This window comes from Siphateles boraxobius, unplaced genomic scaffold, assembly GCF_051911475.1.
Source record: "Siphateles boraxobius isolate OS27281-9 unplaced genomic scaffold, OSU_SipBor_1 8, whole genome shotgun sequence".
NCBI classification, from domain to species: Eukaryota; Metazoa; Chordata; class Actinopteri; order Cypriniformes; family Leuciscidae; genus Siphateles; species Siphateles boraxobius.
This window is the reverse complement of record NW_027509208.1, coordinates 7092431-7153378: the sequence shown is the minus strand read 5'-3', so window position 1 is coordinate 7153378 and position 60948 is coordinate 7092431. Positions and strand designations below refer to the sequence as shown.

The window sequence follows — 60948 nt, the reverse complement described above, 5'->3', positions numbered from 1 at the left end:
GCATAACGTTATTCATTTTTCAAAATTTGAAGAGTTCAAAAGGTACTTAAAAAATGGAATTTAAAACTTGCACCCATTGCCGTATCGGATGTGTTGATATGTAAAAGTAAAACAGTACAAAGTAGTAGGCGATAGTTTTTCAGATACTAACCACCAGCCACAGAAGTGAGTCAGAGGACCTAAAAATGACATAAAACAGGTACCTAGAAAGCCATCAATATGCACAGAACAACGCCCAACTGTCATCTCTTTTTTCTTTCACCATACACACAAGGACCTCAAACATGTACAAGTCTGGGTAAGCATTTATCATCATTATCTCCTCTATTTGTGTGTAATTTCTATTGCTGCTAGTAAAAGGCAAAATAATTTTCTTGTAGAGCCATAAAGGACACATTTTCGGTGAGCTGTTCTTACCGAGAGTGATTTTTTAACCCTTTTACCTGTAGTGATGAGTGAATAGAGTGATGATCAGCTTATTTGGTAAAACCAAAATATTGTTTCAAAATAAGGGGCCAGAAATCCACTCACAATTATGATCCAAAGGTGAAGGGGTTCCATCTGTGCTGTCAAGGTCAAGCTTCTCAGACTCCACAAAACAGAGGTATCAGGTATGTTGTTGGGTTCACACTGCTCAGATTTTGCATATTAGTTTTAATATGACTAGACTCCAGCCTTTTTTTCCTTAAATTATTAACTCACTATTTCCAGTGGTTCCTGGAAGATTGATTGCGACAGGGTTTTTAGACTAATGCACGTGCTACCATAACCTCAGTATTAAAAGTGAAGAGGAAAAAGTTGTTTTCAGCTAAAGTAATGCCACATTCCGACCTGCTCTTAACAGCAGGAAGAGTACTTTGACCAAGGCTATTTTTTTCTTTTCTTGTTGAAATGGACAAGATGTACCAATGAAAGAACCTGGTTTTCTTCATGCTTTCCCTGAACTGATATATAGGGAATAGGCTATATCTGTTCACATGCAATGGAGAATGCAAAGTAATTATATCCAAAAAGTATGTCACATTACCACTGCTGTTTTTTCTTTGTCACAGTGACAGAAGGCAGTGGGAAAAAAAGATAAAGAGAACGCAAAATGGATCAGGGCCTAAGTGCAGATTTCACAGACAGACCAGCAGGCAGTTTGTTTAAATATTTTTTTTGGCAGAGTTCCAGATAAAAAAGCCATTGACTCCTAAAATAAAATATTTAGTATCCACATGACTTGATAAAGAGGGTTGTAGAGAAGTTCTTCAGTTCATTGTATAGTAGCTTCTTACTTTAGGGGCTGTTTACACAACAGTATTTTCAACTAAATATGGAAAACTAAAATACAAACTTTTGAAAACGGGTTTCGAAGTGCACGAATTTGAAAACGATACCGTTATTATCTCCATGTAAACTACAAAAATGTGAATTTGTGAAAACGGTGAAGTCATACGCATGCGTATATTATGTTCAGTCTGTAGGCACTTTACAATGTGACATCGCCAACTACTGGCCTGGCAGTATAATACAGCGTTTTCAATCGTTTTTGCAGATCCGTGTGAACGGGGATAATTTTGACAATGTTGTTGTCTGTACACAAGAAAAGTGTCAGAGGAAAAACGTTTACATTTTTAGTACATCGTTGTTGTGTAAAGGTACCCTTAAGGGCTGTTTACACAACACCGTTTTCAACTAAAAACGTAAAACTTTTTATGCGTTTTGGCCGTTCGTTAACACGATAACAGCGTTTTGGGTGCCTGAAAACCCACAAATTTTTGAAAACGGGTTTCAAAGCGCAAGTTTTTGCAAACGGTCTCTGTGTAAAAAACAAAAACGGGAATCTCTGAAGACGATGAGGTCATGCATATGCGTATTACGTGTTAAGTCTATAATGTTTGATCGGCATTCTAATGGCCTGGCAGCAGGGCAGCCAGGAATACAGGGTTTTAGTCGTTTTCGCGGATCCGTGTGAATGGGGTTTGTTTTGACAATGGTGTAGTCTGTACCAGTGTAAATGTACCCTTAGTTTATATACATTCACTGAAACACTAAGGACTAAATAAGATAATTAACTAGACACAGATGTAACACATGAGGGCAAATCAAAAACCATGGCAACAGATTAACTGGAACAAAGGAAACATATACTAACACAAGAAAATGAACTGGGAACAGTGCAAATCAAGCAAAACTCAAACCCAGAACAGACATGACAATGTATGAATATTTCTGCCTCTTTTGGGGGTTTCAGGGCTCGCAAAATTAAAAAATCGCTGGTAGACCTTTGGGCAGGCACTCTTCAGATTTTGGTAACCCGAAATAAATGAAACTAGCCCAAATAAAAAGACAATTTTCTATGTAGAAAAGAGTCAAAACATCAATCAAAAACTTTTTCAAAACACATATAAGTGCGCAGCTCCGTTGTTTTAAAGTCTGACAACGCTAAAAGGGTTAATATTCTGATGGAATAATTCACATATTGAAGTGTAGCAATAAATAATAATAATAATAATACCAGACTTTTTTGAGGCAAGTAAATGGTCAAGTCACCTTTATTTATGTAGCAATGTTTACCGTACAGATTTTTTTTATTCAAAGCAGCTTTTCAGTGATAGTGTGTTAGCACATGGATTCAAACATTCTGAAACGTAAAGTAAAGCATTTATGTGAAAGTGGAGCTTTAATTTTTATTGTGCATAGGCGTAATTTATGGGTGGGACATGTCCCCACCACTTTTTCTCAGGGTTGATATTGTCCCCCACCACTCTGTGAAACATTTCGAGGCACGGATGTACCTAATACAAATAAATAAAACATCTCCAGTTAACTAGAAGAGCATTCATTTAGTTATTAAATAAGAGACAGACAATCTAGCGCTAAAATGTATTGTTTTTTAAAATCAAGCTGAGCTCTCGTTGCCGCGGCGATCAGTTGTATGGATACAGTGTTCTCTTGTGGCTCCCTCAGTCTTCACTCGCGCGCTTCAATCTATCGTCTTTGCGGAGACTCTATTTGTTCCGGTGAAATCACAAAACAAAATGCACACAAACGTGTCCCTGCTTGATATAAACTGTAATCACTGATTAACATATTCAGATTTGATGAGAAAAAAGAAAATCTATACATGTGCAGATTAGAACCCAGAACCTCTGACACACTTGACAAAAGTTTTAACCACAAGACCATAAAGGTAAAGAAGCAATATTGCTGATCTATGCATTTATTTACGTGAAAATTCTTGGCACTAACAATATTAGTAGATCTCATTAAAAGACTAATTAAACCCAATGTACCGTTACTATTGAAATTGTACAATTGTACATGTATCTGATTTTGCATTGTATTAGCAACAATGTGTTTCTCGTAGTAACCATTTGCACCAATGGTCTACAATCTACTTGGGCTTACAAAGTTTTTGAGAAAAACAGCCCAGAGCTGCTACTGAGTTCACAGTTGACTTCCTCACTGGACTGCGAGTGATGAATGAATCGGTGACAGATTGAGTTTGTTTGATTCAAAAGTCCAACTCACGAGGGGGTTTGGGGCTGATTTGTGAATCTTTTTGGCTGACTCAATGAAAAGAATCAGTTCATAAGAGTTCTTTCTTATAAGATGAAACCTCGGACAAAACCTCATGTGGATGCGCAAAAAGTTTTCCCGACTGTTATCAATAAAAATTAAACTTTTAAGTTATTGTTGCACATTTTCATTTTCTAGTCATTTTTTTTGTCACAGTCTGGAGCTCTGTTTGAGGTAGAAAAGACGCAGGATTTTTGTGTTTTGGTGTTGATGAGAGAATATCATCATTTCAGATTTGGGACTAAGTAAAACATGGCTATTTACAAAAATACAACTGCAAATTTACTGTTATGCACCTGTTGAGAGTAATTTTTATTCTGACTTGAGCCTATCGGGGTGTCTAACTCTTCAAAAACAGCTTAACCTGTTAGAAGACATTTTGTGGTTTTGATTTAAACTAGAGATGCCCTTGCTCTTAGCCCATGCATTCCAGCACCACAAGTAGTTCATAAAGTAATACTTCTCCTCTTTGAAGTGCCCCCCAAGATCAAGTCTTTGACATCCCTAACTCATTTCATGTCTAAGCAAATAACCCTCACCTTCTTCAAGTTCCAGGCTATGATCATGTTGAAATAAAGTGGATTCATGGTCCTCTGGACTTCTGGCTGGCTCGCTGTGTCGACCCTAGTTTTTTGTCACTCAATTGAAAGAACATCTGCTGCTTTTATGAAAACCCTATTGGCTCAGGACCACATTGTCACTGACGATTGACGAATCAGTTAAAACCTCCTGTATTTGAATTGTTACTGTGGTTTTGAGAGAAAATGTTTAAAGAGATATTTTAGAGACTTGAGATATGGGGCAAACTGAGCTTAAAGTTGTCTTAATTGAAAGCATCAAAGAGTAACGAAACACCAAAGAAATCGCTTAAATCTTGAATTATCCATCACATTTCTTTTGTAAACAGGCAGAGGCCCTACTGGGCTGGGTAACCACACACACTGAACTAGGAACAGGCCTTTAGAAGCTGCGTTGAGAAACATCTGTCAGTGCGGTGCAGCTCTCTCTCACTCAGTATTTGTGGGTGGTTTGTTATGCTATTTTGGATTGGGTGCTGCTGCTAAGGGCCAGTCTGGCAGAGAGGAGTGTGGGGGAAAGCCACAGTGGCGTCTGTCTCCTGGGGCCCTCAGCCGAAGCACCCAACCATTACTTTCTGATGACTGTGATGCTCTAAAAATGACTTAGGGGTCACATCCGGACAGATTTTATGAACTTGTAACAGTATAGATGTGATTATTTGTGACAATATGTCATCTTGCACACAAAGTAGACTATTTATTCACCCTGTCTTTTCATTTTTTTAAATTATATTAATTTGGTTAAAGTGCCCCTCCCATTTTTCAGTGACCTTGGTTCCGGAAATATTTTTCCCTTTGTTAAAGATTTCAGATTTAAAAGACAAACCAAACCAATCAGCTACAAAGTGAATCAAAAGCATTTAAAATTGGACCAAAATACAAAAGTACAAGACTGTGTAGAAGAACAATCCCAATGCAGCATTGTGAATGACATATTAAATAAACAATATTGTAGCAAAGTTAGATGTTATGGGAAGAAGGACGCGGGAATCGGCGAACATTCAGCAACTTTAATAAATAAATAAATAAACAAACAAATGCAAAACAAACACTGCTGCCACATATAGTAAAACAAAACATTAAATAAAATAGTCCAGGCCTGGTCCTCTCTCGTCCTTCACGGTCGTCGCTCCTCCTTTTATGCTTCTACTCTGTTAGAGATACGAGACCGGTGCGTCGCACAGGTGTCGCTCATTATCAATCACGCCACCGGCGCCGTTCTGTCACGGCCCCCGGCCTCGTCCTGCTCGCCACAAATATATTAGTATATATACAGTATTTTAGTATATAAACATATACATTTTAGTATATCTTCTCAAGGGACAATACTATAGAAATTAAACTTGGATATATTTTAGAGTTGTCAATGCGGTTCTTGTATAACAGTATATATTTACTGTCCTCTGAAAATGACTCAACATACAGGCAGCCATTATTGTCAAAATAGCTGGCAACAAAAGTGAGTACACGTCACAGTCAAAACTGTGTCCAATGTGTCAATATTTTGTGTGAGCACCATTGTTATCTGGCACTGCCTTAATCCTCCTGCGCATGGAATTCATCCGCGCTGCACAGGTTGTTGCTGGGACCCTCTTCTATTCCTCCATAATGACATTACCGAGCTGCTGGCTGTTAGACACATGGCGTCTCTAGTGCTCAATAGTGTTCAGATCTGGAGACATACTTGGCCACTCCATCATCTTCACCTTCAGCTTCCTCAGCAAGGCAGTTGTCATCTTGGCGGTGTGTTTGGGGTCGTTATCATGCCGTATGCCCAGTTTCTGAAGGGAAGGCATCGTGTTCTGCTTCAGAATGTCGCAGTACATGTTGGAATCCATGTTTCCCTCAATGAAGCGCAACTCCCCAGTACCAGCAGCACTCATGCAGCCCCACACTATGAAGCTGCCAACGCCATGCTCGACTCTAGGCAAGACAGAATTTGCTTGGTACTCCTTACCAGTGTGTTGCCACACATGCTGGACACCATCTGAGCCAAACAAGTTTATCTTAGTCTCATCAGACCATAGGACATAGTTCCAGTAATTCATGGTTTTGGAGAGGTTGCTTTCAGCAAACTGTTTGCGGGCTTTCTTGTGAGCCAGCTTCAGAAGAGGCTTCATTCTGGGACGACAGTCATGCAAACCGACTTGTTGCAGTGTGTGACGTATGGTCTGAGCACTGACAAGCTGACCTTCTGCAACCTCTAAAGCAATGCTGGCAGCATTCATGCATCTGTTTTTTGAAGCCAGCTTCTGCACCTGACGCACAGCACGAGGACACAACTTCTTTGATTGACCCTTGCAAGGCCTGTTAAGAGTGCAACCCGTCTTGGAAAACCTCTGTATGACCCTGGCAACTGTACTGTAACTCAGTTTCAGGATGTTACCAATCTTCTTATAGCCTAGGTCAACTTTGCGGAGAACAACAATTCTAATTCTCAAGTCCTTAGATAGTTCCCTGCCATGAGGTGCCATGTTGAACATCCAGTGGTCATTATACACAAATTTGTATGGTCCTGTCAAGCAGACAAAAACATGAAAATGATGAATAGCACATGTGGCTTTGCATGGTTTAACAACGTACAGCTATTATCACTTAGGGTGTACTCACTTTTGTTGCTAGCTATTTTGACAATGATGGCTGTATGTTGAGTTATTTTCAGAGGACATTAAATATATACTGTTATACAAGCAGTACATTGACTACTCTTAAATATATCAAAGTTTCATTTCTATAGTATTGTCCCTTGAGAAGATATACTAAAATGTTTGCTGATACTGTATATGTATGTATGTGTGTATATGTGTGTGTATATATATATATATATATATATATATATATATATATATGTATATATATGTATATATATATATATATATATATATATATATATATATATATATATATATTGCAAAAAATATATACACACAAAAATATGTTAGTAGTTAGAGAGTATAGGGGAAACTACACCATTTGCAGTGATTCATGGGAGTGGGTGAGCACTAAACAATTCTTCTGGCAGACTTTGCTTGTTTTGATTCTCTGATTAGTGGAGATTTCTTTGCAAAATCATGGGTAATGTAGTTTTTCAGCAAGAATTCCATTTTTAAGCACAATTATTTTAAAATGATACCTTCAACAAAAGCATACGTTGAAATACCATTTCAAAAGGTTGTATACCATTGATTAACAACCTCGTAGCTCACAGTATGTCTGTCTTTAAAGGTTTATTTTATTATTAAAAATCATTTCACTTATGAGATTTTTTTACTTCTGGAACATGACTGTTGCACTCATTGTAACTGTTTGATATTCATAACAGATTTGGTTAAATACTGTTTTGTGGTTAAAAAATAATCCATCCACCAATGTGGAAAGCCCTAGTGTGTACCCAGTTGAACCATTTTTTGCCACAGCTGGCAAGCTTGCTAAAGCAAAACACAGAGACAGGCCAAGAAACATGGGATTGAATTTCATTGGTATAATGTAAATGCACAAATACTGTTTGTTAAAATCCCAATATAGGAGAAGTGGTTCACCAGTCAAGAGTCAAGTATTGATGGTTTTTGTAATGTCTTACATTAATAAGGATTAGCTCTCTGTGGTTTTGATAAGTTATCTATAGTGTGCTCTGATGACTACCATTAGCATTTGTTAGGGGGTTCTGAGATAAAATTATGGTCATCATTTGCTAATTTACTAGTTGCATGTGAAACTCTGGTTTCAACTGGTTTAATGTCACACAGGGGCCGTCACAAAGTTTAGAAACAATATAAAGAATAACATTTGGAGTGGAATTTGTGTTTTGTATCTTTGCAGACCTTTTTCATGTTCAAACAGCAACATTACACACTAAAGAAAGTTGAAAATGTAAAAAAGCATGATAGGTCCTTTTTAACTAAAAACAAACAAACCACAATTTCAGTTGCATATCAACATTTCAATCAATTGATAGATCTGATAATGTTACACATTTTTGTCTGTCTGTCTTCACAAATGGGTACTGGTTTAAACTCTCACATTAAGTTCTATGACATTTCAAATGATTCCAGTAAAGTCATTTTAAATTCTAACCAGCTCTTGCTTCCTGCTCAAGTCCTCACTGGCATGTCAACAGTGTTCTTTCTCTTTATTTGTAGCCCAGTCTATGACAAATTTGAGTCAGTAATCTGTCTGAAACCCTTAATTTCCACCTTGACATTAGAAAGCCCCAATAATATTCATTCACTTGATCCAAAGGCTTCAGTCACAGCCAGGTTAGTGCTTGTTTCTCCAAGTTTCTCCAAGAGTCCACGTGAGCTGTTTTGCTTGTATTAGTAAGCGCAGTCTCTCTCACAGTTCTTGGAGCATTGTGTTACATCGGGACACTCGCCCTCGCTCATAAAAGCATGCTGTCATTTAGTGTAAAGCATTCTACAGATCACTTACAAAAGGTTTAAATATCATTATGAGGCAGACCTGGCTCTGCAACTACCGTATCTTTATTACCATTGCTTTAATGGCTTCTGTGGGAGTGAAGTCATCTACTTACATCCACCTCTGTACCATGAATGGTCTGATGTGTGGCCAGAGGGTATGTTCTGCAAAGGTCCTCAAATGTCCTCTGATCTAATTTCCTCTGTTAAAGGCAATGGCTAATCAATGAGATGCAGTAAACCTGCAAAAATGTGTGTGCAAAAATAATCAAGAATGGCAAGTTATGCAGATTTGAGTCTGACCCAAATGTTGACAAGCATAAGTGCACAAACACAACACATTTTTCTGAACTGAATTAGACTAGTCAGTTATCAACTTTCTAAGATGACATAAAGGTTGGTAAAATCACATTTCGTTGAATGGCTTGTTTTTGTCTGCTAACTGATTTAATTTTTATGTTAATTCTGGATGTGACATTCCTGTTTCTGATGACACTAAATCAGTTTTAGGTTATACCAAAAATCTTTTAGGTAAATCATTGTTGTCTCATTAATGTCTTTTTGAATCATCATGATATTTTATCTGTTGTCAGGGATTACTTTGGGTGGATTTCTGGAGGGAAGAAATTATGAATCTGTGAGTGTGTCATTAAAACAACAACGTTTCTGATAAAATGCTAGTTTGTGTGGTTAAAAAAAAAAAGACAGGCCTGCCACGAACATGGTGCCATATTATTAATTATATTATTATTGGCTTTATTCAAACTGCTCCTGAAAAAAAATCCATATCCATCAAGTTAATCAGTAGTGCCTGCACTATAATTTTACTTTGTGTTATTTGGACAATCGTAAGCAGTGTTTGTTCCCAGTTCTTAGGCTCGTCAGTTCTGAACTGAGGCAGAGGAGCACAAACCACAGGATTGGCTGAACACTTGTCAAGCTGTCAGGCATGGGCAGTGCAGTCTGGCTTACTCTGAGTTCCTGCATTCTTAAACTTGCTAGGTTCTTAATACATGGCAGCCGCTCTTCTGCCACGTGGCAAGCGGCATAAAGAGCAGCTTTCTTGTACTTTGAGGTGTACAGTGTTGAGATTCAGCTCATGCTGAATCTATTTCTCCTCTGCCAACTCAAGCCTGAGGTGAACCTCAGTGCACAAGTTCTCAATGCTGCAAACCAGGTTAGACCACCCTTGAGAATTACACTGGGCCAAATCACTTTTTTTCAGCTTATGCAGCATTTAGAACTATAGTTTGAATGAAATTGAGGGTTAAAAGGATAGTTCACCCAAAAAATGAAAATGTCGTCATTATTTACTCATCCTGATGTTTTAAACCTGAATTTATTTCCTCTGTGGGACACAGTGATTCATTTTTGAATAATATTCTGGCTAATCCTTAACATACAATGAACAACTTTGTCAACCACACAAACAGGAATTGCACAGAAAAGTGGTACAAATGATTCCGAACACCTTCTGAAGACATACAATCAAAATTTTGTTTGTAAGGAACTGATTAAAATTGAAATCATTGTCCCCTTAAAGCTTAAGGTGTGTGTGTGTGTGTGTGTGTGTGTGTGTGTGTGGATTTACTCACCTGTTGAAGTCACCATCTCTATCTTCACTTGCAAAACCTAAGAACTACTATTTACACATACAGGTTCATAATTAATGTTAATAATGTATAATTAATTCTAAAGTGAAGATCATGGTAACCCACTAGTGATGACTCCAGTATTACCAAATCCTCCAGAAGGAATTGCTAATTATTTGGAACAGTATTCTAATGTGAAGATAATGGTAACCCACTAGTAATGACTGAAGTATTAAGACATCCTTCTAAAGGAATTACTGTCGTGTTTCAAATAGGGGAGGACACAATTGCAAGTAAAATCCTTTTAATGAGTGTAAATAAAGAACAGGTAGAAAGTCAAAAATGCAGCAGAAGTTTACGCAGGGACTTCGATGGAGAACCCCGGTGATCGTGGTAAGTTCAGGTGAAGGGTCAGTAGAATCCAGAGCAGGAACAGTATCTCCAAACAAGAGAACTCACTGAGACAGGAGACAGAGACTGGTAAGTGATCCACGAAACAGAATCTCAGCACACACTGGAGGCAGACAGGTCACGTGAACTCACAACACAACAACGATATGAAACAAGACAAAAGACAAGGGCAATAAATAGGAAGGCTTGATCAGTATCAGCTGGCGCTGATGATCGAATCAGAGGTGATCAGAGGCCACGCCCACTGCACAGAACACAGACACACAAACACTCATAAAAGAGACAGTGAATTCATGAACCGTGACAATTACTAATTACTCCCTAGTAATAACTAAAATTATTGTAAGCTTTTATGTTTTTTTTAAGGTTTTGGGTAGTAATAAAACAAGTATTACTACATGCTTCTAAAGGAATTACTAATTATTTGGATCAGTATTTTAAAGTGAAGATCATGGTAAACCACTAGTAATGGTTCAAGTGATACCAAATCTGCCAGAAGGAATTATTTATTCCAAATCCTTACAAACACCTCAAAAGCTATGATTACCAAACTAGTTATCATACTTTACACGTTAGAATACTGTTCTAAATAATTAGTAATACCTTCTGAAGGATTTGGTAATGCTTGAGTCATTACAAAGTAGGATACCATGATCTTAACTTTAGAATTAATTATAAATTATGCATTATTCACATTAATTATGAACCTCTATATATCTCTTAGTAGTTTTCTGGAAGGTATGAACAAAAATAGTAGTTTTTGATTAGGTAATAGTGAACTACCTCATTTAACTGAGTGCTATTACTTACTAATTCTTAAATCAGAGTTTCTTGTTAGTTAATAGTAGTTCCCAGAATGTTTATATTGCATTACTCATTTGTTCCTGTGCAGTTATCCATTAATGACGGAAGAGTATTCTAAAGTGTTTCCAAATCTTCATATCCGTCCTAGTTCTCCTAGCTGCTGATTAGAGAAGTGTTGGAGAGCAAACTTTTCAGTAAATAATGGCTTAAATCTTCGTCTGTTCCAATCGTGTTTCTTCGGAAGACTTGTATGAATTACTTTTATGATACTTTTGTTTTGCTTTTTGTCATTTTGCATGACAGCCCAGTCCTCGTTCTCATTGATGGAAAAGTGTTCAAAAGTCATACAGGTTTGAAATTATGTAAATGATGAGAAAATTTAATTTTTGAGTGTACTATTTCTTTCTGGTGTCTGTTTTTATGGAAACGAACCCTCAGCCGCCCATGGACACAGATGACAAATTATATGCCTACTCGTTAGAACTTTAAATATCAAATGCTTCGAGACATCATTGGTAATGTGATGCCTATAATTTAAAGACATGGTTAAGCCATGTTCAGTTTTATAGTAACCTACGTTAAGTGGCTTGTGGTCTTGATTCAGATTAAACATATCTGAACGTTGTCTTGGGGGAGGTCAAGGCAGTAAGAGGTGCAGCTAGCTGTCTGAAAATGAAACTGAAATCTGTGGAAGAGCGTTGGGAAAGAACTCCACCTACTCCCACCTGTTACACGTTGACCTCCACCACAAACCGTCATGATGGATCAGGGGCTATCAGGATGGGAGCCGAAACAAACCGGCTTTTCAGTTTGGCAAATACAGCTTCAGCTGTATCGGACCACCTGAACATCGTCTTGGGGGAGGTCAAGGCAGTCAGAGGTGCGGCTAGCTGGCTGAAATGGCTAATTAAACGCCGATAGAAATTGTCGAACCGCAGAAACCTTTGTAGGGCCTTACGGGAATCTGGACTTGGCCAATCTACCACAGCTTTAACCTTCTCAGGATCCATACACACTCCCCCAGACGAGATGATGTACCCTAAGAAAGGAACAGACTGTGCATGAAACTCGCATTCCTCCGCCTTGACAAAAAGCCCATTCTCTAGCAGCCTCTGAAGCACTCTTCTGACATGCTGAACATGCCCGTGGACACAGATGACAAATTATATGCCTACTCGGTAGAATTTTAAATATCAAATGCTTCGAGACATCCTGTCACAGTGTTGGGTTTGTGTTTGTCTGTCCTTGTGAACCATTTCTGTTCTAGTGACTGTTCCTGAGCCGGTGTTTGCAGTTCCTGAGCCGGTGGCTGCTGCTCCAGACGCAGAGCCAGTGCCTCTTCCAGAGCCGGAGGCAGAGCCAGTGCCTGTTCCAGAGCCGGAGGCAGAGCCATTGCCTGTTCCAGAGCCGGAGACAGAGCCAGTGCCTGTTCCAGAGCCAGTGTCTGTTCCAGAGCCGGAGGCAGAGCCAGTGTCTGTTCCAGAGCCGGAGGCAGAGCCAGTGTCTGTTCCAGAGCCGGAGGCAGAGCCAATGCCTGTTCCTGAGCCAGAGGCAGAGCCAATGCCTGTTCCAGAGCCGGAGGCAGAGCCAGTGCCTGTTCCAGAGCTGGAGCCAATGTCTGTTACAAAGCCAGTGCCTGTTCCAGTCCATGAGCCGGTGTCTGTTCATGAGCCAGTGTCTGTTGCTGTTCCTGTGCCATGGTCGCCCTCGCCCTGGTCTTCACCGGCCTGGCCGCCCGAGGGGTCTTCACCGCCCTGGCCGCCCGAGGGGTCTTCACCGCCCTGGCCGCCCGAAGGGTCGTCTGCTTTGCCCTGGCCGCCCGATGGGTCGTCTGCTTCGCCCTGGCCGCCTGATGGGTCGTCTGCTTCGCCCTGGCCGCCCGATGGGTCGTCTACTTCGCCCTGGCCGCCCGATGGGTCGTCTGCTTCGCCCTGGCCGCCCGATGGACTGTCTGCTTCGCCCTGGCCGCCCGATGGACTTTCTGCTTCGCCCTGGCCGCCCGATGGACTGTCTGCTTCGCCCTGGCCCCCGGCTAAACCATCACCCCCTGTTTCTGTTCCCTTTCATGGACCTGGCCCCCCATCCCTCCCCCTGATCCTCCACCATTCCACCTCCCTCCTGAACTCTTGTGTTGTGTGTTTTGTCTTGGAGCATCTGGTAGCTGCTCCGTAGAGGGGGGTTTATGTCACAGTGTTGGGTTTGTGTTCCCCAGGTGTCCACTAGAGGTCCTCGTTATCACGGTGTCCTTCACTATTGACTTCATTTCCCAGCATTCTGTCTCTCACTGTCACTCATCAGTTCATTGCACTCAGCTGTTCCCCATCATCATTGTTCCCAGCTGTTCATTGTTAGTCTTGTTAGATCTGTGTATATATTCCCTGTCTGTGTTAGTATTTGTACGGATTCGTTGTTTAATGTCCCCAAACTTCCGTTCCTTTTGTTGCTTCTTTCTCGTGTTTTGTCGTTTATTCTTGGACTGTCTTTATTGGAATTTGACCCTTGCCTGGACTGGATGTGAGTACGGATTACCCCTTTTAATAAATACCTGCCATTGGATCTACGCTGTCTCTGTGTGTGTTCGTGACACATCATTGGTAATGTGATGCCTATAATTTACAGATATGGTTAAGCCATGTTCAGTTTTATTGTAACCTACGTTAAGTGGCTTTTGGTCTTAATTCAGATTGAACATATCTATTTGCCTGTAAGAGATGGATTCTCATTTCTTTTTTTTGTAAAGACTATTAAACATGTTAGGGTCTTAGACAAGGCACATGATGAGCCTTTTGGTATAGAAACATAACTGTTTATGCATTCATGCCATTGTCTGCCAGCGAGGGTTCACACACCCTTCCACAGTCCCTCCTGACCAGACCCAGGCATCATATTGTAAGAAGAGAGTACAGACCAGGTGCAAACAAAATGTGAAATACTTTCAAGGGGTGTAACTGCAGGTCATGGAGGAGAAGGTTTACCATGCTTCTTTACATTTTTATAGCCCCTGAGATTTACTGTTTCCCTCTAAGGGACTGAGATTTTCCCCCCACAGCATGAGATTCCTCTCTGAAAGATTGAGCTGACACATAAACAGACAGCTAAAGATGATCTGGGTAGTTTATAACAGTCACAATTTATGTATTTAATCCTTCACTTGCTGCTGCTTTGCATTGATATCTAATGACCTTGATGCTTATCTGAGCTTATCTTATCTCAAGAAAGTTCAAACCACATTCATTTAATTATTTAATGTGAACACCTTTGGATACACACAGTTTTTTAAGCAGTCTCCCTGACCAGAAGTCAGTACTTGTTGTTCCTTACGTTCTTATTAGGAAAATTGCACACAGCTTTCTCACTCTTTTTTACATCTGCCAGTGCAAAGTCATCCTGTAGAAACGTTCCTGATGGAGCCCAGACCAGAGGAAATGCCAGGCGTTCCCAGATAAGCTAGCTTTCCTCCATTCTGGAATAAAGCACATCGCAGATCTGCCACATTCTCCCAGGGATCAAATGAAACCCACCCAGGGAAACCTACAGTGTCCTCTCTGCCACCATTCAGAAATATTTAATCTCAAATAATAATATTTGAGCCACTTTCTGTCAAAATCCTCACAACGTGCCTTCTGAATTACTGTAAGAAGCCTTTTTGACACTTTTGATAGTATACTTGGCATTTGAGGATTGTAATAAATGTGCACACAGAAAAAGTTACTGTTGAATCAACTTGCAACAAATTAGCTTTTCAAAGTTCTCATTTTGATTACATTTTTAGAGATATTTACACTTATTTAAAAGTTAGGACAGGAAACTTGTAAAAGTCTGGGCCATGGGTCTAATGGTCCCTTAATTATATTACTGTGTTGGTTGATGTACTGCAGTATGTTCTATTCTCAAACATTGAGCCTCATTTTATAATGAAATGTCAGACTGGCATGAGCCTGTAATATGGATGCAGATTATTTATTTGCATGATTTAAACCTTTCCCTACTAGTTTCTACAGTCTGTCTATATAAATACCATCTAACTTCCTCCATTATTCTGTTTTTGCCTTGATAGACAATCATCAGGAGCCTGAAACAATTAGCTGGTTGGCAGAGTGAGAAACCTGGATGGTATAAATCAGCAGGGAGGCAACAGGCTCCAGGAAGGTGAAACCAAAGAAACCACATCAAAAATGTCTGCTGTGCCACCTAGATTTGCACGGTATGCTATCAAAATCTCATATTTTTAAGTACACCAAGTACAAGAAAATGTACACAATAGAGTTGGTTTAGTGCGACTGCACAAGAAGTAATTTGTCATAATTCTATTTTCTGGTGTTAGAGAGAAATGTTTTTGGTTTTTGCAGGAGTTCACTGAGCATTTACAGTCTTGTGTGTTAAAAATAGCTTATGCCAAACTACACACCCTCTTATAGTGTGGTTACTACCAGAGAGCACAACTGAATCTGTCCATTCAGCAAGGTTGTGCGGCGGGTCAGCTAGAAGCATGACGGAAGCTTCACTAAATAAAGAGGAAATTTGTGGCCAATGTGAGACCCTCTCGCAAATCAGCTATTTATATGGAATCGTAAGGGCTATAATCGTGGTCACCTAAATATGACCCTCAGATTAAGGAATGGAGCGGTTTAGCCTTGCTTCATGGCAAAGAGAAAAAAAATAGCATGCTGAAGAACAAGATGAAATAATGTTTGGCTGTAATCAACCTGTGTTTGACTTAAATATTTTGCTCCAAACATTTCTTTTCTATAGTTACAACCGTGGTGCTAATCACTGGTTGAGAAACCCAACCATTTGAATTTAGAATATGCTATTATTTCCGAAAAAACAAAACAGTGAAAAACTGTAATGCCTCAAACATATGGGATGTTTTGGATGAACATGCATTTTTGAAACTTGCACTGCAACCAGATATACAGTAAATAAGCATATTGTGTTTCTTTAGATTATAAATAAAACATATTTGAAAAGACAAACTAAATAGATTTTTATCCATTGTAAATACATTTATATATTTTTTTTAATAAAATGTGAATATAAAATGTTTATGCCAAAATAATAAAAGCAAAAAAGGTAAAAAGCTTTCCATTTTGATGTTCTATATGTTTATAAATTTTAAATGTATTCATTTAAAAGATCTATAGAAAATATTGTTTATTTTTTTATATTTCTTTCAATTGAATTCTCGAATAGCACCCGAATTTTTCTACATTTCCTCATGGTAGCATTTCATGGCCTTTGTGGCCTAAAAAGCCCATAATTGGATGATCCACAGGTTCATTAGTCTCATTCATCAGCCGTCAAATCAGTTATTTTTGTATTCACCCAATATTCGGCTGACTGGGGTCCCCTGGGAAGAGCTGAGCCCCGCCTCCCTCCAGGCTACTCTCTATGACATTGAGTTTGGGCACAATTGATGTGGCTCCCAAAAGCCTTGGTTGCCAAGATTCAAAATGAGGAATGTTTTTGGAAGAATGGACATATAGAGGCTGATTTTCAATTGTGATTTTCCATTGCATGCCATGGTGGATGGTATAGAAAGCTTAAGTGTTTTTGTAGGCCTTTTAAGAGCAAAACAAAGAAGCATCTCTTCTAGTCATGTAATGCATTGGCTATTTCTTGAAATGTCTATCTAGTTCATTGGCTTTGCATAGTCTTCATGCAACAAAGGTTTGCGTATGCTAGCGCTCATAATTTTATATTGCTTTTTTGTGTTATTTATTGTGGAAGTCTTATAGAACATTCTCTTTATTTCCAGTAGATCAGGTTTATGTAATTGCTAAAATGTAAGTTGACCAGTCTGTGCATTATTAACAATCAGATTTTACTGTTGCCAGTTTGACTTGAACTTTGCAATAATCCCCAAGTTCCAACAGGAAGTGTATCTAAATCTGAATAAGGAAATATGAGTAGAAGCACCCCCGATCATCTCAACATTATACCCCGTGAAGCAGTTTATTAGCCACTTTGTCAGGCCCACAGTGTGATGTGAGTCTGTGGCCTGGGTTTAATATTTTGTTATAAATTATTGCAATAATTATCTTTTCATTTATTTAAATTCTTAAATCTTAGATGCATTTATTATATTATTTATTGTGTTTTGAAACATTTTACTGGCTTTATTGTTGAAGTGGTTTGGTGGTGGAATGGTCTCTAACCACACTGTCATTACACCAGTTGTCCAGGGTATTGAGGGCTTCCCTCGAAAGGCTTGCACATGCATTTGAGTATAAATAAGTGCGAAAGCCAGAGGAAAAAATACACTGACAGAGTCTGTGTTTAGCTGAACCGGATCTTTCCAGCATTTCGCCTGCTTTTGTCGTTTCCTTTCCCCTTTAATTGGGAACCTCATTGATGTTTTGCTGCTAATTTCATCTGCTGCTGTTGGGAAATAATAATAATAATTCCATTCAAAATGAGTTCTCAGACTGTGCATTAGTTGCAAGTTGTCTTTTAGTGAACACGTCTTATATGTCAGTGCTGGACTTGTGTGCTATCTATTGTTGCTGTCACAGGCTGCTTTGTTGCTAAGAGCGCAAGTGTATCATAAGCATACTTGGACAAAACATATTTAACTCTTTCAGGGTGTTGAAGGAAAATACTTTCAAATCAATGCTGATATGAATAGACAGTAATGTACAATGTCTTTATTAAAAGTTTATTTCTTCTGACATACAGTTGTAGCTTTATATATATTTTTAAATAAACTAGAATAATTTATTGACGTTTTTGTGAAACTGGTATAAAATGCTAATTATAAAAGTGACTAGATTCACAAATATACTTGGATTTATTGGAATATTAGTACCAAAGGGATTTTTAGTTACGAGTGTGCTGTTTTCTACCTTGATGATAAGTTTTACTCCCATTGTGACAAATTATTCAACTGTCCAATTTCTGTTTTCTTCCAGCAGATCATTTTTCCTAAGCCTAACCACACTCTAAACCTAACCATGATTTAATTTGGGATCTGTGAAGAACCAAAATTCAACCTCAGAAGAGGCCGCAGGAGTTTCTGATGACTGTAATCTGAATAAACGTATGTTTTGAACATGCTTCGCGTGTAAACAGCAACATGAAGAAAAGAGGTCTAGAATGAAATAGATCTATTGGGATATAGTACATTCAAAATGAAAATTGTTATCTTCTGCTCACCCGCAAGGTGGTCTTTCCAATGAAACTGAACAGGAAACGGGGGGAGGGGTTGGGGTGGATCATATGGTTACACGTGGTTTGGCACACAGGGATGATCAGCTGTCCTTCCTGGACACACAGGTGATCAGGGACCCTGGGCATCGTTCTTCTAGTGTTTTACAGAGTCAGTAGAAAGGTCTCTTTAATTTCCTAAGTTATTGTAACTGTGACCTTAATTGTCTACCGCCTGTAAACTGTTAGTGTTTTAAGGACTGTTCCATTTACGGTTCATTGAACAAGCATGAATAACATTGTTTAAACTCTTTCCAATATAGATCTGCAAAGCTTATTCGGATTGTACAAAATTATCTTTTAAATACAGTATCCTGAAAAGGGACTTTTTTTTTTTTTGCTGAGTTTATTTACATTAACGATGTATGTGTTTGTAATGAGATTATGTTGGCCAAACAGATGTTGTGTTAGACAATCTGAACAGCCCTAGTGAAAAATAAATATACGTTGAAATACATTTATTTTATGCTACAAATACATTTACATATTTATGTACTTAATATAAATACCCTGCAATTGTACTTTTGGTATATTAAATTGATATACTAAAAGTCTGCTAAATTGGAATAATTATGTACTTAATTATGTACTTAATGCACTTTAGTTATCCAGAAATAGTGCTGAAGTTCAACTAAAGATATACTTAAGTATATTTGATTGTGCTAATGTGGAACTATTGCAAGTATAGTTTAGGTACACTTTAAATATCTTACATTTAAAGACTGATATTAAACAGAGATCATACTATCCTTACAAATAGTAATATTAAACAAATTTTAAGGCTTGATATTAAGAAATGTACAATGTGCAATAAAGAAGTACTCCAAATAAAGCTTAATTATAATTATATCAAGCAATATGTCAGTAACTAATGGATTTGTAGTATATAGTTTGAAATAAATGTATTTTAAACACATTTTGGTATAGGTTTTTACACTAGGGAGTTTAAACATGCAACTAATGATAAAATCCAAAAAAAATAGTCTGACCACTGTTTGTCTGACTAAAGCTGTATGTCCTACAAAGAGTGTTCAGCAAACAGCTTTAAACCTTCCAACTGTAGCAGAAGAGAAAAAAAGCACTTTGTGTTGTGGTTGGCAAGACAAAAAAAACCCTCTTTAATTTTAAGATGCATGTGCAGATAATTCTACAAAAGCTGCGCTACTAAAGTGGAACACTTGAAATATTCTAAACAGTGTAATTAGAGGGCTTTTATGTAATTTATAACACCAGACTAAAAATAGAAAGCATGCAATTGTGTATTTGTGCTGTCTGGCTCACGGATCAAGTAGACTCAAGTAAATTGCTGTTGTTTCTGTTAGCATGCAGCTGTGCTGCCAGTTATTCTATATTGACCTATTACGGGGGCCATAATGTTGCCAAGGATGTGTACCTGGATCAACATCCTTTGGTGGACCTTCAACAACTATCAAGCAGTCCAAAAGTCAACCTAACCATTATATAACCAGCTAATACCAGTCTTGACTACATCAGCTCAACAACATACGAGGATTAGCCTTTTTATGGTCATTCAAAGTGTTTAGGTTGTATCTTGCTATATAGCTTTTGGATTCACCTCTTTCAATTGCAGATTCAGCAATACTTAATCAGAGAGTTGTAACTACAAATCATTTATTTGTCAAATTGACACTAATAACTTTCTACATGGAAAGTAAACTGCTATTGGAATTGCTAATAGGCATTGGAAAATACTTGTAAATGTCAGAACTAAATGAATTTTCAGCATCTACTGTGCAAGCGCCCTTTCAAATTATGGGTCATTAAACACTCTTCAGTGACTGGAGAACCCACTCGTGAAGGCCAGAGTCTTTTATTTCAGTAATGTTATTTCAGTTCTCAGAATTATTTATTTCTAATATCGATGATTATTGTTAGGTACCATTTATAGAGTAAAAGTAACAGTTTTTTTTTGTTGCAAGTATTTCCAGTAAGCTGTTTCACTAAATGTATTATGCTCAGGTATTTTCCTGATAGCCTCAAGGTGGTTCAAAGCTCTGTGCTATAAATTTGTCTGATGGGTATCCTGTACTCTGTCATTGCTGGCCAGCTCTACAGTTTTCTCAAGCCAACACGCTCTTTAAATAAGACTCAATGTTTTCTACCACTGGTTTGTGCTCATGATGTTTTGACTGTTTCCCTCGAGTGAAATTTTCCCCCTTTGAGATTTTTTAGCTAGTGACATTTTCCATTTTTGGGACTGTTCCCACAAAAACAATGCTGAGTCTTTCAAAGAGCTTCTATGATTAGCCTCATATTTTTCTTTAGCATGAATAAAAGAAATACTAGTTGTAACACAGTTCGTTGTTATGGGGAGAAGAAGGCGGGAACCAGGGAACATTTAAAGACATTTAAATACAAAATGAAAATAAAGACAGCAGTCCCTCACGGACGACTGCTGTCACATATAACAAAATACAACGTAAATCCAGGCCTGGCCTCTCTCGATCTCCACTGTCGTCGCTCCTCCTTTTATGCTTCCGCTCCCCTGTGAGAGATACGAGACCGGTGCGTCGCGCAAGTGTCGCTCATCAATAATCACGCCACCGGCCTCACGCCGTCCTCCCGCGGCCCTCGACCCTGTCCTGCTCGCCACACTAGTAAACGGCAACAATAATAACAATTATTATTATGAATGATATTTATTATTATAGATAAAGTGATAATTATATATGCATTGACAACAAACCAGAGCAAACTGAATTTTCGTACAATGTTGTTTTGTCCTTGTTAGTTACAACCCAGATAAAGCATTAAAATGTCTGTGTAAAGCATTAAAAATTACAGCAGCAGCTTAAGGCTCAGAATAAGGTGTTTAGTGTTTGTGCTGCTCTCTAAACAGTCCGCGAGGAATGCTGGTAATTAGCTCTGTAATCACAGGCTTTGGAAAATCTGCAAAAATACACAGCTGATCTCTGTGTGAAAGGGTTTTATCTGTGGTTGGTGGTGGTTTTGTAACGTGTGATCAGCAGTTGTCTTTTTGTTCTCAGTGATGAATATCATAGCATGAACACAAATTAGGACCGTCTTTGGCAGTGAACCCCAAAAAATTCTCTTTCATATGAATACGGACATGCCAAACGTGCAATATGCGTGTAATATTGAAATCATTTGCAGCAATGTTCAATTTGAGCAAAAACATCCGAATGTTCTTCTCATTTTTTTAAATGGAATGTCATCCCACATTCAGTTTTATCTACCGCAGGTGTGTGATACGAGACAGAGCAGATGAGATCAACTGTAGAGGTTGTCTATGTTTGGATAGATGGTTGGATGATGGGGGTGACTATAAGCAAAGCTTTGCAAGCGAAGGTACTCTGGATCAGCAGTGGACTTGAATGCTAGTGATAACATTCCCAGCATCCTTTTTTCATGTTATGCAAAGTTTAAGCGCATATGGGCCTCTTATTTTGATCAATTCGTTCCTTTCAAAGCCTTCCATTTGGGAGCGAGCTGCAGGAATGTGCGCAGATGTCTTAGATCAAGATTTGATATTGCTCATGTGGGACTGTAAGGGAGCACAGACAGGTTTGATGGAGAATTTGCAAAAACTTTGATTTAGTTTCAAAAGGTGAATTATTGGAGTGTCACCAGAGGAACGATTGTTTGATTTTAAACCCCACAAGTGGGTATGTGCCTCAACATTTTATCCTCTTGCTTTGCGGTTTTATTTAAGTAATATTGTCTAACACCCTAGTTTGAAAACGGCCATATTCTTAATAAATAGACTTTTTCCACAGTTGTTATGGATTGTTTTGATTTCTGCACAGGAGACTTGGGTCAAAAACAAATGGGAGTGTCCAAAATAAAGAAAAGGAAAAATATTTTAAAAACCAATGTGCCAAGGTCTTAGAAAGTTACTTTTTGTATATATTTTGACTTTATTTGGTTTGAAAAAAGTTACACTAGATTGACTCTAAAAATGTCATGTGGTGCAGCCATTGGAAATGTGTGTGTGTGTGATTTTTTACGACCTATTACCAAAAATAATATTTATAATATTTTAACAAAACCTTTTCAGTTTTTTAAGAAATAATAAAATATCATGGCAAAATGCTTAATTTGATTCATTATTTTAATACGTTTTTTTTTCTTCTTCATTATCATATCAGGACAGTTTTATCTATTATTTTACTTTATGCCTTAGAAAAAAAATTAAAATGCGTCTTAAAAACATACTTCTTATAGAAAGATGAGAATTCAAGTCATTGAAAGTGAATTGCCTTTTTAATGTATTTTTGTATAAATTAATAGTTTTGGACAAAAAATGAGCCAGCCTCCACTGTGAGGAAAAACTGATTTGAATGTCTAAACAAGAACAAACCAGGTGTTCATTTACAAAGAGTTTGTTGACAAATTGTCTATAGAGCTCTCACCTGGTGGACAGCATTCTGGGGTTTTGGGGAAATCAGCAGAAATTTCCCACACCGGGGACAAAAGCTGCGCTATTCTCTTTCAGTGCCTGTTCCAGCTAAGTCTATATGAGAAACTGGATCAATAGATGGTGTTGATTTGAACAGTGGCTACAACAGCAACAAGTATTTGTTTCAGTAAAGTAGCTGTTCGGACAAAGCTCTAGTTTCATATTAAAGTAGGATATGCAGCGTTCTCCTTCGAGTGACTGAATCAGATGGGCACAGCTGCTGAGCAGCAAGTGTTGGCAGTGTTGTAGGTCTAATGTTCATTGTTTGAGTGAGAGCCCGAGGAGGATTATGTGTGTGAGAGTGTGTGTTTTTTATCTCGTTCAGCACTATGTGTTGCTGTGAGGTGTTCGCTCCAGCCTCATTCTCTAAAGGAGCTCATTCATGCATCTGAGGCAAAGAGACCTGCACTCCGCAGGCTCACATTACTGTGGGCCTTTTGTCCGGCCCCGCAGAGAGTGCTCGGGAAATCGGGATGTGCGCAACCCAATATTAGCCCCTCATGTTTGTTCACTCGCTCCTCTGTTCTTCGGTATCATACCGAATGGGCGAAAGTTCCCTGGAAATAGAACAAGTCTTAGCATGTATATTTATTTCTTTTACTAAAAAATTTACAGAGAAATATAATATATAAAAACAGAATAAAATAAACTATATATATACATGTATAAATGTATACAATTTTAATAAAATAATTATGTATAATAATACTAATTATAATTAAATATTACTAATTAAAAATAGTTAAATGAAAAATTATAAAACTGCCAGGAACAACAAGAGCACAAATTTAACAATTTTACATTTAATTTACTTGTTTTGAAGTAAAGCTTTAAACAAGTATACAGTGTGATTCTCTATCAGTTGCAAATATAGAAACCAAAACATTTGCAGGGTAAATATTGTGGTAGAGAGGCATCTCTCAGCTGTCTGTGGTGGTCACTTATAGATGGACTGCTGTAAAATGCCTAAGAAGTGCACACTGTAAGTTTCCAGACCTTATGCAACGACACCTCAATTCATCCGTCTTATCCAGACAGCCGCTCTGCCCACTGTTCAAACACTGGATGATCTGCTTCAGAGCTTAGGTAACAGATGTGTTAACAGAAAGGAATCTAATATCTGAGGTGATACACCCAGTGTATTAATGCTGATCATTGGAAGACAATTTTCTAAAGTTAAATTGATTGACTTAAAATCAGCTCATTGTTAACACAGGAGATTGGGGTTGTTGGGTTCATTTCTGGGTCATATTAGGGTGCTGTCAGATGTAACATCTGAATATTTCCCTCTTGACCTACACTCATTGATCTTATCAAGACATTCAAGGTAAAGTGAGGTAAAATTCATCCTTGAGGTAAAGTGATATTTGTAATCGAAACACGAATTAACTCTAGCCGCCTGTTATAAAAAGTTATCTAGAGATGGTTGATCGATATGCATTTTTCTATGACTGATTGTTTAAATAGCATAATAATAAATAAATAATGCTTAGATAATTGGTCCCCCATTGTGAATTTGTGGAAAAGTGATTAAAATCATTTAAAAAAAATTCTAATTAATCTTTAGAATCAACCTAATAAGTAATATTTCAGAAATGTAATAATAAAAAATAATTAATAATTAATAATCATAAAATTAACCATTTTGTTTTAATACTGTGTCAGTGAACCCCGCTGATGAAGATATTACATCATTACATCAGTAGGTAACGACAAGGGACTGTATTAATGAGTGAGCTAAATAATTATTTCAACAGATTCAAAACAAACGATTGAGTCATTGAATCGTTCCTTCAACTGATTCGTCCAAAACACTGATTCATTAACTTTACAAGTGAGTCGTTGAATCATTTACTCAACCGATTCGTTCAAGGATATCGATTTATTCACTTCTCTCTGTCGGTCTGAGACACGATGGTTGATTCTTCTGTGGCGGCTTTGTTTGTAACTATTTCTTTTGCAGAAAAATACCTGACCATATTTGATCTAAAACGTTAGTTATTCAATATTAACGTTTACTAGCATTTGTAAAGAGCATCTAATGTGACCATTGTTGAGCAATACTTCTATGTGTTTACAGGAGCTGTGAAACCTGATCCAGTTTAAAGAGATGCAGTTCACTTTAATAGAGACATGTGTGTCATAACATACTCCTCAAACTATGTTATGCTATGGAAAGTAGGTATACAGAGAGCTCTTCTGTTCTGTCAGGCCAGAATGAATGTGTCCATTTATGACTTGCGTTTCTCTTCAGGGTGGCTGAAAGTGGCGATCTCTACACGCGAGTAATGCTTCTCAGCTGTCTGTCACACAGCAAGCATGTGATGTCACAACTTGTCGGCCCTTTCCTGTTCTTGAAACAAAATGTAAAAACAAACAGCTCTAGGTGTAACAACCCCTCTCACGCTAAGTCAAGTGGGCTGCAGGAGAGCACGGTTAGTACTAGGATGAATGCATATGGCGGGGAAGCCTGGTATTTCACACATCTGTGAGGGCAGTGTGTGGTTGTAAATGGTAACACAACACAATGCAACAAGCTTCAGTCTTCCTTTTACTGCTTAGCAACTATTCAGTCCTAACAAGACTGGATTCAAGCTTGAAGTTCAGATTTTCAAGTTATTTCTTTTTAATATACTCTGTTTCTCACATTTTAGAAAATGATCATCCAGCATCTGTGGCTAAATGAGACATTTGAACCTAATCTAGGCATTCAAATAACTGGTTAGTGGTTCTTTCTGATTTCTGCCTTTGGTGGAATGGCAACCACATCCTTATATGGTTGCAAGAAAACATATAGACCTAGAACCAGTGTTGTTATTGTTAACTAAAACTATTAAAAATCGTTTTCACTAATTGAAATGAAGTTTAAAACAAAAATAAAATATAAATATTAGATGAAAAACCCAAACTTAAAAAAACTAGAAATTAGAAATTTTGACTTAGCAACTAAAAAAACAAGTTGAAATTGAATTACTAAACTAAAAATGAGATTACCAAAACTAATAGAAATTACAAAAGCACTTAACAAATGTCCTCAAAATTAAATTAAAATGAAAACTGAAACTATGAAAATAAAAGCAAATTCAAAAGATTAATACTTACTTTAATAACATATAATACTAAAATAACACTGATGCGAACCATTGAATTTGCCATAGATTTATTTATTTATTTTTAGGGATGCATGATATATCAGTATTATATCAGTTATCAGCCAGTATTAGATATTTAATAGTTCATGCTCATTTCTCCTACTTTTAGATTAGGATTACCATTGATGCCATTTAACTTAGTTCATATTTAAAAAGATGATTAATTACACTAATAAATGTAATCTTTAAATTAATGTACTGTACATTACAATGTTGTGATGCCTAAATTCATTTATGTAAAACAACTAATTTTAGTCTTTAGTATTTATTTTTTAATAGTATAGAATTATAATATTGGGCATTTCTATTTATTATTGGCCGTACAATCAGTACATCCTTTTTTTTCCAATAAAGACATGGAAATACATCACTTTGTGATATATTAGCTATATTAGTTGTTTAAGCAGATTGTATTTGTCTGTTATTGTGACCTATAGTTGGAGATCAGATCAAATTTCATGGCCAATTAATAATACATATATCCAATGTAAATCTAAGAGGTCATATACTTTTCCTGCAACTTTCACTTTGATGAAAATAAGCGTGAAAGTCATAATTCATCAAATGTGCTGTTTTATTTTGACATGTAATGTAGCTTTGCCCAGTGATTTGATCTGTTTGTTGCTGTCTGATACAGTAAAGTGGTGGGAGCTGCATGAATTACAGGATCCGCTTTAACCATGAGTTAGCAGGCGCTCACTGCAGGAAATTAAAAGCTAGTGCTACTTCCTTTCAACTTCCCGCACGGCCTCTCATCTTGTGCCAGTGCCCTAATGAATAGTAAATTATTAGTCTCTGGCTTCCTTTTTGTCACAGACAGTTTACAGTAGACATTCACCTTGAAATATACATTCCATGCTATTGTACACTCTAAATAAACATATGGGATGCTGTGCACTATGCACAGTGGTTTCACATTGTTCAACTGAAAAAGAAGATTGACATTACAGATGTAAGAATGACATCACACTTTTCCTATTGTTAGATACTAACTGGTCAAAATGACCAAAAAAATAAATAAAGACACAATAGCTGTAGCTTTCTGTTCAGAATAAGTGTCACACAATGTATTGTGGTTTCCACAAAAATATTAAGCAGCACAACATAGTTTTCAACATTGATAATGAGAAATGTTTCTTGAGCAGCAAATCAGCATATTAGAATGATTTCTGAAGGATCATGTGACACTGAAGACTGGAGTAATGATGCTTTGCCATCACAGGAATACATTACATTTTAAAATATATTAAAATAGAAAACAGTTATTTTAAATATTTTACAATATTACTGTTTTTACTGTATTTTTGAACAAATAAATGTAGCCATGGTGAGCATAAGAAATGTAAAAAGGATAAACATCTGTAGACCCAAAACTGTATTGTAAACTACAATGTTCTCTCTGATGCTACTTATTTAACACCCACACTTTCATTTCTTTCAGATATTTTATATTTATATTTGAGTATAAATGGCAACACATTTAAAAACCACACAGTTCCCTTTCGAGGGAACTCAACACTGCGTCGAGAATCGACTCTTTGGGGACGCTCCCTTAGCGTGCGTCTCTGAAGTATGAATGAAACTATTCCAATCCTGATTGGTGTTGCGTCATGACGTAACATGTGACGGCATAACCGGATGCATAAAAGCGACGCCGGCACACACATACACTAGCTTTTCGCTCTTCAGCAAGCGCTCTATGTTACCGCGGTCTGTCTTATTTGGTGTTGTTTGTCTATCCCTCAATATATATATATATTATGGCCAGCCAGCAGTTCAGAATGTGTGTGCACCCCTGTCCTTGTTTTATTACGGATGGGGACACGCATGTTTTGTGTGTGAACTGTTTGGGAGCACAGCACGCCCAGGCAGCTCTCGAGGGAGCTGCCTGCGTACACTGTGGAGCACTACCCATGAGGGTGCTGCGCTCCCGGCTGGCGTGCTTTAATGAGCTCGGTCAGGCTGGCGTTCCCCGCGGTTCTGGTCCCGCGTCTGTTGAGGCGGCGCGGCGACTCAGATCGTGGGGTTCGCAGCGGGATCTTGCAGATGAGAATGAGACTGCTGCGGCACTTTCTCATTCTTCATTTGAAGATCCCGAAGCCCCTGTGAGTGGTGCAGAAGCCCGCGCTGCGGGTTCTTCTGCCCACGACCAGGTCCCGGTGCTTGAGCTCTCTGCTTCCGAGGAGGCAGAGGTGATCAGCATCGAGGATGACCGTGAGTCGAGCGCGCCAGTTCACGGCCAGGCTTATGAGGAGCTGGTGGAGGTTGTGACTCGTGCCGTGGCCAGACTTAACATTAGCTGGCCACAAGATGAGCAGGGAACGCAAGTCGTAAGCAAGTTAGACGAGCGTTTCCTGCGGCACAGGTCACAGCCTCAGCGCCGGGGTTTGCCGTTTTTCCCCGATTTCCACAAAGAGATCTCGAGATCGTGGGATAAACCGCATTCCTCCCGTGTCTCCCATCCATCTGTTGTCGATTATAGCAATGTTGTGGGGGCACGGAATATGGGTTATGGGAATATGCCTAAAGTCGAAGAAGCTCTAGCCGGTTATCTATCTCCTGAGTCAGCATCTTCCCTTAAAACCCCGGCGCTGCCTAGTAAGCCCTGCAGAGATACATCTGCTTTATTAGGCAGGGCTTACATGGCGGCAGGTCGGGCTGGTTCATGTCTGCACTCTATGGCTATCTTGCAGGCATACCAGGCCGACCTCCTGAAAGATTTGGACGAGGGGGAGGGGCCAACTCCTGAAGATATTGCGGATTTGTGCAAAGCCACAGATTTGTCTCTCCTGGCCACTAAAGAGACGGCCCGCGCTATTGGCCACTCTATGGCAGCTATGGTGGCCACGGAGAGGCATCTGTGGCTCAATTTATCAGGTTTAAAGGAAAAAGATAAATCTGTTTTGCTGGATGCGCCGCTTTCGCCTTCTGGCCTGTTCGGCGACGCCGTTACATCGGTCGTCGACAGGTTTCAGGAGGCGAAGAAGCAATCTGTGGCGTTCCAGCAGTTCCTCCCCCGAAAATCGAAGTCCAAATCGAGTAGGGTGGGGCAAGAACATCAGCCCCAGCCATCAACCAGCTCCTCACACCGGGCAGAGCAAAGGGAGAGCGTTTCCTATAGAGCCCTTCCTCCAGGAGCTTGGCAACGGAGGAAACGCTCCCAGCAGGAGCCCCCCAGCCAGAAGGGCGATTTAAGGGATGTCCTTCAGGCTAGGAGGGCTTCAGGAAAGAGGTCCTAGCCTGAGTGGTGGGACCTCTGAGGGCTGTCCCCTCCGTTGTAGAACAACCGAGGTTGTTCTCACAGCGGAGCCCTCAAGGAAACGATGTGAGTTGCCCGCCGTCGGTGACGCTTCGGGCCGCATCATATTCCAGCGAATGCACTGTGAGTCGTTTTTCTCGAAAAATAAAAAACGAGCATCAGTTATGGTCACGAAAACCGTATCGACTACAGCCTGCCGGTCAACCGCTTCAGGGGGTCGAGAAGGTTGCTCGAAAAACACCAGAGGCCAGTCTTGAGAGGCTGGTTCCCTTAGTAGATTTTGTAGAGGCATGGTATCATCTTCCCAACATATCTGCATGGGTCCTGCATATAATAAAGTCAGGGTACAGACTGCAGTTCGGGCACCGCCCCCCCACATTTTTTGGGGTGGTGCAGACTACAATGGTTCCAGAGCAGGCTCAAGTGATGGAACAAGAAGTGCAATCTCTGCTGCTAAAGGAGGCCATAGAACGTGTTCCTCATTCAGACAGGGAGTCCGGATTTTACAGCCGCTACTTTATAGTTCCAAAGAAGGATGGGGGGTTGAGGCCAATTCTAGATCTCAGGGTTTTGAACCTGTCTCTGAGGAAGCTCAGGTTCAAAATGCTCACTATTCCTGTCATCGTGAGTCAAATCAGATCCGAGGACTGGTTTGTCACGATAGATCTAAAAGACGCCTATTTTCACGTATCCATCCTTCCATGTCACAGGAGGTTCCTGAGGTTCGCTTTCGGGGGCGAGGCTTACCAATATCGGGTTTTTCCGTTCGACCTAGCACTCTCTCCCCGCACATTCACCAAATGTATGGATGCAGCACTTCCTCCACTAAGACTTCAGGGCATCCGCATACGGAATTATATCGACGACTGGCTCATTCTGGCCCAGTCTCGAGAAATGGCAGTTCGGCATCGAGATGTCGTCCTTGGCCACAATCACAAATTGGGGTTGAGACTCAACACAAAGAAGAGTGCGTTAGAACCGTCCCAGTCCACAACGTTTCTAGGCGTTGTGTGGAACTCGACTACGATGCAGGCACGCATGTCTCCGGTGGTGTGCAACCGATGGTGTGCAAGTTAAAGCTAGGGCAGGCCACTACTGTAAAGCAATTCCAAAGACTGCTGGGCCTCATGGCAGCGGCATCCAACATAATACCTTTGGGCCTTCTACACATGAGGCCCCTTCAGTGGTGGCTGAAAGCCAAGGGGTTTTCCCCCAAGGGGAATCCATTTCGTATGATCAGAGTAACGCGCAGATGCCTTCATTCTCTAATAATATGGAAGAAACCTTGGTTCCTGTCCCAAGGGCCAGTGTCATTTTTTCGATGATCAGGACCATCATCATTTTTGGCACATAAATTGTCTAGAGATGTTGGCTGTGTTCAGGGCTCTGAGGAGCTTCCTTCCAGACATCAAGGGTTACCATGTCCTAGTACGATCGGACAATAAATCAGTGGTAGCTTATCTGAACTGACAAGGGGGACTCAGATCGCACCCTCTGTGCAGACTGGCGCATCAGGTTATTCTCTGGTCCCAAGGGAAAATACTGTCTATCAGAGCTATGTATATTCCGGTGGTTCAGAATCAGGGAGCAGACATCCTGTCGAGGCAGGGGCTGAGGCCCGGGGAATGGAGACTTCATCCAGATGTGGTGAAGTTGATATGGGAGAGGTTTGGGCCCATGGAAGTGGATCTATTCGCGTCTCGAAAGACGTCCCACTGCCCACTTTGGTTCTCCCTCTCACATCCAGCCCCACTGGGGTTGGATGCCATGGTACAGGCCTGGCCGAGGCTTCGCCTGTACGCATTTCCCCAGATCGCTCTGCTTCCGGCAGTCCTGGAGGGGGTCCGTCAGGAGGGCATCAGTCTACTTCTGGTTGCCCCAATGTGGCCGACCCGAGTATGGTTTTCAGACATAATTTCGCTCCTGATAGCTCAGCCATGGCAGATTCCTCTGAGGAGGGATCTATTGTCTCAGGTGGAGGGCACAATCTTCGACCCTCACCCAGAGCTGTGGAAACTGTGGGCCTGGCCTCTGAGGGGGTTCAGTACCTAAACGCTGGTCTAACAGCCGGGGTGGTTGAAACCATACTTAGCTCTAGGGCTCCGTCTACTAGGAGATTATATGGCCTCAAGTGGAATGTTTTCGTCACTTGGTGTAGAGAACATAATTTAGACCCAGTTAACTGCCCGGTGGCTTCAGTTCTGGAGTTTCTTCAAGGTCGTTTCTCTGCGGGTCTCTCCCCTTCCACGCTTAAGGTGTACGTGGCTGCCATTGCGGCTTTCCACGCGCCATTAAGTGATGGGCCTCTGGGGAGACACCAGCTGGTCATTCGTTTTCTCCGTGGTACTTGGAGGATGAGACCGACAACCAGGTCCAGGGTTCCGGCCTGGGACCTGGCAGTGGTTCTGGAAGGGTTATCCCTGGCCCCCTTCGAACCTCTTCAGTCGGCTTCGCCTAAAGATCTTACATACAAATTGGTCTTTCTCTTAGCCATCACCTCTCTTAAGAGGGTGGGAGATCTCCAAGCCCTGGCAGTGACACCAGCTTTCTTGGATTTTGCCCCTGGCAAGGTTAAGGCCTTTTTGCACCCGAGACTGGGCTATGTGCCTAAAGTGCCTGCTAATACGGCTAGGTCTACGACCCTTCAGGCTTTCCATCCTCCACCTCATGTGTCGGCAGAAGAAGAGAAGCTTAATTTGCTCTGCCCCGTCAGAGCTTTGAGTATTTATCTCGAGAGGTCCTCTTCTTGGAGAAGGTCGGACCAACTGTCAGTGTGTTTCGGGTCACCTAGGAGAGGGCTCCCGGCATCCAAGCAAACCATTAGTAATTGAATTGTGCAGGCTATTGCCTTGGCTTATGAGTTGCGCAATTTGCCTTCACTTCTGGCCATAAGGGCTCATTCTACTAGAGGCATGGCGTCCTCTAGGGCCCTCCTCTCGGGAGTTCCCCTCCAGGAGATCTGTGAGGCAGCCGGTTGGGCTACCCCACACACTTTTATTAGGTTCTATAGTCTGCACCTCCCCAGTACGCCTGGCGCACGTGTGCTCTCGTCCTGTTGAGTGCCTGAATCAGTTTCACTCCTGGGCAGGCCTGTTTTCGGTGCGTGGCCTAGTGGGCATTCGTTCCCCAAAGAGTTGATTCTCGACGCAGTGTTGAGTTCCCTCGAAAGGGAACGTCTCGGGTTATGACTATAACCCTTGTTCCATGAGAAGGGAACGAGACACTGCGTCGTCCTGCCACGCCCCTCTGGGTCTGAGAGCGTCTTGCTTCATCGCTAGGCTAGTTTGTGTGTGTCGGCGTCGCTTTTATGCATCCGGTTATGCCGTCACATGTTACGTCATGACGCAACACCAATCAGGATTGGAATAGTTTCATTCATACTTCAGAGACGCACGCTAAGGGAGCGTCCCAAAAGAGTCGATTCTCGACGCAGTGTCTCGTTCCCTTCTCAGGGAACAAGAGTTATAGTCATAACCCGAGACGATACTTTTGGTGACAAACCATGACATTTACCAGGCTAAATTACTGCCCAAATCTCTAGTTTTGTAACAAGACAGCACACACACTGAATTTAAAAATAATTCAAACATAGGAACTAAAAACTCTGTCTGTTGAACAGAGCAGTATTACTGTTTTTACCGCCTCAAAAAACAACCTCAAGATTTATATATATAACCAGACAGTACCTCAGACATTTTGAATTTACAGCTTCTATTCATATAGCAAAAACTTTATTTTTATTGCACGTTTAAGTCGTAAATATGAATGGGAGGCCTGACCACCATGAAAACACGAAAGTTATGGAACACGACCAAAAAAGCAGACTTAGAAGTAAACTTAAACCTGCCAGTAAGCAGATCATCTCCATTATATATACATATCATTTTAAGGTCTCTATTACAGTTTTTGGCTGTTGGAATTTTGGACAACTAATACAAAGGCCAATTTTGCAATCTTGTACCCAGATTGTCTCTGGATCTCCACCGTAACCCTGAGATCTTCTCTGATCCCTGGCCAGTGTGATATGAATGTGTTTACAGACCCGCACCTGTCAGAGGAGCACTAAATCAGCCAGATCTGTGTTGAGTAAACCCAGAATGCCACACAGTGGGTCAGGGAGGTTCACGCTCTCCCCACAGGCGAGTGAGGAATTAAAAGATTAACCCTGAGGAGAGGCGCTGCTGCAACATTCCACACTTCTTCTGAAGACATGTATGCCTGTCTTTAGAAAAAGAAGGTGGACTTGTATCTGCCTTCAACTTGGAACTAACATTGACCTTGGTCTACATAATCATAATCTATTTTGAGAGTTTATAAGGAATTTCAGCCATTTAGTAGTTTGCTTTCAAGCTCATGTTAGGGCCAAAGATGCCCTTAATGAACTTGTTTTATAATCACTTTGACCTTTCGTGCCAGGCACAGAAGATTTCAGTCATTTAGACTTACTTTGGCAAAACTAAATTCTCACAAGACACAAACATGCAGTAATAAAAAGCAGCCACAGCCAATAAACATCTGTTTTACAATGTCTATCAACTGTTTATTATTCTGAAGTATGTACCAAAATAATTGCTATAACATAAAAATAGCATTGTGTAACTAAGTAAAAATGTTTACAGTCAAGCATCACTAAATGTACAAAAATAACAACACAATAAAGATACAAACAATGAAGAACAGAACATCCTCACGTCAGTGTGCAAACTGTTTATACAGATGGAAATGCATTCCTTCTCAGGTGGCATTCCATGATAAATTATTTAAATAGCATTTATCTACACACACATATGAAACAGTCTTACAAACAGAGACAACAAATAGAGCAATAATTTATCAACTTAAAAAAAAGGTACAGGACATTGAAGCACTGGCAAATGTATTCCTAAAAAATAGTTGTCTCCAGTTTTACTCTATTTTCCATTGGGATGTGGGGCTGGCTGTTTGTTCTATATACTATTTACAACTTGTGCTACAGTAGCAATAAGGCAACCAATTTGTTTTCTTTAAGCAAAGGAAAAAGTATTTAAAAGCTTTTGTTTGATCAAATTACAAAACAGCAATGAGGTAATATTTGTACATTAAAGTTTTCCTTTATCTCTCTCTCTTACAGAAAAGGCAAACAGGTCAGAAGATCATCTCCTTTGGAAGTGATGGATGAATGGTTCTTGACTGGAAAGGCTTGGATGAGTAGTATTAGACAGGCCCTTGGTTATGAAGGTTTTTTCTTTTAAATGTTGAAATAGTTGTTTTTAACGAGGCTTATCTTTAGCAAGACCCTCGCTTATGCTTCTTGAAGCAAAATCACAGCACAGTCTAGCCAAATGCGAAAAGCATTTTGTAAGTGCTACATATAGAAGTCTAAAAGACTTAAACTCAACTTTCCCTTAGAAATTAGCATCTCAAATAAAACCTTGCATTTTATTTGAGAAGAAGGCTAGAGTACTTGGTAATCTAGTATCCGTATGTGGCTAAATAATTTCCTGTAGCGGAGAATCTTCAATCTTGGGCCTGTCCAATTGCTCTTCATACAACCTTTCATTATGCCATTTCTAGTGTATTGTTAAAATGGTATAACCATCTAGCCCTGAGAAAACTATGCCCACTAAACCATGAGTTATCTCCTGCCAGACCTTTATGAATGTACATTATACTTAAGATGAGCCTCTGCCAAGCAAAACTTTTAGATAGACAAACAGAAATTAAAATTCAATAAATGACAGATTGGTCCTCTTAAAAATCCCCTGCTTAGACTGTCAGCCAAAAAAAAAAAAAAAAAAAAAAAAAAAAACTTTAACAATTTGTTGATTGCTTCAATATCTGAAAACATTCTCATTGCTTTGTTCCTAGTCAAGAAATCGGTTTAAGGTTTTGATAAAATACTGAATATTATAATAGTAATATTTTTAAAAGGATTTTGCTCTCTCTTAAGTAGCCATAATTTGGAGATCTTTTCAGGAAGAGAGCATGAAAACACATGAGAGAGAGAGAGAGAGAGAGAGAGAGAGAGAGAGAGAGAGAGAGAGAGAGAGAGAGAGAGAGAGAATAAAGATTTTGAAGTGCATAGCTGTCTGTTGGGAGCTCTTCCCACACAGAGCCGAATGAGGTTTTTCAGAGAGAGATCTCAGTCTTCCCAACTAAGCAAAGCAAGGAAGACTTTCTTCTGCTCTACCTGCTAATGGTGGAGGAGTCCAGATATTCTGAATCGGCAGCCACTTGATTTCTATCCCAACCAGTGACAATTACATTAAAATTGACCACCTGCTTTCTCACTCCACCAGTGTGAGAGCAGAACATGTAGCGTCAAATCTGTCCCTGGACTTTGCCCAGAATACATAATTATATGGAAAGGTGCATTCTTTGATAAACGTCCTGACTGTGCAATTACACATCTGAAAATGAAGTGACAGACAGAAAGTGTTAATACTGTAAATAAAAGTAAGCATTTATTTGGATGCCTTTGCGATGTGTTGACACTCACCTCTGCATTCGTATTTGAGGTCTGAGAAGTACACCATCTCTTGTGAGAAGACAAAGAGACCCAGTCTTCCGCCTGCATATGTTTTGTCATAAATTCTGCCAGAATCTGCCATGATCTTTTTGCCTTCATACATGACCACTCTGAAATTTGTAGTGAAAATGTTGTTAGCACATCAAAATATCCTCAGAGGACAAATTCAATAACAATATATCCTCAGGAGATATAAATTAAAATATACCTTATATGTCCAGTTCTTGGTCTATGAGTCAGGTGCCATCTGTAAGCAGTGAAGTCCTTCCATCCCACGTTCTTCGGGTCATGCCACAGTGTGCGCACCTAAAATTAATTAAGTTCAGAAATGTTGGTACTCATATAACAACTTTTAAACCTGATTTCATCACAGTGACCTCAGTGAGATGTACCTGTCCTGGAGTGTCTCCGGTGTGCCAAAGGGCGTTCCTCAGATGCTCGCCTGGCCCTGTGGTGGAATTAACCACTTTGATTGATAGCCCTGAGTAACCCTGTGCTTTGGTAGGTGTGCTGGACCAGTAGGTCTGTGTGATCTGTTTCCACATGACCACATAGAAGCGAGAGCTGGATTGGTATCCGAAGACAAAGCCGGCATAGTCATCATCCCTCTCTGTGTTGATGAAGAATGTTCCACTGAAGTCGACTGAATTGAATTCATCATAACCTTTGAAAAATTTAGAAAAACAGGTCAGAATTTGTTGTTGCTTGCTCTTTGTACATGTATGGAAGCTTGTTTCCACCACAGAATAAAAAATAACAAAGGGAATTCTGACTTTTTTTCTCGCAATTGCGAGTTACATTAATTTTTGATTTCTGTTTCAGTAGATTAAAATGTTTTCAGTTGGTTTTCATTTTAGTTTTTGTTCATGAATAGTGACCAAAAAGTTGCATTAATATTGTCCGTTTTTGCAAGCTATGATACTGTGGGATTTTTCGTCTCTATTTATGATATTACTTTATATCTTACACACTGGCCAGTATTTTTTTAGATGTGCAAGGTTTTTTCTATTTATTGTTTATTGTATTTTTGTTTTTACTATAAGACTAGACGTACCAACAGCAATGCCGGGGTCGCAGTTGACTGTCTGAACCAGTTCTTTTCCTTGGTGACGTACCACCCAGTTGGGGTCAATCTGAGAAGTGCCCTTGGGATCCAGAGGTACCATCTGGAATTTCCGGAAGTCTGTTACACTAATGTCAAAGTTCTCAGGACACACATCATAGATATCTAGGACATTGTCCTGGTCAAAGTCGTCTTTACAGGCATCACCACGTCCGTTGCCTACAAATGAAGAAGTTAAACTCATAAAGTATAAATCTTTACATTAATAAATGCAATAGTTATGAATATTCAGAGGCAAAACTGACCATCAGAATCCAGTTGATCTGGATTGAAAACCAATCTGCAGTTGTCTTTGTCATCAGGGATGCCATCATTATCATCATCGTAGTCACAGGCATCTCCTTTACCATCCTTGTCGTGGTCAGCCTGGTTCGCATTGGGGATGTACGGGCAGTTGTCAAGGTTGTTTTGGTGACCGTCCTCATCTATATCCTGGTTGCTGTCACATTTGTCTCCAACACGGTCCGAATCAGAGTCGAGCTGTTGGAGTGAGAGCGCAAAATCAGTAAGCATCTAAAGTGAATTTCTATGGCTTTCTCAATTAAAATATTCCCACTTTTTCTAAAAGGCAAAAATTTCTGTCCTAGTTGGCCCATCTGTGTAGGATTTCTCAAAAAGTAATCTCATGTTCCTGACGCTTGGCACTACCACAGTCACATTTCAGAGTCTAATGAGGAAAGGAGGGGTGCATTCCTTCTCTTCAGTTAACCATGGCACAGGTGTGATCCGCAGGGATTGAGTGCCGACAGGGCATGCATAAACCCAACGGCAAATCTCTCACTCCTCACTAATAACCATTCTTTACCTCCACATATCCTTCGGGTTAATTGAACACTAGTGAGTGTCCCTGAAAAGCCTCCTATTGCTTTATTGTGTGGCTTTGGCTTCAAGGAGAAGAGGATTTACTCCTCCCATACATAGCTTAGTAAAGACTGAGACTACCCTCTGGGTATTTTTTTAGCAGCTGAACTGAACTGCACATAGATCTCTGTGGATTATATAATGGTTTGAAAACACCTGCTATATTCACCCACCCGTTCTCACATACATATATATATACCTGATCTGGGTTGTGTTCCAGAGGGCAGTTGTCACATTGGTCACCAACTCCATCGAGATCAGTGTCCTTCTGGTCGACATTGTATAGATATGGGCAGTTATCATTCTCATTCAAAATACCTGTCAAAAAGAATGATATTATGGTGGAGACTGAATGACATTTATCTCTAAACAAAAGAGGATTCTCATTAAACCTGTCAAGAAAATATCCAGGTCATATTTCACTTTACAAAATCAGGATTTATTATGATATTGATAATCTGGGGTAAAATATGCTAAAGAGTCTTGACAATGTGATAAAGAAAAAAAAGCACTTTATTTCGTTTATTTCTTGGTTATGGAGTGAATTATGAATATTTTCTTGACAGGTTTGTCAAGGAATGGCCCAAGTATGGATAAATAAAGAGCAATTTTGTACCATCTCCATCAATGTCCACAGCACAGGCGTCACCTTCACCATTGTTGTCAGTGTCAGTTTGGTCTGGGTTACTGTTGTACGGACAGTTATCGCAGCGGTCTCCCACGTCATCGCGATCATAGTCGTACTGTCTTGGGTTGAAGATGAGTGGGCAGTTGTCCTATTTTAAAAGAGACCACAGTTCAGATGGAGAAATATGGCAAAGCAACTCTTCACAGGGCCCTCTCACACGAATGTTATTACTTTTAGATGTTAGGCTTGTAATTTGGCTGCGGCTGTGTAGGTCTATTTAGAGGAGCGCAACGATAAAAGCGAGCCTTATTTTAGGATTTGGACCAAGGATAATATTGGATTAGCAAGATACACTGCAGGTCTTTCAGAAAGGTACTTCTTTGGTGGAATTTGAGGTTTGTCTCCAAAAGAAACTGAGTTTACTTTACACAGCACTTTTTTTCCACACCTCAGCCTGAATTTCAAACGGCTTTAAACTTTTTCTCTTCATTCATGCACTGTGCAAAATGAAGAAGTATTCACTTGACTAGATTGAGCATCTGTGGAATATATACAGTGGACAGTATTGCAACTATATTTTTTACCCTGTCATCAGGAATGCCATCGTCGTCATCATCATTATCACAAGCATCACCAATTCCATCCTTGTCGTAGTCCTCTTGCCCAGAGTTGGGAAGATTGGGGCAGTTGTCCTTCAAAAAGAATATAGTATGAAAATTAAAAATAGCCACAATGATGTTATTTGTATTTTTTAATAACAACTGAAGTCATTATATGCCAACCTTTTTGCAGTGATAGGTTGCGTTCTCGACACACACAAGATCAGCATTAGGCCAGCCATCAAGATCAGTGTCCTCTCCACAAATGTGTCCATTTCCAGCATAGCCAGGTTTGCACTCACAGCGGTACATAGGGTCTGAGAAATGGCCCAGGTAGTTGCAGCGAGCGTTCTTATTGCAGTCGTGGCTTCCATCGAGGCAGGGATTACGAGGGGTGCACACCTGCAGCAAAGATAAATCAGTCAGCGTGCATCAGTTCATGAGCAGGTGCATGCTGGTAATCTGTAATCTATCTGTGTTCTTTCATTTACCTGTTTCTTGGCAGCAGCGTCCTCCACTCCTCGACCAAACGGCTGTGGTCCGGTGTAGCGAGTGGGGCATGGCAGGCAGTGGTAGCCCGGCACTGTGTTCTCACACCTATGGACTCCATTAAATTCAAAGCAGGCATCAGGGACATCCTCACACTGTAATGAAGAGAAAAGGAACAATGAGATTTACGCATCCAAATGCATTTTAGTCATAAGAGCATATGTATAAAAGAATAGAATTTTAGAAAAAAGTAGGGATACATGATATATTAATTATTATAATTTTTTTAATTCAAATTATTGGCTTTGATTGATTTTGGATATACATATCGGATGATATTTGACATTTAACATTGCATGCTGATTTCTTCTATTTTTACATTTCTATTACTTTTAACCAATGCAAGGCCTGTTTCAACTGAAAAATTAACTGTGTTAACTGAAAGTTACTGAACTTGCACTGACATATCTTAAAGTATGTAACTGCCATTGTTTTATCTCAAGATGCACACATGTAATGTTTTTTTTTTCTAATGCACATTTATAAAAGCTACTTAAATATCCTAATTGAACTAGGCCCTAGTCCTGGTTAATCTAAGCCCTGTTTGTGAAACCAGGCCTAATCATTTTTTAACACTTTTAAATGTAATCTAAAAGTGACAACTGATTTGACTTTTTGATTGCACCTCATTGATATCCTTGCAATTGATTCCATTGCCAGTGTATCCTGTGGGGCATTTTCCACATTTCCAGGAGCCATCTGGGAAGCTTGTACACTGGGCTCCTTCAAAGCATGGACTTGAAAGACATCCATCTGTGGAAATGCACATAAGTGATTGATTTAACTTGGAAACACAGACTAGCATCATCTGAAGGGTTGAGTGACACTATAACTCACCAATTGGACAGGCTTGTTTGTTGCAAAGCTGGCTGGCTTTTGCATCTCCCACGCAGTCTTTGCCGTCATACTTGGGCACTGGATTATTGCAAAGACGCTTACGATTTTGGACGCCACCGCCACAGGTAGCGGAGCAAGTGTCCCAGGGTGACCATGGTCCCCAGCCTCCATTGACTATGAAAAAATATACAATAAAAAAATTAGATCTTTCAATTTAAAAATTTTTAAAACACTACACGTGGTGTTCACTTACTCGGACATGGTGATTTCTCACACCTCTCAGTTTGCCGACCTTCACCCTGGCAATCTTTGCCTTCCATTTGAGGTGTTGGAGAGTTACAGAGACGAATGCGAGTGATAACGCCAGCACCACAGGTGACCGAGCAGGAGGACCAGGGTGACCAGTGACTCCAGCTGCCATCTTGCTTAACTGTTGAAAATGAACGATGCAAATTGTTACTTTTCCCCTCGACTTTGAGGAAAAACTGTAGACACTTATTGTCGTTGGACACCACTCACAGCGCTTGTCACACTCCTGGAGGTAGCAGTCTCTCGTCTGCACTGACGTGCCCTCGCAGTTGTTATTGATGCGGTCGCAAGAGCGGCCGCGCTGCTGAATGCCCCTTCCACAAGACACAGAACAATGGGTCCATTCAGACCAGGGGGACCAGCCATCCTCAGCGGAGTCGCTCGCTGTCGAGACAGCAAAACAAGACAATAGCAGAGCTATTCCTTCTTTCTAAAGCAGCAAAATGGAGAAAAGCTTTTAATACTGGGCCTTAATGGACTCAATTTAGCCTGGGCAGCTTGAGACAGAGCACTCCAGGGAACCCTGGCATGAACTAAGCAGTTGGAATGCTGGGGAAATGTCAGTGTACTTAATGCACAGGGACACCTTTGAGTCCTTCTCCAAATGTGGAAATGGTATTTGCAAACACCCTTGATTATGCCATAAGTTCAAACAATTAAGGCTGATATTAATGTAAATTCTTGCTATGCATGGCAAGGCCTCAAGACGTGAGGAGAATGCGGTTTCTTTTTTGAGTCTCTGCCAAACAGCACCAATTTTCCACCTCTCTTTAACCAATTTAGACAATTATGGCCATTTAGCGATTCAGTGATGCACAAAGCTCTAGTGTTCCATTCATTAGTTAAACTTCAGTTGAAGTCTATTGTGTGACGCAACAATGACTGCGGATGTTTGGGTAGCAACAGCTCTTTCAATACAAAAGCTTTTAAAAGTCAAAATGTTGCTCTTTTTACAATATGTTTAAGTTTACACTAAAGTTTTTTTTCCCGCTTGTACATTTACAGTTTGTGAACATGGCTTTTAGCCTATGGATGAATCTCTTGCTCTCGAAAGCTGCATTTATTTGAACAAAAATACAGTAAAAAGAGTAATATTGTGAAGTATTATTACAATATTAAAATAACTGTTTTCTAATTTAATATATTTTAAAATGTAATTCACTCCTGTGATGGCTAAGCAGAATTTTCAGCAGTAGTCACATGATTAGCAGAAATCATCAAACATCCCGACTTGGTGATTAAGAAACTTTTATTATTATTTTAATATTGAAAACAGTTGTCCTGCTAAATATTTTTGTGGAAACTTTGATTTATTTTATTTTATTTTAAATAGAATTTTTTTAATTCAATCAACAGATGAACAGTAGTGTATATATAACCAACATATAAAGTATATTATTAAAATGATTTCAATTACAAGTGTCTAAAATTTGTTATGAAGCATCTCAGTTGAACTTACGGGTTCCACAACGAGGGCAGCATTCCCCATCAGGCACCGTGGCGTTTGCACACGGGATTAGGGGACACGAAATCTTGCGGCACACCGTTGCAGACTTCTGCGGTTGACAAAATGACTTTCATTAATCATTTGTTAAAGGATCAGCCACAACTAGTGCATATGACATTAAAAACCATAGTCTCTGGCTGTAGTGCAACACCACATTCAACATTATAATTTTGATTTAAGTAAAGTGGATAATGTGGTTGTGTTTATGTCTGTGTAATTAGGCATGTAAATATTCCTCAGTGTTGATATGATGTGGCACTGCAGAAAAACTAGGCTGAAGGCATGAAAATATTTTAACTCAAATAATTTTACTTTTAGTTCTTTAAGGTTTTGTTCAGTTGACTGTATACCTTTAGTTAGATCCATGTCCCACTTTTAATTAGAGGCTAGGCAGTTTAGGGAAATGGGTACACCCAGCTTAAGTCTGCCATAATGGAGAAGACTAAGACCAGTACTGTGTATCATAGCTCCTACAGTGACATTGCTCTAATCTCGCTTACACACTAATTAGTGCTTCAATGACAGAGCAGGCAGGCTATGAGAGTCTAACATGTCTTGAGTTCTTACCTGGCAAGTGCACTCTGTGCAATCGTCCACCGTCCATTCCTCCTTGTTTTTGTGAACAATTCCATTGTGAAGACAGACACCAGTATGAATGCCAATGTGATTCATGAGCACGTTTTTCTCGTCCATCTGGAAAACCAAACAAACATTGGGGTTTGATTATGTGGAGTGTGTTAATCTACAGCATGTCCACTACACAAGTTCAATATATAGTTTAATACATTTAAATGGAGCAACTTTTCTTCTCACCACTTTGCGGAGTTCTTTGGACAGTTCTTGCACCACCACACCAAGACCTTTAAGTTCCTTGAACATGCCAGCCAGTTTCTCACAAGAGAAGCCACAAATCATCTGTAGATCTACATAGGAGAAATATGCAGTTTGCAGAGTTTAAAATTGCATTCACGTTCTCATCCTACATGTATATTTTGTACGTTTTATTTGTATGGATTACTGAAAACCAAGGATTACCTTTTGTTTTGTGGCCAGTGTAATCAGTCCTGATTGCAGGTCTGGATCCATTTATGGGATTGTCAAGGGTGATGATATCAGTCATAATTGCTGCAAGAGGAAAGGGCATTCAGGTGGATTAAAGTTTATTATAAAAATTATTGAGCTAATGCAAAAGTTTAATGAAAAGCTAATGAAAGTGAATGGTGGCAGCTTTAAGTTTTTATCTAGAATTACTATTGCTCATTCACTGGCACAAAATGTAATGCAAGTGGAATGTTGACGTGATGCACTTCTTCATTTATTTGCCCAGATCTATTTTCTATCATTTTCTGTCTCAATAATTGTCGACCTGTGTCATTTGGCCTATTTTTTTTAAGTGAAAATTTTAATTTGTTTAAATATTATTCATATTTAAGAAAACTAATAAACATGGGCACAAAGATTTAATTTATCATCTTTTCTTCTTGATTCACATGCATGTTTTCGGAATTACACTTACAGTTTTGGCATCCTTTATTCCTCAGAATCGCATCCAGTGTGGTTCCGAACACAAAGCGCACGTTTTGCAACACCCCCTAAAAAATCCATAAGTTATTAATACTTCTCGCTGCATTTACCATGCAACAAGATTCATATAACTGTCCACTCACCATAAACCTGTCCTTTACTGCGCCCTTGCCGACCCTCAAGCTCGCCACACCTGGGGTCTCCTGAGTGAGGATCGACTGGATCGAAGCATCGAGCTCCGCATTGTTAACCTCTTCACATCCCACGTAGAACTGAACCCTGTCCTCCTGCACGAAAAGAGTGATGTTTTTCCAGTGTCCCACCGCCAAATCCGCTTCCTCGATGGACACGACCTGTTGCTTGTTTTCAGTGGAAAACACAATGTCCAGAGTGTTGGCTTTCCCGTTGGAAACGATTTCGAAAACGGGTCCGGAGCCGTCATTCTTCTCCACGGTCAGAAGGCTTCCCCGTGTGTGCTTGAACTGTTTGAAATTGACCAGGAGTAGAAATCCTCTCTCGGCATGAATGGAATCGATTAGGTCCCTGAAGGCGCTCTCGGGAACCGGGGGAATCAGGTCGGGGTTCAGGATCTTGTAGGCGGGGCTGTACGGGTCGTCGCCTTTCACCAGGGTGACCCCGTGGTTTTTCCTCGGCACTTGGACGAGCTCAAACAGATCGTAAACACTGTTGTCGTCTCGACTTTCTACCAGGAATTCAAAAGTGAACAAAATCTCATTATAATGTACTAAACTGTAACGTATATTTTTGAATTTATTACACGGCACTTTGGGATGCCTGATTCTGATTGGTCAATTCAGCGGTCAAGAATTTCTGAATTAATTCAACTGACCGCTCATAAGCGGGTTCCTTTATATAAAAAAATTAAGATGAATCAGTATTTTATTATAATATTTTTTTTGATAGTAGCATAGCCTTAAAATAAGTGGGATGATGTATAGAAAGCCAAAAAGTAGCCAATAGAAAGCCAAAATAAACCCATTCATAAAACCCATTGACCTCGTTTGAGTTTATTTTGCGATAATTAACAAGTGGCTGTCAATTATTCTTTTAATATGTAACAGCTAGTTATACTATAAACCACAGCAGCACGCACAAACGCCAAACTACATCAGTTGGTCTAGTTCGCTCACCTGCGACTCTCGCGCTCTCGCAGTTCCAAAGCATCAGTAGCAAAAAGATTGCACTTGACTTCATTTTGTCACTTATTATTCTTTTACCAATCTGGAATCATAAAGGTATAAGTTATAGAAAATTCAGCAAAACGTAACCTTAACAGGTTGATCAATGAATAAAGAATAGGAAAACGCACCTTTAACGCGTTTAAAACATCAGCAAATCCAGGGAAAAGTGATATAATTCCTAAGATTCGTCAATCAAATGTCGTTTCAAAATAATGATTTTCCTCTTAAGTCGCGATCTACAGCACTCAGTGTTACTTTGCTGTAGTTACAGTGGTCAATCTAACTATCACTAAAGAGAACAAAGTGCTATTTAAATAGTTTCATGACATTCCAGTGCACGCGTCTCCTCCAATCAGATGCTGGAAGGAAAAAGGGACGAGCTTGCGTTACCTCACAGAGAGTTTGTCTGAGTTATACACGAGGGGAAAAACGCACCACATTCCAACGAACACATTCCATAAACATAGGCTACATAGTATGATTTTCATGACCGCTGCTTCCGTTTAGTGCCTTTTTATTTGCGGCGGTAGCCTACTGATTATTTTGTATCGACGTTCGGTTTCTTGCAAAGTCATTCAATAATTCCTGTTATTTCATAAAGGCACTGAAGAAGGCTCTTCCCTGCCCTTGTGTACCCTACATATTGTATTTTATTTCAAGCCATGAATGACCAAAGCTACGTTTTCATTTTCAAGTGGCTACTTTATTTTCAATAAAGTGTTTCTTACAACTTTCTTATAACGCTTTATCTGAGTGTTCGGTACCAATCGCAGCATCTGATAGGATGCTCGTGAAGAAAAGGCTGCAGTAATTTGTGTTTACGCTAGAGGCCGTTCTGTGTTTGTTTGAGCACTTGGTTCTCCTCAAATGGGTGCCATGTTGATTTTTATAAATGTTGCTGTTGGTTTTAGGTTAAAGCCACTTAAATCCATAAAATCAGTTAATAACGGGTATTTTGTCACATTAGGCTATATGTTGGACGTTGTTAAGCTGCCATGAAGTAGCCTATTGACTTATTTGCAAAAACACTTGAAACAATTATAAAACACAATTTACAAATAGTTAAAAACGTAACCTTAAAGTCACAATGACATTAAAATGGACAATTCTTATTTTTATGGAAAATTGTATTATTATAAAATATTTATCCGTGGACATATTTTAAAAATAAATAATTTATGTGCACCCTCTTTAATCAAAATAACTTCCCCTCCCTCTTGCTTTTACTTCCCTTCACTGATGATGTCTTTACCGGGCCAACATGTCACTCACATGACATCACAGCAATAGATCTGTGCAGGTATGACATCAGAACCTGGAAGACTTAATTTGATGTTGGTACCTTCAAGATTTTCCTATGTGGTTTTAGAATGAGGTTTTTCAATTTATGTGTAAAATAAACCCGGTAAACATAACTTGACGATACTTTTGCGTTTTGTTCTACAGTACATCATACACTGCACACACTTACACCCCAAACTGCCTTAGTTATTTATTAAAAACATACATTTTCAAAAATGCTTCAAGATTTGCCTTTTCGCAAAGGGTGTAAATTACGCTGTAGAACAAAATGTCAAATCATTTTCAACTTACACATAAATTAAAAAAAAAAAACATTCTAAAACCCCATAGGAAAATCTCAGAGGATTCAGGAATCACCAGAGAATTATTAGAGCAAACCTCAATGGTCCAATCAATTTCCAATAGACAAAATTGGAAGTCGTTTGCTACATTTTTTCTTATTTGAGAAGCTGTTTGACTCAGATAAATGTCATAAAAGGGCGGAAAAGACAATTGCAACTTCCGGCAAATCAATATTGTAATTAATAAATGTTTAATAATTAATTTGTATAATTTTTTTTTTAATAATTGTACATTTGTATAAATTTATATTATTTAAAACACATCTGACAACTTGCTATAGTAAAATAGAGCCAACTTGCCATACATTTATGAAAAATCAGGTGAGAATTTCAGTTAAAATCCACATCTGTATAGTCGACTCTTCGAATATATTTAGTGATTTAATCATGTGCACTTGTCTACCCAAAGATATTACAAGAATGTGACGTTTGGTTGATATAAGTCATACAAATAATTATAACTTAAGACACTTTAAAAGTCTTATTTATGAAACCAGCATAAAAAAAACACTGCTACACTTGGACTTTTCAGTCCTTGTAGTCCCCATATGGCGACTAGCATGACCGTTGTTATGTCTAACTTATGTGTATGAAAATCTATCCATATACTGAAGCGTAAAATATTCGAACACACATTTTAAGGTGAGAGATACGGAGCTGTAATGTTTTTCTGCTCAAGGTTCCGCATCTTTGACTAGCTGCATGCGTTGAGATGATTAAAAGGGATCAGCCATCCATTTCCCATTCCTAAGGATTTGCAGACTTCTAAGACCTGACGCCCACCTTGGCAGTTGTTGATTTTTCAGTGAAACATAACAGGAATGAAGACACTTCTTCAACTGAATGAGCATTTTTGCTTTTCACAGTGATGAATGTCTCATTTGTGAGCAGCTGTAGAAGTTAGTGAAAGTTTAATCTGGCTGATCCTGGGAGACGTCAGACAGGGGTGCTAGCTGTATTGTTTGGAGGTGATAATAAACCTCACCTCAGAGACCTCTCTGGACAGATGTAACTGATGATACAAGAGGTTATGCATCAGTCAGCTATAAGGTCCATCATTGCTTTGTATTTACTCTCTGTGCCCCGTGGCCATGCAGGTCTATTGTGCACACAGATACGGCAGCCGGACTCAAGAGATGCTGTCAGTCTGAGCGTCTGCAACATAACTCAGCTAAATGGCTTCCAAAGCACTGTCATGGAAACTATACTTTTCCCCCAATGACGCACACAAGCTTCATGTGTGTAACTTCAGTGGACCGTTTGCTAAGGTGAAGGAGAAAATATTCTAGTTATGGGGCAGCTGCTTACATTTGGTGTAAAGCTTCATAAATAAAGAAATGACTTGAAGAATCCTTCCTGAACGATCACATTTTCGTGTTTATGCATATTTTCTGGATTCTTTTTAAGCTTACTTGTAAAGCAATAATCATCAGATGTCTAGATGATGTCTGAGCTGTCATGGCATGCACAGGTTCAGGAGATAAGTGCGTGAAATATGACCCATCAGACTGAGCAATTATCTACTCACTGCCCTATAAATACAGGAGGGGCAGGTGATTTCAGTCCTGTTATTACTCATCGCAGTTCCTCCAGATTTAAAAACAACCTTGCTCAACCTCCATTTCACCAACCTTTTTTGCCTCTTTGCAGAAAGTGCCATGGGCTTTATTTGTAAGCTTGTTTGGACACTTACATGCACAAAAACTCAGATCATTTTTGTTAAGTGGGCTGTGTGAGGGGGTTACCTAATGTTTTGAGTAGCTTATTCCCTACAGAATAAACTATGAGTTCTATGTGCATAAATAAAGCATGTTTTCTTCTCTAAATTTGGTAACCAGAGAATTCAGAAGTATAAACCAATAAACAACAAAATCATTGTAAAAAAAAAAAAATTATATATATATATATATATATATATATATATCATTTTATATATTTTGATGTCTTGAGAGATGATTCTGTTGTTTTGGTCTTATATAGCCTGTATATATATATACTGTGCCTTTTATGGTAATAAAATTTTACCACAACTTGCAACTTGCTGCCTAAAATTTGTAAGTACAATCAACTTGACTGTAAGTAATTTCAATTTAAATTACATAATACTGACTTTAAAAAAATTAGTTGAATCGTATAACTTAAAAAAATATAGTTTAAATGGCTTTGATGAGTTGAAGTAATGTAAAAACATATGTTGTCATGACTTATTGATCATGTCCTTTTTTTTTACAGTATTGAACAGAATGATTTTATTATTTTTCAGGATGAGCAGTGTCAAACCCCGCTGTCATCTTCCTAATGAACTGGAATACCTTCCCATACTGAACCAAAACAACTTTTGTCTGAGACCAGCCAAAGCTTCAGAGTGTTGATTCAGAGACACTTAAGCATCTTGTTTATGTCTCTCAGCAAGTTATGTGCAGGAAAAGCTGTATTGAAGAGCACTGAATCAGCAGAATGGCATGTTCATATGAATTTATCTCTAACCCGAGGTCACAGGCCACACAGGATCATTAAGTAACTAAAGAGGCAGATTTGGTCTGCATATTTTGTCACAGACTATTTTGTATGAGTATTTTGAGCTTGAATGTAGTAATTCATCCTTAAACCGGTCTTGAATCAGAACAAAACAGCTGGACCGTTTCAGATGTAGGATTAGGACAGACTGTGACCACCTGTGCAGCTGTTCCAGTAATCCACACTTTACCTGTACAAAATCAGAGTAAAGCCATTAGACCAGAGACACTCGGTGAGCGTGCCAGGATCATGGCCAGCAGATCTCACAGATGAAAGGAGATTTGTTTCCACAGGTCCCCATATTATGCGAGTTGTTAAATATCTTTCAGTGTCAGAGAATGTTTTCAGCGTCTGCTCCATCATCTCTCTAGCAGAAGGTCATGGTGTGCCAGCTTTCTATTAATGTGTTTCCATGCACAATGTAATTTGCATTCCTGAGTCTAGTTAGCGGTAAAAAAGAAACACACTATGTTCTGAATAATTTTGCGGTGGTTGCCTGAGAGCACGCCACTTCATTCCACTTCTGAAGATTCACACCATATTTGGCCAGTCTGAAGGGAACCCTTTGTGACATAAAAGTTGTGATTGTTAGTGCCCGGTAGCCCGATTTGCACCTCCGATTTGCATATAAGCACAATAACATGAAGACATTTACTGAGGCAAATATTGTTAAACATAAATTCATAACTCTAGAAAATTGCAACACTTACTTGGCAAACATAAACTTTGATTGTCATCATTGTTTTAAAGAAATAAAGTCAAGTTTATGTTTGTAGAGTGAGTGTTACTCTTTGAACCTCCTCTACAGTTGCTTGAGCACCTTTTTTTAAATTTTAGAATTAGTATCATCATTTGTATCAAATAGTATCATCGTGTTAATTTCATAACCGGAAGTTTAGTTACCTCAGTGGTGTTGTGGTCTGTTCTCAGGATGTAGTTAAAATGAGGTCTCGCTCAGAGCGTTCCTTACTTGTGTAACTTAAAAATGGACATGACATCATTGCTCTCTGGCAAACTGATTAATTCTCTTCTGCTTATCACAGTATTAACTTTCCCAGAGAAGTGGAAACATCTGTGTATTTTACACAGAAGCACAACCTTGTTGACCCAGGTGGCAGGAGACCACATGCCGTCATCATTAAGAGCTTTGACCATTCTGCTACCGTTGTCCATGATCTTATCTCTACCAAACCAGACACACTTCATCAGTGATGTTTTTGCAGACATAGACAGCCCTCACTTGACTCCATCAAACCAGACAGAAGCATACACCGTTTCCTAATAACCTTTTATCAACCTCAATCTGATTTGATATATCTGTTAATATATCATTTTATACTTCTTTATTTGAATTAATCCAGTAATTTAATAATTTAAATAAATGTAATAATTACAATGCATTTAGTAATACAAAATTTAATTTAATTTTATAATAAATAAGTATAATAACTTTATACAATTTATAATAAAAAATAATTTGTATGTCTTTTTAATTAATTTAACTATTGTAAATTAAGTGTAAACTAAAAGGATCTCTGCAGCATGGCTCGATTTAATTTAATTTATTTATTTATTCAAAATAAATATCATAAAAACTCATGTGTTTCCCTTTTATTATGTGTAGATCAGAACACAAGCAAAAGAAATATGTTGCTGAACTGTATATGAGCTGGTTTACTAAAATATTGGTTCACTCCAGTGTCTATTACAGCCCATTCTCATCCCAAGGCGTCATCTAACTGACGCTGTTGACCATGCTTCAACATCCGACGCACAAGGCACCCTTTAGCGTCAATATGAGACGCTAACCCTACCCCAGACCTAAACCTACCCATTACGGAAGCGTCATGTAACTGACGCTAAAAACGGAAGCGTCATCTAAGTGACGCTAAAGGCGTTAGATGACGCGCGAGGATAAGCGTCATCTACCTGACGCTAAAGGGTGCCATGCGCGTCGGATTTGGAAGCATGGTCAAAAGTGTGAATAAAATGACGCCTTGGGATGAGAATGCGAAAACAAATGATCTACATTTATGATGATGTTTTTTTTTTTAAGTCGTCATGACACGAATGTTCTGATATGATTGTGAGTGAAACAGCTTCTTGAACAACATCAACAAAAAAATGTAGGACTTGATTTTTTCTATCGGGAATTCATTGGATCATTTGGTTTGCTATTGCTGTGATGTCATGTGAGTGACAAGTTGTCCCGCCCGCGCGCTGGAAATGTCATCAGAGAAGACAGCTCCAAGTAATTTGAATAAAGATTGAATTTAAAAAAAAATGATGCGCACAGATACATAATTTATAATAGTTACTGCAATGTTGCATAATTAAATCAAGAATAGCCAATTATGGTTTCATGGTGACTTTAACATGCATCGACAAGGAATGTTAAGCCAATTCCTCTCGATATATACAAATGAACATTCCACCTACACATACACAAACACTCCAATCCCAAAGAACCAACTTTAATAAACATGACTGCACCACCCATATTTGGGGATATTGGAAGTTAACCTGCCATGCCCACATTCCTGGCATTGTTGCATACTATAGGAAAATATCCTAGAAGACATTTACACACACTGAGTCATTCCAAGCTCAGAGCAGCAGGCAGAACTTTTATTTATCCTGCTTGACTCAGCCGATGGGACGTTTCAAAAGTGGTAGTTTGGAAGCTAGTCATCTCAGTGGGATGGTGCTCTAGTGTCACTTCTTCAATTGCCCCTGGGTTCATACCTACTCAGAATTGTGTCCAGCAAACTGTTTTTGGGAAGAACCGGCCCAGACGTGTTTGACATCCCAAGAGCCAGTCACTGAGAATCAACAAACACGCAATTAGCAAGAAATCTCCCTCCTGTTAGGCACAGACTAGGCGTAAAGGGGCGTCAACCTTGTTCTTGGTAATCGTACACGGATATAATTTACACAGGTACACACTTGTATTCTTTTTTTCCAAGACATGTTGCTGTGTTATAGCTATTAATTCATTAAACATGTTTGTGTACTTGATGAGTAAGTGCACAGAATCCATGCCCTCTGATAATTATATTTTTGAAAAAATGTGCATGTTTTTTTAAAATTACATTTTCTTAGCATTTGTTTCTGAGTGATTAAATATATTTGCAGACACATGTGACAAATTTGGTATCCTTTCACGGTCACATCGCTTCTAAAAATCACACTTACAGTAAAGAAGTTACAAAAAATGGGGTATTTTAGTGACATGAATGGGACATTTTTCCTAATGCTTGTAAGTACATTTCGTAAGTATACTTAATGGCCTCTTGTGAGGCAATAAAGCATGGCAAACATATTCCAGTAACATACAACTAAAGTATAGGCACTGATAATGTTTAAAAATTTTGCATATGTCTTTAGCTTTAAAAATTAATACTGCAAGATTTGACTTCCCAGAGAGGTATTTTTCTGTGATATATTACTCACCATCATAATATCAACAGCATTTTTAGACTCTACAGCTTTTGATTAAGACGACCTTTGTTCTCTGATATCGTTGCTCTGTCAATATTTAGGCGTTTCATCGTTTTCTAGCTGCACACTATATGTAATGGAAGAAAGTTGTTTTATTTATCAGCAAACCGTGGGAGTATTTATGTCATTGCTAAGGGTTACTATGACTTGAAGATCTAACACTGTGAGATACCTGACAGAACAGAGACACCCGGGAGACCAAGGCAAGGTCATTAGATAAGGATACTGGTAGCTGTGAAAATGAAGTGAAATTGCTATAGCTTTTAATTTTTAATTGTTACATCAATTAATAAAATATGGAATAGAAAAGGCCAATTGATTTATAAAAGTGTGAATTTTTTTTTAGATTACAGATAATACGATAATCTGTTGCAATATGGAATGTTGAAATATGGTAGTATGGTTATTATATGATTTATGCACCAAATTCATCAGAAACTCCAGCTTGCTTGGCAGATTTTAAAGTGCACATGACAGACAACCTGAACCTCACAGCAATTGGCTGCTACTAGATTTTTTCTCTTTATACATTTGTACGAAGTTTAGCATTTCCTTTTGAACTTTTGGGCGCTCTCGACCACTTTTATGCATAAAAATGTGCATGTGCATGAGACTCATGGAGGATGAAGTAAACTCACCCATAAAACTCACTTTCTGAACATCTGCCGAGCATAAATAAGATAAAAGATTCTGAGGAATAACACCCCCATGCTGAGTAGTGTTGTCTCACTTGCGGTTTTCCCCTGTCAAACTATCTTTTTCTTTTATCCTTCCTGCTGTGTCTGAGAGGAAACGATGAGTTGAGGGAAGGGGTGTAATGAATAATGCGTGAGAATTTGTTTTAAACACATGTGCTGTCACGACAGGTTTAGATCAAACTGTTGTTTTTTGGACGATGAGCGTCGTCTACACAACAACAGACAAATGAGTTGTGGTGAATATACTCAGGTCTCCGCCATGCATAGCATTTTCCCCCCAAAGGCATGTATCCTTCAACATGTTGATTCTTGGGGCAGCCAAGCTTTCATCAGCCTTATTAAAGACATTTTGATGAAAAAAGTGGTCCCACCCTTTGAGAGCGAGAGCACAGCTGGAGCATTGTGTCTGTCCATGAGGGGTCTTCCTGAAGATTTAATCCAAAATAGGCATTCGTCTCAGTGAATAATCCCAGCCCACTGTGTTCTCTGCTTACCATCTGCATTCTATGAAAGACGGCATGTTTGAGCTTCGCTTTTGTACAGTATGTACAATTGCAACCAAGGATGCAGTGGGTTTTGTCTGCAGCAAATGGAGAATACTAAAGTTCATTAGAAAAGAGTATTTTTCAATGAACGCATTATTTTCGCCAGAAAGGTTTCACTGACCGTAAGTCCCAATGCTCTGATGACCCTTGTTAATGACTCTTGAGATCATTTACTTCACTGGAATTCTTTAGGAGGCCATACATCCATTTACACATTCCTCCATATTTAGGTTAGGCAAACATAAGTCACACTTATGGTCCATTCCTACTACACTGTGGTGTTAACAAGGTTATATTAATAAACATTCAAGAATTAAAATGATTACTTTTTTTGTGTTTTATGCATTTTATTATTTTCATTCCATTTAATTTTTTCTTTTTATATTATTCTTTGTCATTCGTTTTCTATATAGTCCCTTGTATATGGCACTATATAAAGTTTCACCATTTGTCTGTTGCTTCAAGAACATTTTGTATGAGGAAAATCCTGTGGATTCTTCATTATAGATGACTTGTGCAAACGTCCATGCGTGGTCTGGAAATGTGAAAAAGGTGACACAAACTTTTAATCAATGACATTTAATACCCGGGTGTGAGATGAAAAGTGTAATTCAACCACAGGAATGAGAAATGACAGATGGTTTGCCACAATGCACTTTTTTTTTATTTGATTAGAGGTTTAGCTGAAGCAGATGAATCATTTAGTTCTTCACTGATCTTTTCACTATAATTAAAAACCTGATTTTGGTATGTGTTTTATTGAATTCATGGGTTATTTTGAAAACCGTATGTCTGAAAAATATTAAATGACTTGTATGCCACAATGCAAAGTCTTCATAAATGTAGAATTGTATGCAAAAAAAATGTAAGGGCGTCCTTGGGGAAACTAAATGTGCAAAGAATTATGAAAAATACACCCTTTGCTTTTTCCTTTGGTGTCATAGTCATACTAGCTTTTAGCAGCATGCTGTGGCACATAAATGCATTCACTCATTATGTATCTAATGGTCCATTCCCAGTGGATGTCATTGGCAAGCTTCGTTGGGTCTCTTTTCAGTGGTGCACTCAGCTGGATCTTGTTTTCATTCACTTAATTGATCTATTGTGCAATAAACAAACAAGTCTCCTGCTTTCAAAATGCTTCACATAAAGCAGATGACCATTCACATATCTCAAAAATGCCAGAGAAAAGAAAACACCCTTGACCTATTATTTCAAGTCACAGTACAGAGCATAATGAGGACAAAGTTAAGTGTGTAGCACAATGTTCTCTATTGAGTTTATACAACTAACCAGTCATGAATGTTCAAGTACAGTGGTTTTCAAAATGGGGTCTGGAGAAAAGTTGCTAGGTGCAAGAGGGGCCACAGAACAGTTCAAAATGAAAAAATAAAATTAGGCCTAAAATAAATCATGAAGTAAGTATTTCCCCAAAAATGTACCAGATATATTTGCACATTTATAATAGTTTTTCTTCCGAAATCGTCCCCTATACCTTCAAATAGGGTATTATTTGAGGGTACAGCCATTTGTAGTGGTGTCCGAACGTTATCGAGTGCACTCATTCTATACCGCATTGCACCACAATAATGAGTGTACAGCAAATGTACACTCAATGACTGTCCTTCTGACGATTTTAAATAACTTTTACTGTGGCCTCAGCTTTAGAAAGCTTTAAAGTCCACCTGTGGTGAAATTCAGGCTTTTAATGTTGTTTTAGACAAACCGTGTGCAAATTCATAAAGCCTGGTTCACACGGCAGGATAATTAGGCCGATTTTAGCCCCGATTTACCCCTTCCGACAATCTTAAGGATGCTCCGATTATCGTAAAATAATCTGATCAGATATTCCTCCCTTGTGTGGTGTGTTAAGAGTGCTCTCGTCTGCTCGGAAGGACGTCGGGACCGCTCCGATCTCAAATCGGGGATATCCAACATGTTGGATTTTATTGGCCCAATTTCTCCTCGTGTGTGGTGTCCCCCGGGGACAAAAGAGCACGCAGCCTGTGGACTGTGGCGTGTAGCCAATCAGAAAGCGAGGTGACGAGGCGCAGAGGAAGCACCGGGAAACAAAATCAAAACAGCCGGCGGCATGGCGCACCAGAAAGTCTGGTGGACGTCGGAGATGGATTCGGTTAAAAACAAACTACAAACTATCGCCACTGCATCCTCTTCGTCCGCCATGATTGTTTACTCTGAAGTCACGTTTGATCTCGAGGGATTTTGCGAGATTTTCCGTCTGACCTGGGAATGCTCGGGAGTCAAATCGGTTCATGTGTGATGTGTTGATTTTGCCGTGTGGCTGCGCACCACACACGGTACGACCAAAACTGTTAGACCCGTGATTTTTTATCGGCGTGTGTGGGGTCTACCAGGTTTGGAAAATCGTCCGACAATTTTAAAATCATCCCGTGTGAACCAGGCTTAAGTCAAGATCATTGCTGAGTATTTTCTCATTAAAACTGTAGTGAACTAAAGACAGACTCAAAAACACAGTTCGAAATCGCTGGTGTTTCTGATGTCACAAACTACCTTGTAACCAATCACGTCAACGTCTGATCATCAAGGAGTGGATCTCTGAGCTGGTGTGAGTGAGTGGGGGCGGGGCTAATTTGCATAGTCATAGAACCGCGTATAAATGAGGCTGTAGTAGTTACAGGGTGTAGTTACATTTGAGCTATTTTAAGGCATGAAGAATTTTTTTTAAAGGAAAAAAACTTTTAAATATCTCATTTTGGTGAACAAAAATGAGTTGTAAGGGATACAATTATTGATTTCAAGGGGACTTTAATAATCCCCATGGAGGGAAAATTTGCCACCATTAAAAAACGGTAACACTTTATTTGAATGTGTCCTTGTTACACGTTACATGTATTTACTATAGTAATAACCATAAATTAGGAATAATTACATACAGCTACCCCTAAACCAAACCCTAATCCTACTCTAACCCTATAGTAAAAACATGTAATTAATTAAAATTACTCAGTACTTTAATGTTTAATTACACTGTAATAGGGACACATTAAAATAAAGTGTAACCAAAAAAACTCAATAAAATACAATAAATATAAAGCTTAATTAAAAAGCAGCAGGAATAAAATACCTTCTATATCACTCAGAAGAACACTGAGCCATCACCAGTCACTCACTAAATTAACTTTTTAGTATACCAAAAACATTATGTAGTGGATGACTTTCATAACAGAATATTTTTTCATTTTTCCCTTGTTGTCTTTTCAACACTATAAGCTCTAGTGAATTTGTGGTAAGGCCGATCACTGAATCAACCTTCATTATAATAATTAATTTTATTATTATTTTTATCATCTACAGTAATTCTACATCCCCAACAGAGCACAACAATGGCCAAGATTCCCTGATGTAAAAAACATGAAGAAGCTTCTTACTAATACCACCTGATCTTAGCTTCCTCCAAAAGAATAATCTCGATTGTGCCTTCTTAAACACAATCCCACTTTTATTCCAATGTAATTTACTGTCCAAAAGACCCCAATATATTTTTAAGACTGAACTATCTGTAAAATTAGGTGCCTAAACTTTCAGAAAAAAGGTACAAAAGCTGTCACTGAGGTGATACCCTTTCAAAATGTACCTTATTTGCCCCTTAAGGGTGCATATTGGTTCCTAAAGTGTACATATTAGTACCTATTACCTTTTGAAAGGGTACTACCCCATTGACTGTTTTTTTTTTTTAGAGTGTGCAGTAAGGGCATCATCTTATTTTGGGGGGTCTATGGCATTTGAAAACCCCTGTTCTAGTGAAAATGCTTAGGGCCAAGCTAAGTTGTCAAGTATAGGCCCTCAGTGCCATCTCAGAACAGAAGTGTTCATCTCTAACATTTTTTTGACTCTGCTAGGATACCCATCAGTGGAATGCTTCTCGTTTAAGAACACAAAGCTGTAATAAATTAGTCTTTTTTACGACTGTAGTAATTCTTGACCGGGGCTATTATTACTGTTGCCTGTAATCTGACCTTGCCAAGCACAAAATCTTGGCGTTTTTCCACGTCTTCATGCCTCCGGTCACACTGTGTACCCAAGGACCTAATATCACATTCATCACAAAGAAGTCTGTATTCACACTACTATATTTAATCTCATTTGAAGTTGTGCATCAGTGACTTCCTTGACACTTGTATTACATGACGTCCACATTTTATCACTTTATTTATTTATGAGATTAAATTACATTTAAGAATGAATTTTCAGTGTTGCCGTCTGGATATTTTTGGTCTAAAGGTTAATGCTTTATACAGGCACTCTTGATATGCTATTAGAATGGTCTGTGGTGCAAGTATTACTATGAAAGTATGTGCTCCCACAAAGCAAATATTACTGTCAAGTAATTATTATATAAACTTGATCTGACATAAAGCAGAACATCATGATAAAAACCTCACAGTTCCTTGATTAGCTATGAAAAACTTATGTAAGGAAGAGTGTGATCCAGATACTGTTCTGTCCTTTTCAACTAGTGACCGAACTATTGCAAATATTTTGTTGCCAAGCGATAACACAACCAGCTTATGATCTTTTTTCTGGGTTTTGGTATCTTGAAATACTTCAACCTGACTCACTTCCCAAGGAAAACAAACAGGGAATTAAAAAAAGACTTTCCTGATATAAGGAGACCACAGGAGACAGCTGTCATAGTTAGACATGTTGCACATCAAACATGCAGGCCTTAAAGATGTGTTTGCCTATTATAAAACTGTTAAACTTTAATTCTTATTTAGAAACTTTTGATCATCTCATCATATATTTCTTGAGCCAGACTCTTAAAACTGTCAGCATGATTGGCTGGCAGGATTTCTAGATTACATAATGCCATTGTCTATCCTGAATGTAATGGCAGACTTGCCACTGCTGTTACAAATTGAGCCCATTCCATGAAAACCTCTCTTTAGCCACAAATTAGTTTCATTTTCTTGCCCACAGGAGCAAAGGAAACAGGCCAAATTATAACTTTATATGGAAATCTGGACATTCTCCAAGACTCTTAATGGAGTCATAAACCTACAAGGGGTCCTTTCCTTCTCTCCCGCAGTGTGTGGAGTCACAGAGGTCATGTTTGCTTGGGTTTCCAAGCATAAAAGCAGTCAATGTCCATGCTTCACTTACAAACTTTGACACCTAAATACGTGTACATTTTTGTCTGGGCAAGACTGCCACGGCTTTGATCGTGGCAATGAATAAAATGCAGATCAAAACAAGTTACGGGAAAAAAATACACAACACTAACAAGTCACAAAAAGTGTGAACTTGTTTGCTTAAAAATTATTTTGTTAATGAATTACAATAAGCACAAAATCATACCAACTAAGTAACAAACAAAATTTCAAAATGTTAATTAATATATTTACGTATAAATAGAAATATTTATATAGCAAATATAATTCTCTGAGAAGCCAATTGAAAAGGGGACTTTTCCTTAAAAAATCCTCTGTTTTATATCAACTAAAAGCTAAAGTAAAAACAATGTACTATGATGTAATCATTACAAATGCCTACGATTGAATGAATTTGTACATTTTGTCTTCGTTTATATCATTATTCGGAAATATGACGTGGCAATCACTGGCTTATAAAATTGTTTAATAACACTAAATAATCGTTTGTACTTAAGCCAAAGAGCCTGCAGAGACTCCTGTTTTATGCACACACTTAATAACTTTCTACAATAAAATTCCATTGTATTAAATTCCTGCACATATTAACAATTTCCTCTTTGGTTTCTAACATCTGTAATTTTCACTTAAATTTTGTCGCTAGGCAATATAATACTCTGGACAGTTCCAGATGCTTATGTTGGTTGGACACTTTATCAAGACACACAACACACGCACATGTGTACCATCTGGGCATATTTATGGGAGGAATAGCTGTCTTGGTTCTTTTCCTGTTTGACTTTGAATCGCAGGGTCATCCTTCAAGATATGATCACTTTGTCCTCTCAATGGTCAGTCACATGTTGGCTTCCCTAAATCACCTACAATTGACTATTTTTTCCTCTCTTAGCAGAGGAATACCTCTAGAGATGAAGCGGAATTAAAAATTCATATCATGATTATAGTGACTAAAATGATCATGGTATTGTTAAAATGTGCATGAAATGTCACTCATACACACTGAAATAATTTCACCAACTTTAAAGCCAACAAACAACATAAAATTAGCAGAGCTATGCACTTTTTGTTTGCAAAAACAATAAAATAATGACATTAAATATTATGGCTTTATTTTTAAACAAACAAAAATATTTGTTATAAAACACATTTATAAAACGATAATGTCACATGTATGTCATGTGTTTCCCCCGTCATTGTGCAATTGGTTTAGTCCTGTGTCCTAGTTTTCCCGCTCATCGTTAGTGTCTACCTATGTCTACCTGTCATTATCAGTTCATTTGCCCCAGCTGTGTCTTCTTTCCCTAATCTGTTCCCTGTGTATTTAAGTCCAGTGTTTCAGTCTGTTCCTTGTCTGTCGTTGTTATTATATGCGTGGTTGTTCTGTTCTACCTGATCCTGTATATACAGATTGTGAAAATTAAAGTCGGCTTCTATTGTGATCCTGACTCCGTGCCTGTTTCAACCAGCCTGTGACAAATAAACCTCACATTTTAGCCTTTAAATTATTTTTATGTAAATAAGTCAAACTTATCAATTATGGGTATTTTGATTGCTCCATAAACAATTATACATAGGCTGCCTCATTATCCGAAGTGTTTTGATTTTTCATCTACCGGATAAAATTAACAACAAACATTTGGTCCGATTTTCGCATTGGCAGAAATGGCAGACAGGCAGAATAAAAATATAAATCCACTCTCTGACAGTAGGTGGCGCTTAATGAACTGCAGAAATTGAGCTGTTTCCCCGGTAACCTCTGTAAAGCAGAGCTGTGCTTATAAAGAACACTTTATTAGGCATTAGGCCTACACAGAGGGAAGAT

At 38.9% G+C, this 60948-nt stretch overlaps 1 protein-coding gene and 1 long non-coding RNA gene across 6 annotated transcripts; one reads left to right on the top strand and one right to left on the bottom strand.

The window, feature by feature from the left end:
- Nucleotides 1-267: 267 nt before the first annotated feature.
- Nucleotides 268-50593, top strand: LOC143729324 (uncharacterized). Of its 5 annotated transcripts, none has more exons than XR_013199985.1 (6): nucleotides 268-298; nucleotides 381-402; nucleotides 513-611; nucleotides 9151-9202; nucleotides 9434-9734; nucleotides 14758-14979. It is a non-coding gene; the product is annotated as an uncharacterized LOC143729324 (long non-coding RNA). The 5 variants fall into 5 exon arrangements; XR_013199981.1 differs by having other exon boundaries at nucleotides 9427-9734; XR_013199983.1 differs by lacking the exons at nucleotides 9151-9202; nucleotides 9434-9734; nucleotides 14758-14979 and adding exons at nucleotides 15422-15568; nucleotides 48976-50593.
- On the bottom strand, nucleotides 33937-45359 carry thbs1b (thrombospondin 1b). Its single transcript, XM_077220517.1, has 23 exons — nucleotides 45198-45359; nucleotides 45019-45109; nucleotides 44011-44570; nucleotides 43860-43935; nucleotides 43379-43468; nucleotides 43157-43266; nucleotides 42911-43036; nucleotides 42296-42392; nucleotides 41047-41220; nucleotides 40781-40957; nucleotides 40528-40701; nucleotides 40316-40443; nucleotides 39633-39785; nucleotides 39325-39543; nucleotides 39127-39234; nucleotides 38531-38690; nucleotides 38114-38232; nucleotides 37299-37533; nucleotides 36985-37212; nucleotides 36323-36594; nucleotides 36139-36236; nucleotides 35901-36040; nucleotides 33937-35811 (listed from the first exon to the last, which is right to left on the bottom strand). The coding sequence occupies exons 2-23, from the start codon at nucleotides 45080-45082 to the stop codon at nucleotides 35804-35806; spliced, it is 3516 nt and encodes a 1171-aa protein (XP_077076632.1). The 5' UTR covers nucleotides 45083-45109; nucleotides 45198-45359; the 3' UTR covers nucleotides 33937-35803.
- Nucleotides 50594-60948: the final 10355 nt, after the last annotated feature.

Coding starts and splice junctions, on each gene's coding strand:
- thbs1b (XM_077220517.1), bottom strand. CDS start 45,082: ATGAAGTCAAGTGCAATCTTTTTGCTACTGATGCTTTGGAACTGCGAG. Junction 39,786..40,315: donor ATTGCAAGGATATCAATGAG/GTGCAATCAAAA, acceptor TCTTCATTACAG/TGTGAGGATGTCCCTGATGC. Junction 36,237..36,322: donor CCGGAGACACTCCAGGACAG/GTACATCTCACT, acceptor AATTAATTTTAG/GTGCGCACACTGTGGCATGA.